This window comes from Ixodes scapularis, unplaced genomic scaffold, assembly GCF_016920785.2.
Source record: "Ixodes scapularis isolate PalLabHiFi unplaced genomic scaffold, ASM1692078v2 PGA_scaffold0__279_contigs__length_252992795, whole genome shotgun sequence".
NCBI lineage: Eukaryota > Metazoa > Arthropoda > Arachnida > Ixodida > Ixodidae > Ixodes > Ixodes scapularis.
Window position 1 is genome coordinate 120,102,920 of NW_024609835.1, and position 72,089 is coordinate 120,175,008.

At 48.8% G+C, this 72,089-nt stretch overlaps 1 protein-coding gene across 1 annotated transcript; it reads left to right on the forward strand.

The window, feature by feature from the left end:
* The first annotated feature begins 7,618 nt into the window (after window positions 1–7,618).
* LOC8033250 lies at window positions 7,619–27,316 on the forward strand. The gene is made up of 5 exons (XM_040217529.3): window positions 7,619–7,755; window positions 9,595–9,812; window positions 10,930–11,065; window positions 22,140–22,517; window positions 26,987–27,316. Exons 1-5 carry the CDS (start codon window positions 7,686–7,688, stop codon window positions 27,088–27,090), a joined length of 906 nt encoding a protein of 301 aa, XP_040073463.2. The 5' UTR covers window positions 7,619–7,685; the 3' UTR covers window positions 27,091–27,316.
* Window positions 27,317–72,089: the final 44,773 nt, after the last annotated feature.

Consider the following 72,089-nt stretch of genomic DNA (forward strand, 5'->3'; position numbering starts at 1 on the left):
CTTGTACACCACGGTCATGTCGAACTCCTGCAGTCGTAGGCTCCACCGAGCAAGGCGTCCGGAGGGGTCTTTCAGATTCGCCAGCCAGCAGAGGGAGTGGTGGTCTGTGACCACGCGAAAAGGACTTCCATACAAATATGGGCGAAACTTTGTTATTGCCCAGACGACAGCAAGGCACTCCTTTTCAGTCGTTGAATAGTTCGTCTCCGCGTTAGACAGCGTCCGACTTGCGTATGCGATAACTCGCTCTGCACCGTCCTGCACTTGGACTAGTACCGCACCCAGTCCGGTGTTACTGGCGTCGGTGTGGATCTCGGTTTCAGCAAACTGGTCGAAATGGCCAAGAATCGGGGGCGTCTGGAGTCTTCGTTTGAGCTCGTCGAATGACCTCTGGTGTTCTTCTGTCCACTCGAACTTTACGGCGTCCTTCGTGAGGTGTGTCAGCGGTGCGGATAGCTTGGCGAAGTCTCGAACAAAGCGCCTGTGGTAGGCACAGAGTCCGAGAAATCTTCTCACGGCCTTCTTGTCAGACGGCGGCGTAAATGCAGCTACGGCGCGGGTCTTCTCGGGGTCAGGTAGAACACCCTTGTTGTTCACGACGTGGCCAAGGAACTTTAGTTCCCCATAGGCGAACCGACACTTTGTTGGCTTGAGTGACAGGCCGGCGGTCTTGATGGCTTGAAGCACGGCTCGAAGTCGTCTGAGGTGTTCGTCGAAATCTCGTGAGAATACCACGACATCGTCCAGGTAGACGAGGCAGCTCTGCCATTTGAGACCTGCCAGCACGGTGTCCATGACGCGCTGGAAGGTGGCTGGTGCTGTACAAAGTCCGAACGGCATCACTTTGAATTCGTACAGTCCGTCGGGAGTGACGAAGGCAGTTTTCTCCCGGTCACGCTCGTCGACTTCAATCTGCCAGTAACCACTCTTCAGGTCCATCGACGAAAAATATCGGGAGTGGCGCAGTCGGTCTAACGTATCGTCGATGCGGGGAAGCGGATAGACATCCTTCTTCGTCACAGCGTTCAGTCGACGATAGTCCACGCAGAACCGCAGGGTCCCATCCTTCTTCTTTACAAGGACGACTGGGGACGCCCAAGGACTTCTTTAAGGTTTAATGATGTCGTCGTCGAGCATCTCCTGGACTTGATCTTGAATCACTTTCCTTTCCTTTAAGGAGACTCGATACGGCGACTGGTGGACAGGGAGTGCGTCGTCGTCAGTAATAATGCGATGTTTCGCTATTGGTGTTTGGCGAACTTTCGATGTCGTGGCAAAACAGTCACTGTATTCGGCGAGGAGGTTAACCAGTTGCCGGCGCTCCGGAGCTGGGAGCTCTGGGTCGATGTCGAGCGGCGGCGGCGTCGTGCTCTTCTGCTGTGGCGACGAGGTTTCCTCGGAGATTGCGGTGACCACGGCTGGCGCCTGAAGCTCCTCGATGTGGCCCACGGTGGTACCCTTCGTTAGGTGCTGCGGCTCCTCTCGAAAGTTCGTCACAAGAACAGTTGTACGTCTTTCTTGAAGATCCGTCACGCCTCTTGCGACACCAATTCCTTTTTCGAGGAGCAGTTGGACGCTGCCTTCCAGGAGAGCTTCACCGTGCACGGCTGCGTCGGTTATAACGGTGACGAAAACACTCGACCGCGGCGGTAGGTTCACATGGTCGGCGGTAACTCGGATCGCGGTTGACGTCGTGTTCATCTCCACCGGCGGCACGACGGGCTTTCGAAGAGTCAACTGGTTTGCAGCGAGGTCGATGACAGCGCCATACTCGCAGAGAAAGTCCATTCCGAGGATGACGTCCCTCGAACAGTCTTGCAGAACGACGAACTTCACAGGGCACGTCTCACCGTGGATCTCGACGCGAGCAGTGCACCTCCCGACTGGTGTGATGAGGTGCCCTCCGGCGGTTCGTATTTGAGGTCCATCCCACGGCGTCGTGACTTTTCGAAGGCGGCGGGAGAGCCTCCCACTCAAGACTGAGTAGTCTGCTCCGGTGTCCACGAGTGCCGATGCGTCGTGGCCGTCGATGATGACGTTTAGGTTGTTGGACACCGTTTCAGGAGCGTCGTTTCGGTCTCCGGTAGCGTTCGAGTGGGGGCCCTCCGACGTTCGTGGAGGATCTTGGCGTCGGTCGTCTTCGGCAACTCCACCTCCAGGGGTTGCCGCGCCTACTTTCCCCGGCGTGGAGCGAGGGGCGACAGGCTTTCACGTCGGGGTCGGTGCATCGGCGAAGCTGGACGTCGTGGTGAAGGCGATCGGAACTCTCGGCGGGATGCAGGCTCGGGGGACTGGGGTCGTCGTAAGTACTCGTCGATCTCCCGAGGGCGTTCACCATACCTGGGGCGCGGGTCGCTTGGGTGGAATCCGCCCAGCCCAAGTCGTCGGTATGGGCATCGGCGGTACACATGGTCAGCTTCCCCGCAGTGGTAACACAGCGGGCGTCGGTCGGCCGTCCTCCAGACGTCTGTCTTCCTCGGCGCAGGTCGGTCTGGGTGAACGTGCGCCTGATCTTCCTGTCGTCGGGGATACTGCGGCGTTGGGGCGTCTCTTCGGGGTGGCGCCGCGGCTTGGCGGGGAGCTTGCGGCGGTCGTCGGGCTATGACAGCGTAGCTCAACGTCGGTTCCTCCGGTGCCACCGTGGTGACGGGAACCTCTGGTTGGAGCGCCCGTTGTACTTCCTCGCGCACAGCCTCGGCAACGGAGAGTGTCGCTGGACGACTTGCGGCTGGCAGCAACTGGCGGAGTTCCTCCCGGACGACCTCCCGGATGATTTCGCGGATGTCCGTACCAGGAGCGTTCTCGCCGCCAAGCAGAGCGGTTGCAGCGACACATGGATGTCGCTGGTAGTGGTTATTTCTCCCTGTTTATTTCCTGTTTTCTTTTGGTCACCACCCGTGACTTTTTTTTTTTTTTTTCAGGAAGAAATAAACGTTTAATGTGGCGAACTTGTGCCGAAAAATAAAAGAGTACAAAAGATAATAATAGAGCGTCGCGGGCGTCGAATTTGGCGTGGCAGCAGAGTCGAACGCTGGGGCGAGACTGACTGCAGATCGCCACGCGGAGCCCCTTATGTACACGTGTGGGCTTCTGGAATAATCGGCGTGGAAGGTTCGGCGTGTAGAACATTCCGACCTTGAACAAGCAACACGGTTCTCGAATTTACCAGAACATTACTTTACAGAGTCAACAAAAAATGTGCCTCCGCGGCCAGGAATCGAACCCTGGCTTTCAGCGTGGAAAGCAAGCGCGATAACCGTTAGGCCACGCGCGCGCTGCCTACTTGGCCAGCTGCGCGCGCGGCAATATATATATAAGATACGCGCAGCATTTCATGGTGTTCTAAAGAAAGGCTCAATATTTCGACGCGTTTGAATGTTTCAGTGGCTTATTGGAGAGCTTCCTCGCGCCAGCAGTCGCGCTCCTCATGGGAAAAACCCGCGACGCCCGTGCGCCGCCACGCATCGGATCAAGTGTCTCTTCACACTGGTACCAACGCCGAAAAGGCAAACTTCGCGTGGCTGTCCGGAGGTTTTCTTGTCAAGCCTCTTCTACGCGCGATGCGTGCTGGTGCACGCCTGTTGTTGCACGTTTTGACCACGTTGAGCGGGATTGCTGACGCGGAGATAGATGAGCTCCCACAAGAAACTGAAGCCTAGAAACGCGTTCAAATCGATCATTTCTTTTAATTCGTAAATACGCTGCGCGTGGCATATATGGTTATAATGTGAATGGATTTTGTAGTTTCCGATGATGCCCAACATCCATCTGATTGAAAACATGCATTTAGGCTCAATAATTAAAGATGGTAATTACTCAAAAAGTACGAATGACTGAATCATTCTGAACTCTAATAATTTCCGTAAATAGGACCTCTCCGAAAAGACATCAAAATTTTTTGCTGCGATACTTATTTTGTGCAGAATCAAATTCGCCAAAGTTTGTAAAGCATCCTGCATATTTATCTGCGAATTTGAAAGTTTTCAGTTTCACATCATACACTCTGTACCTCAGACTCCCCAAAAAAAAAAAAAAAAGCACTTGCCGAGTTATTTGGCCTCTCAGGCTCGAGAAGAAGAACAAAAAAGTATCTTTAACGATATATTTGTGTATTCTATTCTCAGCTCGTTGACATAAGCCGCCTTTATTTCGGCGAAGGAAACTGCACTTACCCGAGTAAATAAGTCGATCGTCACTGGAATCCTAGAACGAGCGTGGGTGAACGGGGGTTCTAATTGAGATACTGCATTATAGATTGTTTGCAGGATGCCCCGCGCGATTTTTCCTCGGTCCATTATCGGTTCCAAAACGCGCTTACACAGGAAAAAAAAAAAATGAGAATGATCGCCCGTCATCCAAGAGGGAGCTTCGATACGGAAGTGCATGCGTAGTTCGGGTCGCTACTTTTTATTTTTAATTTTTATTTTTAGCGGCATACCGCCGTTGCGCACTGAAATAGAACGCTTTTGTGCGCCTACCCATTGATCTTGGCACAAGCAAACATCTACGACCCGCGGACTGACCAGCCGAGCGATATGTGAGGGGGGTGCTCGAGTCCTGCGTTGCGTGACCGAGGTTCTTCCGTGATCGGACGGCAAGAAACAAAAAACACAAAAACAACGCCGAAGGAGAAGACAAATAAAAAAAAAAAAAAGCGGGAGCAAGGGAAGGCGGGGAATGCGCCTCACGTTCGTTCGTCCGCCATCGATTCGTGCTTGTTGAAGGGGCCATTGAGATGAGCGATCTAGATAATGACGGCCAGTGTTCTTCGTATAACCTGAAGACGGACCTGCGGCACACGAGTCATTTCACCCAATCCAGTGCTGCGAAACTTGTCACGTGACTACGCGCCACGCACGTCGAAGATGCGCTCCCACCCGATGGTCACGTGCGCACTCACGCGGCACTGGACTGGTCTGGACGGCTCGTATGCGACGCCTGCGGTCCAGAGCACACGTTGAAACGGAGTATAGACGCTGACGCGAGCAGCGTGTTTTTGCAGAATTGCGATTTGCGGCATCTAAATAGCGCCGGTGGCGGTGCAGCGTTTCGGAAAATGACGTTGGTCAGCGGTCACTGCAGCTAGGGGAGACACTGAGACGGCGGCTGCGGAGCTGGGTTCAATTGCCGACACGGGTTGGTGTACCTGGGTCTTTGAGTCTTCGAGCACTGCGGTAATGCAAACATTCATTTTAAAATTGACATGTTTGTGAATTTTTCGTCTTCTGACGAAAACCAATAGTAGAATTTTTGATTAAAAAAAACTGGGTTTGCATTTTTTTTTGTATTGCGCAATAACTATATATAGTAACGATGTTAAGTTTAATCTTGCGATTCGCTTTTAAGAATTCAAGTGGCTTCGCATAGTTCTGTTCCTCCTGACATATTTCAGATTGCTTTTCTTTTCCGTATTTAAACGAACCCGCGAATTTATAACAAACTTATATACGGTGCTTTTTGTGGTACTGTTGTAAAACTGTCTGATCACTAAAATAGGCGACAGTACCTCGAACTATATGAATGCTCTGTTTTCCGCTCCAGAAAAAACCGAGGTAGTTTTTAATAACAGACACGAGTGCAATCGTGTGTTTTGCAAAGGATGTGTGCGGAAAAAGCCGTTAGCGAGACATGTAAACGAGAGCTCTCAGCTCAACCCATCTCGTCGCTTAAAGCACGTCCATGGTGCGCAAGATCGAGAAGCGAAAGTCCGAATACTTGGGCTCAATACCTACTTACGCCGGTCAGGACGGTTGTCGCACCGATCTGCCGTCGAGTAATCCATTTTGCTCGAGGCACGCTCAACATCGTAGGTTAGAGGAAATGCTGCAGTGGCTAAATTTATTCTCTTCGACGTAAAATTAAGATAGCCTTAACTAAAAATAAAACTGGACCCACCTATTGGAGCGTAAACATTCATGTATAATTTATAACGGGCCTCGCAGGCCGATTGAACGTTACTTTAAAAATGTATATATTTGTTTTTTCGGACACGCCTACTTTGATGATGTCTATAATTACAACGATTAATTTTCGTTATTTATGCGATGCCTGAAGTGACTGGCTAGCCCGCGTACGGCGGGGCAAACTAGATGCGCGGTTTTTGAGCGTTATTTGAGCCGATCAAGGTTCGGGTTAATACAGTTTTTTGTTTTATTGAATATTCTTTAATTCGTACAAAAACTAGTGCTTCAAATAGAAGAAATATTTAGACTACACGGTTGAGCTGGGTCGTTTATCACGCGTTTTTTAGTATTTCCTTGCGCAACATCTTAGCCGTGTCGCGATTGCAGAAACTTGTATTCAATTTCCCTGTATCGGATTCGCGGGTGTATGCATGGAGTCACTATATAGGTCCTTGAATATAGATATAACGATTTTTAATACTTTTCTCTTTTAAACCCGAACATCGCCTCACTAGTTCTGAAAAAAAGAAAAAAAAAAGCATTTTTGTTGAAATTTGAGATTGGGCGCTGGTCCTCACACGGTGCAAACCCGCATTCCCACTGCTCGTACATTGTGCAAAAAGACCCGGCGTTCGTTCCATACATAATAGAGAGTTTTAGGGATCCGGCTTTTGCACATCCGATACGGTACGATGGGCCCTCCGGTACGAACTGCGCATGCGCGAATCTTATGCGGTAGCACCTGCGCAGTTCGTTCCGTAGGGCCCATCGCACTGTATGGGATATGCGGAAATGGTTCCCTAAAACACATCTGATAACGAAATTACCAACCGGCACGCGCCGAGGCATGTTCCAAGTGCGTTTGCTTCATACGTATAGGTATGCTTCGAACATGTCTGCAGTCACTACTTGTATCACCAATTTGACAGAAGTGTTATACACTAAAAACATGCCTAAGGCAGTGTCTGCAGTTTATATTCGGTATGATATGTATGATCAGTGTGACCTCGGCCTAATACTTTTCTGAGTATGGAACGCCAGGAAACTATAGTCCTATATCAGACCTAAACGTTTAGGTCGGTTTCTTTGGTAGCAGTGCGCATAACTCCAGCGAGATTAATTTAGGATTAAATCAACTCTAGGTGAACCTGTTTTGCGTTATCGTGTTTTACGTGAAGTATAAGGTCGTGTGATTATACGAAGTATAAACCTCGGTAGTCAAGTGTACTGCTAGCAAAGGCGCGCTGGCTCAATAGACGTTTAACTAACACTTTTCTTTTTTTTCTATTCCCCTATACGTAACTATATCTGACGCTTCACTAAGACGCTTGTCAAAGGTTGGCGGCTTCGCCGATTTTCGCTTCATCACTTTGATTCTGAAATCATTTTGCTTGTGACTTCAACTTGAAAGAGTTCAGTGAATTGTGAACTACCCTATGAGGCCCGAAAATATATATAATTTCGGACTTTCGCCTAGTATCCTTCGCTATTTTTTTTTGTTGCTTATATTCACATTAAATAGACAAATAAATAGATAATCGTTGCATTACGCAATAACCGCAGTTTTCATTGTAATTAAAGTTTTAAAACTGTGCCAAAATACGTATATCCCTGTTTTATATGACCAAGAATATGATTAAAACGAACTGGTAGGGATGGTGATAGTAATTACACGCCGTTCCTAATTGCCGATTGGTTCCCCCCAGAGCGGCCTCGGAGGCACCGACTGAATGACTGGAGCTGGGCCGGAACCAGGGGACTGGCCGAGGCCAATCTGATGCCATGACAAGCCGAATCCGGAGGCTTAGAGCCGGCATCACCAGAGGAGGCTTTCTCGTCGCCTGGCTGCAAGGTGCTTCTCTCAACTATTCTTTCAACATGTTCTCTAAATGCGATTTTAGAACATCAAGTTGTGCAAGCCTTTTTTGTTTATTCGACGGTCCGAAGAAAAAAAACACCGTATTTGCTCGAGCGATAGCCGCGCTGTATATAAACAAGGCCCCCGTTTCTGCATTCCCGCGGAGCATGGGGATCACGAATCACCGCGATCGGCAGAGAACTGGCAGCCATTTACGGGACAGAGGTAACGTTTTCACTCGAAAATGTTATCTGCTCAGATCGGAGTTTTACTGAGAACTGTGTTCTCGACCTCGTTATTCGCGGTGTCTTTTAGAGCGCAGCTCTTAGGCGCCCGTTTCCGGCTTGAGCGGCGTCGGCGTCGCCGTTGCCGTCGGCGTAACCACGCGGTGCATTATGGGAAATGTCCCACAATGCAACGCGCGGGACTCGTGACGTCACGAGTGACCGCACGAGGGACAGGTGACCTCACGAGGTTCACGTGGTGTCACGAGGGTCACGTAACCTCAGGAGACTCACGTGACGTCACGAGAGTCACGTGACCTCACGAAGGTCACGTGACCTCACGTCACGCGTTGCATTATGAAAAAGTCCATCCATCCTCCTTCTCCTCCTCCCTCCTTCTCCTCGAGAGCTGCGCTCTAGTTTCGCATTACAGAGATTTGTAAACGTCTTTTATTTTTTTTTTTTATATTGTTTATGCAGAGTGCGATGACTGGCTCTATGTGTGTTCGGTAAGAAAGTAGACGCAAGGACCAATCTTCATAAGTCCGGCCATTACCCGACCAAACGCGGTATATATGTTCTTCCAAATACATAAATTAACATCATGCCACAAATAAGAAAAACTAGTACTATATATGTGTATATATGGAACAGGTACGGAGGGCTGGGGCTCTAATAAGAGACGGAAAAAGTGCGCGGGCGCCTTATCGCAACAGCTATTCTTCTACCTGCTCCACGAGTGGTGAATTTAGCACACTACTATGCTTCTCACGCGCTCAATTGGTCTTTCTGAAAACTAGTTTAATGGTTTTCGATGACGCTCAGCAACTTTGTAATTAGAACTATGTCTTTTTTCACTAATTAAAAAGGTCGTTAGTTCTTTTTTAATTAATCAGCGAAATAATTAGTAAGGATCGCGCATTTTCTGACGTCCACCACTACGAGTAATGAGGTCCCGAGAAACTTATTTTTTCTTCCAATACACTAATTTTAGTGATTTTTGCCACTCTAGGCTGCAACACCCAGTTTATATCTTTCACCGCTTTTTAGACACAAATCTTAGAAGCGTAAAAGAAAACACTCTGATGTGTGTATATATATATATATATATATATATTGTGATGTAACGATTTTTATATACGCGCCGTCCTGGGGCAAGAGGAGAAAGAAGGGCAGACTGAGCGAGCGGCAATATATACGGGACCAGTCATCTTGAATTCTATCTCCAATACCCGTGTAAATAATAAACTCCCATCACTGAACTCGACTTCTGCTACAAGATATATATATATATATATATATATATATATATATAAAAACGCAAAACACACAAATATGTATATGTATATATATATATATATATAACACAAAACACGTGTTCGTTATTTTTTAATTGTTCCCTTCGCAATGAAAACGTTAGAATCCCTACAATAGAAAAACGGTTCTACTTAACGGTGGATACAAGCCACAACACTATGTCACGACTGTCCCGTTACTTGTAACATTGTTAAGATATAAAAACTATTTATCCTGAAACTAAAGCATTGGTATTGTTTGTAACGTTGACCTCCGTGTAGTTATGCATACGATTCATGTCCGCCGTTCTCAGGCCTGGTGGCGGCCGTGTCGGCGGTCAAGCTGGTCAACGTGGACATCCCGTCGCCAACCACGCTGGGCGAGACCGTGGGGCTCAGCTGCATCTACGAGCTGAACGGCGACCGCCTCTACTCGGTCAAGTGGTACAAGAACGACATCGAGTTCTACCGCTTCGTGCCCAACGACTGGCCTCCGGGGCAGTTCCTGCCGCTGCCCGGAGTCGACGTCGATGTACGCTTATCCCGTTAAATCGGGGGGCCTCTGTTCATTTAACGGGATGCAATTTTGCTCGGATGTAAGAGAACCGTCTATGCCACAATTACACGGGCACAATTAACTGCAGTTACGCTTGACCGCGGTTACCACACGGTACTTTTCAATAACTGGGTGTGGCTATGCAGTCAAAGCTACGGACGCACGTGTGTTTGCGCATCTTAAGCGCACATCACAGCTGCGCACGCGCACTTGTTCTGAAATTGCTGTCCGAGCGTATAGTATGGTAACTGTGGTTAAGCGTCACTACAGTTAAGAACGACTTAATTCCGATTAAGGGTGTCCGTGTAGATAGGGTATTATTCAGTTCAGCTTTCTCCTTGACACGCAAGAACTGACGCCCACTGTTTTTAAAGCTTCAGCCTTACGTGGGAACCCTGCACGGACTTCGCTTGCTCGTGTTAGTGTCGGTCGCACCGTAGCAAAGCCAAGAGAGAGGCTTCTCAACAACGGAGCGCATCTGTAGTTTATGCACTCTAGAAAATTTCTGCGCGTCTACTTACCCGTAAAACACTCAAGGAGCCAATCTCTGCGATCTACGAACTCGGCTCAGCGAGTGATGATTCGGAACATTCGTTTAGACCTAAAAATGAAGTCTGCCTTATGGCATTGCGCAATGCAAAGCACCATGATTTCATTGAATAATGCCACAGCCCATAACTAATTTTGAGATCTATACAGATGTCCCGCCTCATCTTTTGCTGAGCTGATTTCGTAAATCGCAGAGATTGGCTCTTAAAGTGTTTTGCGGGTAACAAGACGCGCAGTCATTTTTTAGAGAGTACGGTCATCAACAACTTCAGACACGCATGGTGTGGCGAGCCTCAAACATCTCGTTATCGCTCTTCGGCCAATGAGACTGTGGCATTCCTCGATAAGATAGCCAAAGAACCAATCACGAAGCAAGAAGCGTGAAGATAATGATCTACGTCCTTCATTTCTCAAGCTGTCACTGACTGATATATAGTCAATTTTTTTTAAAGGCACAAAGAAGAGGCGTGTTAGTGCAACAAATAAAATGTTGATCTCTGTGCAATGACACCGCTTTCAGCTTGCCCCGTGCTTTTCTGCGCAGCTTGCACGGTCCGGCCGGACATCGGTGTACCTGCGCAACGTGAACCTGCACAGCGCCGGCACGTACCGCTGCGAGGTGTCGGCGGAAGCTCCGTCCTTCGATACAGTCGGCGGCCAGAAGGACATGACAGTTCTAGGTGAGCTCCACGCAGTGAAATTCTAGCCAGCCTATTGAAGAGAGGAATATTTATTTTATGACTCGTCCATTAAACATACTGTCACCGACTAAGGCGAAGAGGCGTTAAATATTGAACTGAAGATAAAAAAGTTTAATACGCAAACTTGCGCGAAAACAAAATTGAGAAAGTCTAGCGTCACACGCGTCGATGGCGGCCTGACAGCAAGATCGAGCTCTGGGGCGAGACTGACTCCGGCTCCCCACGCGGAGCACCTTATGTACCCGCGTGGGTTTCTGGAACACTCGGCGTAGAACGTTCGGCGCGTAGGACATTCGTAACTCGATCAGACGAGAAGGTTCTTGAACTTACGAGAACGTCAAGTAAAAAGAATAAATAAAAGAACATTCCGCTCCCTGGAATCGAACCTTGATTCTCCTCTCGTTTGCCGAGCCGGCTAGCCATTCGAACACGCACGCGCTCGCACACTGGCGCGTGTGGCATTACTCCCCCCTTTAAAAGGAGAATCGCCTTGATACAACTTGGTAGGAAATGAAGCAGCAAAAGAAACAAAAATATTGGCAAATTATGGAGGATGTAAAACACAGTTCTATCGAGCATATTACAAAAACACAGTTCACAGTACTATCGATCGTAGTACGGCTTGAGGCGCACGACGTGGACCACTTCCGGTCGTGGAGTGCGGCGTTATGAAGTTCGTGTTCCGTCGGGCATCACCTCGAAGTTCAAATCTCCGAGTCCACGAGGCACTTTGTAGGGTCCGGAGTAAGCTTCAGGAGTTTCACGCTTAGATCGCGACGTCGTATCGGGGTCCAGACCCTTCCACGGACTACGGGCTTCAAGCAAACGTCGATTCGACGAAGGTTGTATTGGGTGGCGTCGACACGCTGTTGAACTTGAATCCGGAGTCAGGCGAGCTGACGAACCTCTTCAGCTCGTTGAATCACCAAATGTTCGTCGTGGCTCCGAGCGTCAGCTGGTTCTTGGGGCAGCATCGCGTCAAGCATGGTCGTTACTTTTCGGCCATGCACCCGCTGAGTCGGTGTTACGCCTGAGGTCTCTTGCACCGCCGTATTGTAAGCAAACGTGCCGTAGGGTAACGCCTCGTCCCACGTCTTGTGCTTTGCATCGACATGCATGAAGATGAAGTCGGCGATAGTTTTGTTTAGTATTTCTGTCAGGCCACTCGTCTGCTGTTGGTACGCAGTGGTTCGACAGTGGCTGGTGCTACTGATACGAGGGACTCTTTACGTCAGCTGAGCCAAGAACGGTAACCCGCGGCCTGTAATGAGGACTTCGGTGGTGCCCTGCCGGAGGAAAATAGAGTCAATGAAAAACTTGGCGACTTCAACAGCCGTACGTTGTAGAAGGGCTTTGGCCTCACCGTACCATGTGAAATAATCGGTCGCGATGATTATCCATGTTTTCTTACGTCGATGATAGCAACGGTACAAATAAATTCATTCCGATTTGCTGGAATTGGCCAGATGGCGGCGCAAAGGGCTAAATAAGCTCTGCCGGTCTCGTCAGTGGTTTCTTTCGTCGTTGACACTCGTGGCAAGATCGGGTGTTGTGATGGACTACCTTCGCAAGCTTGGCCAGTAGTACTTTTTGCGGATCTTGGCAAGAGCCCTGCTATATGTAGCTAAGGTGTCCCGCCGCCGGGTCATTGGGGTAGGCTTAACATATTTCTTCTCGAAGACTGGAAGGGATCACCAACAGCCACGCCATGTTGTTGTCGCCGAAGTTCTCTTTGTAGAGCACACCTTGTTCGACGGAGAAGATTGGCAGTGTTCGTATGGAAACGCGGGAGACAGTGCTTCCTTGTTCCTCTAGTTGCTCGACGAGTGCTCGCAGTTCAGGGCCGTCTCGTTGGAGGGCTGCATGTCGCTGAGATCCTGAGCGCCAAGGAGACCTCCATCGTCGTCGTCTTCGGTTCAGGCAGGACCGGCCTCGGAGGGGGCCCTTGAGGGGCAGCTGGCGTCATTGTGTTTCCGGCCAGACTTGTACACCACAGTCATGTCGAACTCCTGCAGTCGAAGGCTACACCGGGCGATTCGTCCGGAGGGATCCTTCAGATTCGCCAGCCAGCAGAGCGAGTGATTGTCTGTGACAACGCGAAGAGGACGTCCATACAAACATAGACGGAACTTTTGTATTTCCCAGACGACAGCAAGGCCCTCCTTTTCAGTCGTTGAGTAGTTCTTCTCCGCCTTACACAGCGTGTGACTTGCGTATGCGATGACTCGCTCTGCGTCGTCTTGCCTTTGGACTAGTACCGCACCCAGGCCTGTGTTACTGGCGTCGGTAAGGATCTCTGTTTCAGCGAATTGGTCAAAATGGCCCAGAAACGGGGGCGTCTGGAGTCTTCGTTTGAGCTTGTTGAACGACCGCTGGTATTCTTCTGTCCACTCAATCTTTATGGCGTCCTTCGTGAGGTGTGTCAGCGGCGCGGACATCTTGGCGAAGTCACGAACAAATCGACTGTGGTAATCACAGAGTCCGAGAAATGTTCTCACGGCCTTCTTGTCAGACGGCGGCGTAAATGCAACTACGGCGAGGGGTTTTCTCGGGGTCAGGAAAAACACCTTTGTGGTTCACGGGGCGGCAAAGGAACTTTAGTTAACTATACGCGAACCGACACTTTGTGGGCTTGAGTGGCAGGCAGGTAGGTGGTCTTGACCGTTTGAAGCACGGTTCGAAGTCATCTCAGGTGTTCGTCGAAATCTCGTGAGAATACCACGACATCGTCCAGGTAGACGAGGCAGCTCTGGCATTTCAGACCTGCCAGCACAATGTCCGTTACACGCTGGAAGCTGGCTGGTGCTGTACAACGTCTGAATGGTATCACTTTGAACTCGTACAGACCGTCGGAAGTGACGAACGCAGTTTTCTCGTGGTTTCGTTTGTCGACTTCAACCTCCCAGTAGCCACTCTTCATGTCCATCGACGAAAAATATTGGGAGTGCCAGAGTCGGTCTAACGTATTGTCGGTGCGGGGAGCGGATAAACGTCCTTCTTAGGCACAGCGTTCAGTCGACGAGAGATAGTCTACGCAAAACCACAGGGTTCCGTCCTTCTTCTTTACAAGGACGACTGGGGATGCCCACGAACTTCTTGAGGGTTGAATGATGTCGTCAAGCATTTCCTTGACTTGACCTTGAATCACCTTCCTTTCCTTTAAGGAGACTTGGTACGGCGACTGGTGGATAGTGAGCGCGTTGTCGTCAGTAATGATGCGGTGCTTCGCTACCGTTGTCTGTCGCACCCTTGATGTTGTTGCAAAACACTCGCGAAATTCGCTCAGCAAGACAAGCAGCCTTCCTCGTTCAGTGTCTGGATGCTTCGGGTCGATGTCAAGTTCCGAGGACGGCGTTCTTTCGTGCTACGATGAAGTCAACTTTTCCGAATGTGCAGCGATTGCGGCTGAGTTCTCGAGCTCATCGATAAGGCCCACGGCGATACCTTTCGTAAGGTGCTGCGGCTCTTGCCGAGCATTTGTAACCAGGACCATGTAGCGCCCGTCTTAAAATTTTGTTACTCCTCTTGCGGCACCGAATCCTCTTTCCGGAAGCAAACTGGAGGCTTCCCTCGAGCAGCACTTCGCCGCAGGAAGTTTCATTGATCCCGACGGGTACAAAAACACTCGACCGCGGCGGTAAGTTTACGTGGTTTTCGAGGAGTCGGACCACGGATGTCGTCGCTTTGGGTTCCCCCGGTGGTGGAACAGGTTTTCGTAGCGTCAGCCGATTTGCTCCGAGGTCGATGACGGCGCCATATTCGCAGCGAAAGTCCATTCCGAAAATTACGTCCCTCACACAGTCGTGCAGAACGACGAACTTCACAGGGCACGTCTCACCGTGGATGTCGGCGCGAATAGTCGATCCACCGGCTGGTGTGGTGAGTTGCCCACCAGCGGTTCGGATTTGAGGGCCTTCCCACGGCATTGTCAATTTCCGAAAACGGCGTGAAAGCCTCCTATTCAAAACGGAGTAGTCTCCTCTGGTGTCCAGAAGTGCCGATGCGTCGCGGCCATCAATGGTCACGTTGAGGGTGTTGGGCACCATTACAGAAGCGTGACTCCAAGGCCCGTCGACGGTCGAGTGGGAGGCCTCCGACGTTCTTGAAGGCTCTTTACGTCGGTGATGTACAGCAACGTCGCATCCAAACACTGCTGGTGTTAGTTCTCCCGACGACGCATGGGAGACACGCTGTCTCGGCGGGGTCGTGGCGCTGAAAGCGCTGAACGTTTTGGCGATGGTGAGCGAAATTCACGGCGGAAAAGCGGTGTTGAGGATGTTGAACGTCGGAGGTACTCCTCAATGTCGTGAAGGCGTTCGCCACTCCTTGGGGGTGGGTCGTTCGGGTAGAATGGACGCGGTCTAATTCGTCGGTAAAGGCAGAGCCAGATATGTAGAGAGTTTGGCCATTCTTTGGGAAGTATAGGAGGCAAATCAGGAGGGTGCCATTGGCCGAAAGTAGGCTGGGCGTGTTCCAGAGGGGTCTTCAGCAAATGGAATGTGGCCAACCAGAAGCCGGAAATAATACCCTGGCGGTGGTCGAGAGAAGCAAACCTGGTTAGTGCACCGGAGTAACTCTTGGTGACTGAAAATATGGAACACGTGATTTCAATCACGCTCATCCAAAATGATGGTGGAAAAGTGCGAGAGCGGAACGATCGACATAATCCTTACGCCAAGCGCCGAGGGCCGGGAATCCGCCGTCCGAGCGGTCGCACTCTGTCCGAGCAAAACAGAGTTGAGCGGCGCATTCGTTTCTTACATCCTTCTGCATGATCATGATCGAAACATCACGTGTACCCTATTTTCATCCACAAAAAGTTACTAAACCTGACTCTTACGCTCTTAATGAAACCATATAAGAACATATACCTTTGATCAGAATTGTTTCTCACTACCACCGCTAGGGGATTCTTTTCGGCTTCTGGTTGGTCAAGAGAGCATGCCAAGCCCTCTTTCCGAGTCTGGTGCACGCCCTGGTTCTGCCCGCGCCTCCCATTGACCAAACTCTCTCTATACACGGCTCTGGCTAAGGGCATCCACGATACATGCGGTTGGCTCCTCCGCAATGGTAGCAGAGCGGACGTCGGTAGACTCTTCACCACAGGCCGGTGGACGTCGGTAGACTCTTCGCCACAGGCCGGTCTTTCTTGACGCAGCTTGTTCTTGGCGGACGTGCGCCCGATCTTTTTGGCGTCGGGGATACTGCGGCGCGGGAGGTTCACGTCGGGGGGTGCCGTGTACGGACGCGAGGCTGGTGGTGTTCGCCGTACCATTGCGGTGTAACTTAGCGCGGGCTCCTCCACTGCTGATACGGAGAAAGGAGCCTCAGGCTGGAAGGCTCGGTAAACCTCCTCTCGGTCGACTTCGTCGAGTGAAAACGAGGACGAACGATCAGTAGCGGGTAGCATCTTGCGAAGCTTTTCCCGGACAATGTCGCGGACGATTTACCGAAGGTCCTTGACTCCGGCGGTGTTCAGGTCCAGTCGGAAAGATGTGACGGTTGGAAGAGAAGGCAGGCCGGCGAATCGGTGGTAAAGTTTTCTTCGGGCCGACAGTGCGAGCTCGACGTTGGTGGCTTCAGTCACATAACCGTCGACGGTTGTTGGGGGACTGCGGAGGAGGCCTCCAATAATTTCACCCTTTACGCCACGCATGAAGACGCGAAGTTTCTTCTCCTCGGCAGCCTCCGGATCATCTCGGGCACTTATGCAAAGAACATCTTCAAGGAAGCAAGTCGCGCTTTCGTTGGGGCCCTGTACCCTTGTTCGGAGAAGGTACTCTGCTTGCTGCAGACGGTGGTAATTAATAAACGTCCACTTCAATTCGGCGGCGCAGGACTGTCATGTAGAGAAGGAGGCTTCGTGGTTTTCAAACCAGTGCCTCGCAGTGCCTTCAAGCGAGAAGTAGACGTCGTGGAGGCACTGCTCAGTCGTCCATCCGTTGTGGCGGGCTATATGTTCGTAGCGTTGCAGCCAATCCTCAATGTTCTCGTGGACCTCACCGTAGAAAGGTGTCGGAGTTCGGGTGCGACGGGCAGGAATACGACGGCGGCGGCGGCCGGGGTCTGCGACGACTGGTTGTCCATCGTCGGCCTCGTAGGCTGCTTCGTTTTGAGTGGAAAAAGTCCGAACTCCAGGTGTAGTCTTGGGTGCGGCGGCTTCCTCGGATCTCGGTAGTCTCTGCGCATGGTCCTCTTGAGGGGGTATTGAGCTTGCGCTGCGGGGTCTCGGAGGGGTACGCTTCGTGGGCTGCGTTTCCCGCACATCCACCACAAATGTCGCAGGGTAAGACGAAGAGGTGATAAATAATTAACTCAAAGGAAAGGTTTAATCGGCGAACTTGCGGCTAAACAAAATAGAGAAAGGTTAGCTTCGCAGGCGTTGATAGCGCGGCCTGATAGCGGGATCACGCGTCGGGGCGAGACTGACTCAGGCTCGCCACGGAGAGCACCTTATGTACCCGCGTAGGTTTCTGGAACATTCGGCGTAAAAAATTCGGCGCGTAGGATATTTGTAACTCAATCAGACGAGCAGGCTCTCGAACTTACGAGAATTCCAAGTGTAAAGAATGAATAAAAGAACATTCCGCTCCCTGGATCCTCCGAGCGACAGCCAAGCACGGGAATTATTCGGCCCCAGACGGGCTTGCTCACCGCCGCGTGTGGCAATATCGTAACAAGTATAAAAAGTAAAAAAAAAGAAACGTATATGGGCTCTTATAGGATCCAATACATTTTCTAATGTTTAGTGGACCCATTAACACAATTTTGTCTTTCACACTAGTCACAGAGCTTTAAGAAACGCAGGTTGTGGCTAACTCCGTGCCGCCTTCTGGCCTCTTGATTGGTCATTCGGCGTAATTATCGGCTAATGCAGCCTTCTCATTGGTATGGGAACGCTAATGAGATGCTCACGACTTGCCACGTCCTGCGATTCTTAAGCTCTGGATCGCTAAAGTAAAGTCAGAGTATTTTTATTCAGACAACATATGAAGTTATCTATTGGAGAAGTGGAGAAAGGGGGGAAGGGAGAAAGAGAGGTAGCGAGAATTGTCAAAGAAGACGCATGTATGCCTGACACAGCTGTCGCCGCCTCCTCAATATCACAACACGCAGCACGTGAAAAAAAAAAGTAAAACTAATTCACAGTTCATGGGGTTGATATAGCGCTAGCATCGAAGAGTACCTCAGTTTTTTTTAATTGTTTCTTTAGGAATGTCGAATGTTGTACTAAAACGCATATACTAAATTACGACAATAATATTCACACACTTTATCATAACATATATGCAGTGTACACTCAATTCAAAATATTTTAAAATTATTTTTTTTTGCCTAAAAAAACTTTTTTCACTTTTTCTTTGAAGATTTAGTGCAGTCCGCTCAGCTAATACCACCTAAATTTAAGTTTTTTTTTATGTTTTGAGATAAAATGAGATGGAAGCACACGCTAAAGTGCCAAATCGAAGAACGCGGCTTGCATTTGCTCCCGTCTATTCATTTAGTTAGATCAAAAGAGCTAGGCCTATCATTCGGAGCATCTGATTGGCAAGCTATGAAAGGATTTTTTTTATTCAACAATATCGACACGATGATGAAGAGCAAGCACTCTAAGATAAAGTTGTTTATATATTGCTGTATAAAGGGAGGAATAATTATGTAGCCTAAGAATTTTTTAGAAAGCAGGAACGTTCGTTCCTGAAAGCAGCGGAGCAAAATTTCTCCCTCTTTTGTATCGTAGTAAGAGGTCCCGAATCTAACGAATTCAGCTGAATAAGGTTTAACGAAGACTCTACGTCTAATGTCAGCCTCTGCACTGAACACTGCCGCGATTTAACCTAAAATATTTGGCATAGCTTTAGGACAGGCAAATAACTCAATCTACTGCCCCCCCCCCCCCCCCCCCCCACGTGCCTGCAAACAGCTATCGCAGGGGAAGCACTCACCTACTTTGAACCAATTTGTGCAAGCCCACTTATTTCGGGAGACAGGAACAGCAAATAAAAACATACGGCGTGCTTTTCACAAACTGTATTTATTGTCGAAGTCAGCTTCCCGCGCTGGTAAGGAACCTTGGGTTTTGAGCTCAGCTGCTCAGTTCTAACGCAATCAACATTGCGATGTTAAACGGATACAACAGAAACACGGCCACATCGCGCACCTCACGTCTTACCTTTGCTATTCCTCAACCCATATACCCCTTGTCAACACCGCACGTCACGAAAGAGTGGTAACCATTTTCGAAACCAAAAAGAGCTCTCAAAAGAGCTAATACAGAAAACCCTGCATGGTAACCAGAAAATATAGCGAAGCGGGAAAACAGGTTAGATAGTTCGCCACCAAATGGCAGGGTAAAGCAGAGTGGTTGCAAGTAGCTATGCTGGGTGGCGCTAAGTATAGCCCAAGTTATAGTTAAAAAAAAAACATTTTTCCTTGCTCGCGCGGTTATTGCGCTTCGAGCATCTTTATCGTAGACATGTCACACCTACCGTAGCACAACAAACGATATCATCGACAGAACATACCATCTAGAGCAATACCATACACAGGACATACAAACATCAACATGGACGCACAACTACCCCCCTCCCTAATCCTTCCTTGTACATCACGAGAAGAGGCCAAGCTACCCGGTTTGATTGCTACTATCATTGAGCCTAACCTGTTTCGAAATGCTATCACTAACCATTCTGGCAGTGATTCATGGCCTGCTTGACTGACGTGTTATATTATTAATATAGTTTATTAGTTAGAGTTTTACTATCCGTTTTACATCGAAGCTGTAAATGACTCACCAATCAGATTTCTGGAATATTTTCGCGTCATCGTCCTAATGGAAAAAAAAACCTTCAGCGATTGAAGCGAAAAGTGCATATCACGCCCACAACATACATCACAGTATTCGTTTCAATAAATAACAAGCACAAAACAAGCATTCGAAACAGTTAATTGATGATAAAGCGCTCCTGATAACAATGCGAAGCACGTAGCGCTCACAGCTAACGTTTCCCGATATAGATTACTGTTGCGCAAGCTGCCGTCGCCGTGGCAGGTAGCGACGTGGGGGTGACGTCACTAGCCTTTCATATATAAAAAGTTTTAGTACAGTGCATTTACTTTTCTTTCGTCAATTCTTTGGTGTAGGCCTTTTTGCTGCTTACAAATATGAACTGCCACTGGCGTTCCAAGCGACTTCCGGTGGCACCGTCTTCGCAGGCCTGTTGAGCTTGCTTATGTCTCCAGTGCTAGAAAGCATAAATGCTACACGGACAACAAAGTTGGAGATTTAACGAGGGCCTTCGGTTGTACAATATTACATCATGGCACCATGAAGGAAGCAAGTTAGTTTATAAGAATACTCGAAACATATTAACAGATCTCGCATTCTTTTGGCGTTCACCAGGAGAATTGGTGGTTAGACGTTTCGTCTAAATTTCAAGCAACGGCATTAAGGTGGCCTCTGTTCATTATTTTTATCAACCGGAATATCTCTAAAACGTCCAAAACCGGAGCGCCACCTGGTGGCGTTTGCCTTAAAAAGCGTCTATAATGCATTGGGAAATCGTTGCAGGGGATACCACAGCTTCGCTGTCCAACCTTCTCTCCAGCGTGGATTGGAGCCCCAAATTTTTTTATCTGCTCTCCCCTTCTACAATGATTTCGGGCCTGGGGGTAAATTATAATATAAATAACTAAGCAAATACTGGACCAAAGCCTGCGTTTTCAGAGCATGTACTCTCCATAAAATATTGGGTGTCTATATTCCCCCAAACCGTTTGATGAAAGCCCATCGCTGCAATCTGCAGAGGGAGTTCGACGATTCACGATGTTTCAATATGCATAAACCTAAAATTAAAAATAAAACAAAAAAGTGAAAGCCGTTTACAAATCCCTGTAACGCCGAATTGGAGCGCAGCTCTTGAGGAGGAGGAGTGAAGGGTACTGAGGGGAGGGTAGACCCCTCCCCCTTCTCCTCCTCCTCCCCTCATTCTTTAATATGCTCCGGGGGGGGGGGTGTCACGTGACTTCGGGGAGGGGGTCACGTGACCTCGGGGAGGCGTGACCTGGGGGTGACCTCAAGGCCACGTGACCCCAAAGGTGACCCCCACGTGACCTTGGGGTCACGTGACCTCGGGGGGTCACGTGACCTCAGAGGGGTCACGTGACCTCAGAGGGGTCACGTGACCTGGGGGTCACGTGGGGTCACGTGACCTTGAGATGACCTTGGAAGGGGTCACGTGACCTCGGGGGTCACGTGACCTTGGGGAGGCGACCACGTGACCTCGGGGGTCACGTGACCTCAGAGGGGTCACGTGACTTGGGGGTCACGTGACCTTCAAAGGGTCACGTGGGGTCATCTTGGGGTCACGTGACCTTGAGATGACCTTGGAAGGGGTCACGTGACCTCGAAGGGTCACGTGACCTTCAGGGGGTCACGTGGGGTCACGTGACCTTGAGATGACCTTGGGAGGGGTCACGTGACCTTGGGGGTCACGTGACCTTGGGATGACCTTGGTTACGCCGACGGCGACGGCGACGGCGACGGCGACGCCGACGCCGACGGCGACGCCGCTCAAGCCGGGACCGGGCCCCTAAGAGCTGCGCTCTAAAACAATCTGCGTTCCGCTACTGAGCACAATAAAACTTCATTCACGGTGACACAGCGCTTTGCGTCTTTCTAACTCTATACGAATTTTCAACCCTATCATTGGCCGAGCTCCCTCCGTTAATTCGAGTAATTGTCTTTATAAAGTGTTTTGAGAAAATTTACGGTCCATATAATATAGACCCGAAAAAGATTACGACGAAGCGACATGTTGTTCTGAATGCCTATTAAGACACACAGCAAAGCGCTGACTTTGCGCTGCATCGGCGCTGTATTAGCACCCCGCTGCTCGAGACCGTCTTTTTCTTTCTATTCACATTGCAGCGCTACATCAGCGTCGATTCTTTACTGAGGGTAGCGCCGATGCGGCGCCAACTTAGCGCTATCTCGGCGTTGGGACGCACGTGTGTCCCAGCTTTGACCGCGTGCTTCGCTTGGCCTGCGCAGTGCTTCCGACCGAGGGCCCCCGCATCACGGGGGGCCGGGCGCAGTACCGCATCGGCGACACCGTGAGCGTGAACTGCACCTCGGCCAAGTCCAAGCCCGCAGCGACGCTCCGCTGGTTCATCAACGACGCCCTGGTTACGGAGCCGAGCCACGAGAGCGAGTTCTCGACCACGCTGCACGGGGACGGTCTGGAGACGGCCTCTTTGGGCCTCCGCTTCGTGGTCACTGAGGACCACTTCCGCGACGGGAACATGAAGCTCAAGTGCACGGCCACCATCTCCAGGGTGTACACCATGAGCAACGAGGAACTCGTCTTCGGAGGCTCCGGGGGCCGCCACCAGAAGTCCGGACTCCACATCAGCGAAAACACCAGCCGAGGTATACCCCCCTGTACAAATAGAAAAACAGTGCATAAAAGGGCGAGGACGGATGAAAGACAGGACGAGCGTTGACTCTCAACTGAATACTCACTAAAACAAATACCTGACTCTTTCTCAAAGAATCAATTGAGAATGAGCTCTAGTCCTGTCTACTTTTTTCACCTGTCTTCTTTCCTGCGTGCGTTATTTACATATTTTATAGTCATAAACCAGCTCCTTTGCATACCTTAATTCAGTTGATACTCCATGTTAATAATCACCTCCTGAGCGCTGCCCTTGTTTACTGGGCGATGGCATGCGTTCTGATTAAGCGTTGCAGTGTCCGCCCGCGGAATGTAATACACGCGTCCGTCTACAGTTAAGTGAGTCGGCATTATTTGTGTGCTGTTCTGCGACTTCGATCGCTACCACAATCGATTCGCGCCAGCTAGGCCATTGCCCGACGTTGAGCGTCCCTCGACGCATTGACTGGGCACGCGAAGGCTCACGCAGCACTCGTGTCCAATCTCTGACTGTAGTCGATCACACTATGAGGACGTCAATATTCTGGTGCCCGGGTTTGATCATTCTTGATGATGTTGGGCTGCCAATGCTAGGTTCTTTGCTATTTTGCTAAAATAGCTTTAATTGTCGATGGTTCACAATCTTTCAGGATACGAGAGAAAGAGAAGGGAGTGGGAGAGGCTTGCTGGAGAGTTAAATGTTAAAAGCTAGAATATTGATACTTTGATTTCGAATTTTTGAGACCCACCCTCTTGACAGTCGTGAACTAATTACACGCTAAATAGTTTTGCACAGATAATAGTGTAAGTCAGCCTGTCCAAGGACTAACACCCCGAAGGTGTTCCAGCAAGATGCTTTGACATCTGGGGAACACCGTATTATAAAAGGCCGGCAATCTTACCAGCCCCCCAGTGTTTTTACGAGCAACAGGTTTGAAGCAACAATTGACAGATGCAGTTATCTCATCAACATAAATGGGCAATGTAGACGCAGTAAATCGAGCCGAGAAAAGTATCATTACCGTGATGATTGGTCTACCACTTTATATACTAGACATGTCAAAGACACTCGACTGCAGATGAAAGTGTCCATCATTACAAGGTGAAACAAGTAAAACGTATCGGCACAGAAAACATTATCTCATATAGGCGGTAAACGAACCTCCACTGAAGCTGTTCTTGAAATTCGAACGTCCTTCAAAAAGAATCCCTTTCGACTCACGTTATTTTAGCACACTTCTTCACACCCATTGCACACGCTCCTTAACATATGAAGAGTCATCCATGCAACAACACCCTATTTTACGATTATGATGAGTGCATTGCTTAAAATTAGGGTGTTGAAAAGGTGTTGCCCTGGGTGTAAGACCCTGGAATAGGCCTTTTACACCGTTAAAGTTGTAAAATGTATTTGTGACTACGGATTAACAGTGACGCAAACGTAGGAGTTGTCTTCCTTTCGTTACAAGCCGGGGAAAAGGCTATGGTAATTATCTATCTTGATCATAACATTAACCCCGAGACTGCAGGCACAAAAAACAACACAAACACTGAACGATCTCTTTGTATCAGTGTTCGTGTCGTTTCTTCAACTTACAGTCTCGGGGGTTTATGTAATGTTCAATTTGCACCAGCCTCATTTGTGCTGGTGCGAATTGAAGGAAATTATGAACATTCAGTTCATAATTTCCTTCCTACTTAGTCGCGAGAATAAATTGAATAGTTTGCTGCAAATGCCGGCCACTTATACGTAGGTAGATACAGTATATTTACTTTCTCAAGATATTCTCCCTAGAGTCGAATCCACTCCCGGCATTAGTGGGGCAGCTATTCATTCTTGGCGGAATCAGTTTTCTTTATGCGGCGCCCGAATTTGTCTGCTTCTTGATCAGGGGTCGCGATGACGTCAGAACGCCGAGCTCTTATTGGTTGATTAAAAAACAAAATAGTGGGTAGACCTCAATGCATCTAGCATTAAGGTATGCCCACTATCCTTTTAGTCAAAGTCAGGGTGAAAGATAGACAGGTGGGGAAACGGCCCATACAAGCCTACCGCAGCGCAGTGACCGGATTGTGTACTCGTCTGCTTGCGGGTATGCTCGATTTGCGACAGATGGCGCTGCGGCGAGAGGAAAAAAAATTGGAATCGCATTTGCATGGAACTTTATGGGAGAGTGCGCAAAATAAACCGAGAGCACGACCCGGAGTGAGAGTTCGCGGTGCTCCACATAGATGCCGCCACAGAAAACGAGAAAACCGAGGGGGACACAATCCGGTCGCTCATTTGGCTCTCGTTTCCCCACCTGTTTATCTTACACCCTGGTCAAAGCCAAGTAGAGCTCGACGTCGTTCTGACGTAACCGAAGTCCTGCGCAAGAAGCAGGCGTACTTGCTTTCCGCATAATCACCGACGGCTTAAGACACCCGTGGCGGGGAATAATGAAGCTCACGCTTCATTATTCGTTTGTTGGCAATTCTATCAGCTAAAGCTGCAGCCTCATTGGTTGCGAAAAGCTGATAAGATGCTTGAAACTCGCCACGCATTTCTTGAGTTGTCATCAATCATCACAAAATAACGTCTTCTCAGCTTTATTTTTTCCTTCTGTTTCCGTGGCCCCGAGCAGGTGATAAATATTGCGTGCCAGGTCGGGTCGTGCACATGAACGTCCAATCGTCCGGCGGCCAAATGTAACCAGGCCCCAGCTAATCACCGAGTCGCGCGAATTCCCGGTCGCCAGTGATTGGCTGGTGCCCGGTCACGTCTGCCCATCCTGCCGACGCGTCGTACGAGTTGTCTGCCGTTTGGTCATGCGTGTGTACGGCCCGAACTTGTCCCCAGTGAGTACCACTTGTTCGGGGCCATGAAAAAATTAAGGTATTTTGAGGTTTCCATTTTGCTGTCGTTGACAAGCTGGAGGCTGTTCTCCAGGTGTGGGTGTGATGCGGTACATTTACCGTATTTACTCGAGTCATAGCCGCACTGTTTATGAAAAAAACCTGAGGGTTCGCTTTCCCGCGGAGCACGCGAATCACCAACCACCGCAGTCGACAGCACGATTCGAGCAGTTTACAGGACGGAAATAACGTCTTCGAGCGAAGATACCATCTGTGAAGATTGAATTTAAATGGAGAATCGTGTGCTCGATCTAGTTATTTGCTATGTTATTTATGCTCGACGCGATGATTGAGTGTATATGTGTTTGGCGGGAAAGCAGACGCAAGGGCCTTGTTCATAAATAGTGCGGCTATGACTCGAGTAAATACGGTAGTACATTGTGTCACGCCGATGTCCGGAGCGCATTCAGCTCCAGGAGGAAGATGTCGAGAAGGTGGCTATACATACCGCCCTCCTAAGGGGTGTTCAGACGAAGGAGAAATCCCGGGGATTTCTCTCCGGCGCGCGCGCATCACGAGACGAAAACGCGGGGCTTTTGCACATCGCAAAGCCTGGCGTTTTCGTCGCAGGATGCGTGTGCCGTGGAGAAATCCCCGGTATTTCTCCCTCGTGTGCATAACCCTTTAGGGGCAGCTAGCCGCCAAATCGTAATAAACGTAAATCAATGTTCACGCAACTCGTACAATTATCGCGGTAACCTAGTAAAGAGTACCTCCAGTTTACCTTAACCGTTTCTCTATACTTCGATCGGCGCGCAAAAAGAGGGTAACCTGAGGGTATCGGAAGAGTCGATTAGCGTATAAACGAAGGAATACAAATACAATGAATGGTTTCAAAAATCTTGAGATGTTAAGGCGTGCGTTTATTTTTGGTTCTTTTCCCTAATTAGCCTGCTGCCATAATTCAGGTAGACGCCCAGTTCTGGATAAACGAAGGCTGCATGCGGCTGATTCATTAAGAAGAAATTTTTTTGTCCTGATTTTTTTTTCGATACAGCCTTTAGTAGTGCTTTCCTTATTTTCCAAAAGTCTAACTTTTATACCCCGGCGCATGTCACCATGAAACACGGGGTTTACTTGTAGTTAGTTGGAAGTCTGCATTAAAAATAAAAAAAAGTCCTGATTTTTATAGCCTCCTTTTTCCTTTTCTTTTTTGTAGGTAACAGTAAAAAAACTTTGACCCCATCCTACTCGATTTGCGTTTTATCGGGAAAAAAAGAAGACGTATCTACACGAATCAACTCCATGTACCGTTATAGTAGCCATGGATTCTGTCTTCTTTTTTCCTCCATTTTAGAGTTTTTATTTTTTTTTTTATTTTTTTTTTTTTTGTGTTTCTATGCTCACTGACAAAGTGAGAACGGTAGGTCGTCCCTTTCGAAAGCCCGACCTCGAGCTCGCGCCCGCGACCTTTCGCCGTGCCTTGGCTGCACGCGCACTCTCGAGGCTCGTGAGATGCCGAAGCATTATGGATTGTAGAATGCTCGCGCTGGAAGAGGGACAACTGACACTCTTCCTCGCCGTTCTTGTCCTATCAATGGTTATAACTGCCGTTGTCGCTTCGTTTCAGTTCGAGACACCTCGAGCACTCAGCTGTCGTCCTCCACCCTGATGGTCCTGCTCGTCGTCTCGGCGCTCCTATTTCCGGCGGTCACAGCACGGACACACTCGTGATACGTCGTGTCGAACCCTGGTCTCCGTTGGTGCCACCCCCTCACCGCGCACAGAACAACTAGAGAACTTCTGTACCGTGGGCAGAGATCCTGCCGAGCCGTGACCGACAGCGGCCGCTACCCGCCAGCTCCCCAGAGGAGGGCGGAAACGTCCGATGTCGTCCTTCTTTTCTCGGGGCCCTTGGTTTCTGTCTCTGCCTGCCCATAAAGCTGCAGCCGCACTCCTTATGCGTCGTACGGAAACCACGGTACTCACTGCAGACGTGACGACAGAACTGTCTGCGGACACGCCTCAAGCGAGTCCGAAGCACGTTTGCGTCGTACATATGTGCCGTGCAAGTTCGTGTGCTTCTTTTGCGAGGGTCGTGGTAGCCTCAGAACGCCAACCTCTGATTGGCTCTGATTGAGGGGTAGTGCGTAGACTTCAAAGCAAGCTGCTTTGAGGTTATACCCACTATTCTTTCAGTCATAGCCAATCACAGCTCGGCTTTCTGACGTCATCACGACCCCTGCAAAAGGAGCAGACGAACTTGTACTCCGCATATGTCTGTATCGAACATGTCTGAATACTGTTTTTCGTACACCCGTTGCGACGGCACTGCCGTACGAGGAAGAAACATGCATATGGAGACCGCCTTTCGTATGGTGTGTTAGTGGCGCGACCGCTGCTTTATTCTCTCGCACGTCGTTTCTCAGAACTCGCACACTCTTTGAGAAGACAATCTGTCGACCATCAACCACCAGGATGTCAGTGACGCGCTCTCCTACTTACCTATCCTCCTTTATCCAATCTCAAAATCTGCGACTGACGCATTAGCGATAACACACTTGAAATGTTCGAGGTGAGCGTCATTCGCGAAGAGCCTCCATATCCGAATGTCAATGAAGTGGTTCCGACTCCGCAAGCACGAACGGGGCCCGCAGACTCCGCGGTTGATACTACCTTCTGTCTAGTGGAGGACAGGGATTGAGCTTCTTTATCGCCCCTCGTGTTTTTTTTTTTTCCTTTATTGGTTTTCGTAGGACTATACACTTCAAAATACTTTCGAGCACTGCTAATTACTATACATATGTAAATAACGACACCGTACCTTATGGCTCACGGAGAAAACGGGCCGTGGCACGAAGAGAATATATTCTATTTGCTCTTGAAGAGGAGTGTTTGTGATGGAACGCGCGGAAAGAAACTATCGCCTAATAAACCTCGACGATGCTCGAGAAAATCGCGGTGTTGCTTCATGACTTTTTTTCTGAAGTTGTACACATGATTAAACTTGGTGGGCACTAAATCGTAACGAAGTTCAATTTTACATCATGCCCCGGAACTTGAAATTAAAATGGTCGTTATCTGTGCGTGTCTTAGTGGATGCAACAACAAAGATGTACTGTATAGCAGAGTTCTTCGGTTCGCATCCCACTTCTAAGGCAAGCGCGGAATTTTTTTTTTAATAGCGTAATGTTTTTTTCGTTTTGTTTTTTTCTCTCTCAGATACGTGTACAAAACAAAACGTGAAGGCGGCATAAACTCTCAGAAAGACCTCGAAAATAAACCCGCTTTGGGATATCCGCCGGGCAAACGAGTTCTCTCAAGATCTTGCTTCTTCGTGGAACTAGGTCCTAAAGGTCGGCTTGCACTTCGAGGCTTTTTTGGGGACGGGATCCAAACGTCGCGCCCCTTGTGGCTAAGTCGATAACAACGCCCGTGGGCGCAACAACATCGTGCATAATTTGTGCGTGCTTTCGAAGGAAAGCTGGGCTCACGTAGTCGAACGAGGCATAAGCGTTCAGCTGAGCCTCGAGTTCATTCGGCGAAGTACCAATTGAACGCGCGTGCCAGATGGACGTTGACAAAGTCCTCGTATCTACAGGGTGTCACAAAAGAAAATTTACACGGTCTTTTTTAGTGCAAAAATAAACTGGGCATCGCCGAACGCTCATTCTCCGCCCAAAGGTAGCGCTAGAGGTCACAACCAGATGCCAAAGTTTCAGCCTGATCCGATAACTTAATCAAAAGTTATGAGCAATTTTCTGAAAATTTCAATGGGAAAATGGCGGCCGACGGAGTTTTCAAACACATGGGGCTCTATGGCACCAGAAACCGAAAACAGGCAAAAATGGGCTCCATTTTCTCATTGAACTTTTCAGAAAATCACTTATAACTTTTGATTAAGTTATCGGATCGGGCTGAAACTTTGGCATCTGGTTGTGACCTCTAGCTCTACATTTGGGCGGAGAATGGGAGTTCGGCGATGCCTAGTTTATTTTTGCGGTCAAAAAGACCGTGTAAATTTTCTTTTGTGACACCCTGTACTTTGGGGCCCGCGTTTTATTTAGAACGATGACGTGAAGAATCTAGACCGCAGGCCTTGAGTGTGTGGAAAACAAGGGAAATGAAGCGTCCCCCATAGTTCGGTCCCCTCGCTAATAAGATGTGAATCTGCGAGTTGCGGTATCTGGAACGCGTATCTGACAAGCGTGTTTACCGTGTCAAAAAGGGAAAGAAAAATGATCCCTCGATTTCCGCTTGATGACGTCTTAGAAGTGTCATGTTGTCGCCGGTCGCGGTCCTGGTGGTGTCACAGCAGTGGTGGTGGATGTGGAAGACACCCGTACTGCTGCGGGTCGCTCTCCCCCTCGACAGTCCACGGAAGCGATCGGCAGTCAGTAATTGAGACGCTGAGACGACAGCACGATATTTTTAGCATTAACCGCCAGGATTGTAACATCCGACAGCTTAACACTCCGTCTTCTGCGACTAAATTTATTGCCACATCGGCAACACTTTTGACGTTTGGCTGGGATAGGACGCTAGACACGCAAGTCGCAGACGCGCTCCAGACGTCGCAGTTCGAAGTTCGAACACAGTACGAGATATACTGCACCGATGGGTTCTGAGTTGAGTCAACTAGACGTACGTGGACGTTGTCAAACAACGTTCTTTTCTTCCTAAACTCTCATTATTTTATGAAATGATTCCTCTCGTTGCCACCGTTTCCTAAACGGCAGCTTTGCATCCTTAGTGAGGTTAGGAGTTACAGAGAAAACTCGCCCAATAAGTAGACATGAACGACCGTGCAACTTATCCTTATCCGAAAAAAGCAGCAGGTCACATTTTCTACTGCAGTAAGTCAATATTTTACGGCTGTTTTCAAAAAGGATACTATATTCGGGGCCAACTTTTCTTGGCAATGCAGTCTAAGGTATGGACACCTGTGCCCCGTCCCATTTTGAGCGCTGATCAAAGCTATGCGCGCGCTCTCCTCATCTACTCGGAAAGGCCGAGAAAAATTTTCCCCAGTAGTGTTGCGAATTTACTCATTATCAACAAAACAAATATAATACGCCAGGTCGCTCGTTCACTGGGCTTTCCCTGAGATATTGAAGTCAACACTATGAGCGTAATAGCCTCGTCCCACTAGAGCGAAAAACACCGGTTTTTGTCCGACGACACCACAAAGTTCCGTGTCGCCGATGCTGTCCCACTGCAACGACCGACACCCGCAACAATCGCCGACAAGCGCCGACAAACGATCGACGACGGACGAGTTCTTGTCTGTCATTGGACTTGAAGTGCAGCAAGCAACCCCACTGAAAAACATCTCTCGGAGACAAACTTATCCTCCTCGCCCATTTATGCCTTCTGTTGCTTCCCTTCCCACCCTTCTACCCTTCTTCCCGGAACGAGAAGCCCTTGGCAGCCACTCCTCGTTCCCGGCCCCGCAGCTCCGGTCCCTCGATTGCACGTAGTGGTCACGGGCGCGGCTTGCTGGCTGGCGCCGGGCGGTCGTGTTGCGAAAGGGAATTTGCTGTGGCTGGTTTTGCTCGCGAAAACTTGGTGCGCGAGGTGGTGCTTCAAGACACCGAAGTCTACGCCCCTGCATCAGGATGAATACACCCATGTACGAGGACTGACCAAAGTAAGACCGCTCACCACAAAGTAGGACACGACGTTCCGCGGCAAGCCATTATGGCAGACGATTGTCATCACGTTCTGTGATAATCGGGATGCCGTATTGTCCACCAAAGAGCGCCTGCCCTCGATCATTCGAATATGAAGTTATAAACATCCTCAAAATGAGCGTGAAACTCCGTGGCTCTCACCTAGAATGCCTCGAACGGCCCAAAAAAAGAACGATTTGGGTATTTCTAGTTTAGAAAAAGTTTGGTGTCGACTGCCACGACTGTTTACGGAAAGTCGCCAACGGCAAATGAAGAGACGCGGAAGCTTTAGTCAAGAAATAAAGTAATCGTCTCCACTTTCACCGTGTTTGTCGGCGCGTTTTATGCCCAAAGAGCAAAACACTAAAACCGCGTCGCCAGGCTTGGTTTGTCTGTGTATTTTGAAGTGTTTTGTTGAGAACTCCAGTCCCACTAGGAAACAAATTTCCTTGCCTCCGTGTTCTGCGTCGTGTCCGCCAGGTGGGACGGCGGACTCCGACAAACAGGCTGTCTGTCGGTGTCGTCTGTCGCTCATTGTTGTGTGTCGCTGTAGTTTGTTGCTGCCTGTCGCTCTAGTGGGACGCGGCTATAACTGGACAGAAGCGCCGAAGTACAGGGACAAAGTGAAGGAAGCAACAACAACAGGGAGTGATTGTCGTTACCTCCTTCACTTTGCCCCTGTCTTTCGGCGCTTCTATTAAGTCATGATGGTTCATGACTAGCGAAACTGAAAATTTTGTTACTGTTAGCGTAGAAAATATCCGGTTTAAGAAAATTCTTGTAAGGTAATTCTTAACTTATCCTACACCTATTCGTTCTTTCGCTCTCACTTCTCACGAGCTACTCGTACACTTTGTCAGGAGCAGTACTAATAGCAGTAAGCACAGAGGGAGAAAGAAAACCTTTCGAGGAAGAGCACGGTACAAATTAAAATTAAAAAAAAAAAAAAAATTGAAGCCGTTTACAACTCCCTGCAACGCCGAATTAGAGCGCAGCTCTTGAGGAGGAGGAGGGAAGGGTACTGAGGGTCACGTGTTCTCGGGTTGAAGGGGTCACGTGACCCCCCCTCCCTGAAGTCACCGAAGGTACCCGAGGTCCTCCCGAGGTCCTCCCGAAGGAACCCGAGGTCCTCCCGAGGTCCTCCCGAAGGAACCCGAGGTTTTCCCGTGGTCCTTTTGAAGGAACCCAAGGCACACCCGAGGTCCTCCCGAAGGAACCCGAGGTCTTCCGGAAGGAACCCGAGGTTCTCTCGAGGTCCTCCCGAAGGACCTCGGGCTCCTTCGGGAAGACCTCGGGTTACTTCGGGAAAATTTACCCATATTGCACCGCGCAGTTACGCGGACGGCGACGGCGATGCCGACGCCGACGCCGCTCAACCCCGAAACGGGCGCCTAAGAGCTGCGCTCTAAAACATCTTATGCTTGTGCGCTTAACCGCGAGCTAACATGGTGGACCTGAATGCTGCTGTTGGATTCGGCACCGAGAATGCGTCACCGTTCGGCCTACGCTTGGGTAAAATTAACAAGTCGACAGCGATTCTCGTTTGCGTTCGGGTTAATTCACTATCAACCCAGGACCATGGTGGCGCTAAAAATTGGTATCACGAACTTGCTACGAAACACATGACAGGTTATTCTTGCCGGGAGTTGACGAGAATAACGTGCTTCAAAGTTCTTTAACGTTCGCTGTAAAAGAGAAAAAATAAAGATGCTTTTATTATTCTGATAATCCCGGAGAGCCCATAATGTGCCGTGCGTGTATTATGCGCGCATTCTGATTTGCTATGCTTGGTTACGGGGAGCTTTGGGTGGATTCGGATGAGCTGCACACGTGACATAATCTTGTGGTCTCCGAGTTCATCAGAATGGTCGAGGCAAGTTTAAATTTCTTCGTAAGTGGAATGGGTTACGATCATGTTTTCATAAGAAGTTTTCCATGAGATCTGCTTCTTTGGTTTGTGCGTGTAGGACCTCGTATTCCTAGTACTCTTTGATTTTCAGAAGTCCTGTGTGGAAACCGAAGTCCTTGCGAAGCGGGTAAGTTTATCGTGATCGTTACTCTACCAAAGTATTTTCGTCTGATGTTTTAACGTCAAACGCCCGATGAGCTAGCCCTTGGTAGGTTAAGATTCACACTGTGACGTCATGTTTAACGCAGTAAGACGAGATTCGTAGGGAACCAGCCCTGCGCCGACGGTCACTAGCGGACTAATATATATGGTGGACTATATATATGCTCCGTTTCCCATCAAGTCCGATTTCAGCCGAAGCCGCGATTCAATGCAGTCAATCAAACAGTGCCAGAAGTGCAGCGTTACGGCTCTGATCGTCTTTGTAGGTTTTCTACCTCCCAGTAAACCAATCACGCACAGCGAAGGTGCCGTGATCCTGTAGTTTTAAAGGCGTAAGCCTTATATGTCCCATTACGCGAAAAGGCGTCGGCGTTTTGCCCGAAAGATGGCCATAGAAATACGTCAGCAAGGACGCGCCGCTCAACGTCAAAGGAAACGTGACTCAGAAATAAAATACAAAAAAAAAAAAAGCAGAGCAACACCGATGCTTCGTCACGGAAGCCGCAAAGCTGGTGGCGGCGCCGCGCCTGCGCATTGGGGGAGCGTGATGTCAAAGCCGCAGCGCCGTGTGCGAAAGGTGCGCTTCGGACTTCAACTGTGCTCGTTGTGTACTTCGTGCGATGGACTGTGAGGCGACCGCGCGGGACTACAATGCCTTCGCATTCCTACACCTAAGCAGTCTTAAGTGTCCTCCTGTATTTTTTTTCTCACGTAACGGGTTTAGTAGGTGCTTGCAAATCCACAAAAAAAAAGAAAGAGATCGACGTCATGATGTACTTTTTGCACTGCTTAATTGACTCCGCCAGATCGTAACGTTGGTTACGAGAGGGTTTTAGTATAATTATGCTAGACTCAGTATGACTCGCCGCCGACGGGTAGTATGCAAGCAAAGTATGAAAGACTAAGCGTAACCCGCCACGGACGGTTGCGTGCTACTGTCTGCTGCCGGTCGGCGACGTGAGATCGTCGCAGGCAAGTTATACTTAGTCAAATTGCGTGGGTGAAACTTGTTCGTTCCCCGCTCGTGGTGCCGAGCAAAGATGTCGGGCTTGCGGATCGTGTGGTCCAGAGTTCGATCCCGCTGATATGTTTAGTAAAGCTCTCTGGTTTCAATAAGTAGTTTGCTTCTAGTTATGAGTACATTTAAATACTAGCACTAATGGTGCCTTCCATACTATTTGTATTTTTTCTTCATTACCTGCTATGGTCTATTTATCCTTTAGTTGCCTTGGCTTTCGTGTAACGCGTGTTATCACACTTGAGCGTTACACTTCTCTATAAAATCTAGCCCATAAACTCATTCCGTATTAAAAGTATAGTGTAGCATAAGTTCCAACGCCCGCTCTAAAAGTCGGCCAAAAAAATTGACTTCTCCACGTACAAAAGTTTTATCAGCGCTATACTTTGGTGGTGGATGCTAGCTGGTCAAATGTCAAAGCGTAACTCACACCTCATAAAAAAAAAGAAAGAACAAAAATGAAACGAATTTAATTGTTTTAGGGAACGGCGGTCCACATTGCAGAATGCCCGGAACGCGACGGCTGTGCTTGTGGCGCCATCTTCCGATAGGCGCGGCGAGCAGAAGTACAAGTTGCCTGCTTCCGACTGAATACACTCTCTTCTCGCTGCGCCTATCGAGAGATGGCGCCACAAATACAACCGTCGTGAACTCCATCGTTTGTCATCGACAGTGGCAAGCTTGGTCCATTCATTATTTACAGGAAGAGAGCTACGCCTTGAGATTTGACCATACCAAACCCACTACTAAAGTACAGAGTAGATGAAAAGTTGAAATCGTTGCGTGCTGGCGTCCATGTTTTATACCAATTTCAGAGCGATCGTGGGGACTTATGCCACTTTATTTTTGAATATGTAAGTGGGCAAGCCGTTCCATGGCGCTTTATCCCCACTTTCTACCGGGATGGAAAGCTAACTGTTTGGTGTTGCGCATCCTCTGTTTAATGTCGCGGGTGACGGAGCACATAGAGCGGCAGACCCCGAATCGCGGTAAAGATATACTGCTTATATTTAGCACTCGTGGTCAAACTAAACATCCTCGTGCCACCAGGAAACGCCACTGTTGTTTGATGAAACGCTGTAAAAATCACTCCACCTAGAGAAGCCGCATACAGGTTGCAGGGTTCGAGGAATGTCTATGCACTTGCAGCGGCTGCGACTATGGTGCCAGGAACGCGTTCTTGAACAGGCGCGTATACCGCGTCCTGAAATGTGGTTCCTCGATTTCCGTCTGATGAGGTCACATAAGCGTTATGTCACTGCGGTGTTAGAGCTGTGGTATGTGGATGTGGCAGGCGTCTGTTCTACTGCAGGCCGCTTTCTAGCTTGACAGTTCATAGTGGGTTCAACAACGATGAGTTGGAAATCCTCGCCGAAAGCGACACTCACGTTCGCTCGCACATGTTGCCTGGAGTTCTAACATCAACTGCCAAGATGGCGAAATGCTCCAGCATAACAGAATGGCTGCTGTGACGTAACTTGGAAGCATTTTTGGTATTTGGGCGGGTTGGGACCATGGGACTCAAGTCAAAGACGCGTTCCTGGAATCGTAGTTTTATACAAGGTTTCTAGAAGTATAAAAAAACCACCAAACTCTTTGAAATTAAACTTTTCAGAACGCTGTCTTTAAGTGGATCGTTTATGGTATTCAAACTTTTGGAGCATGCTTTTCGCGATGGACAAAAAAAAAAGTGTTATACTCTTATCCCTATGCACAGGGAGAAAACGTAACCATACCGTCTCCATACCGTCTGGTTGGCGTTCCTGCTCACAAATGAGGCAGCTTGAAAAATATTAAATGGTTGCTTCCGAGTGAGCATTTGCAAGGTCCAGCAACTACAAGCATGTAGGGTGCCATCTGTATGTATCACCTTCAACCAGGGAACCAGAGGTTTCATTAGCTTTTGTTCCCTGAGCATAGCAATAACCGGTATTATTATCTTACCATGTATTCCAGAGACATTCACGACATTTGAGTGCGTCCAATGCAGCACCTAAGGACACACTTGGCAAGTTTTTAGTGCACTTCGTTTATTGACTTATTTTCACGGTTTGTATCTTTGCCAAAAACCTCTCGCAGACGTCATGCAGAGAGACCAGAACGTCCCTATCATCCGCCATCTTAAAAAGCAGAAAATTCGATAAAAAACAGAAGCCTCAGCTGTTCTGTCCAACTAATTAGGATATATTTCTTGTCGCAGTTTAATGCGTGCCTCGGAATGTAATTTACCTAGGCCGATATCATTCGAATTGACTACCCGTGATCGCTCAACTAGTCAATGTAATGGGAGCTTCTAAGTTGCCACCTGAACACACCAAATGTTATGAATTTGGTGTTCTTCCATGAAAACGCTTGTGTACCGTCATGCCTCTAAAGGAACTACCGGAGGTCAAGTCAGTACACATTAGTAAACGAGAAGTCAAGCACGAATGTCTTTCAATTCAAAGTGGTTACGAACGTCATTGACTTGCTTATTTTGCTGAGCAGACCGCGAGAAACATGGCCAATCTAAAAAAAGTGCGGATCTCAAGAAAGAAAGAAGAAACCGCAGTTTCAAATATTTGGATTACTCCACGTTTCTGTAATGAATATATTAGAGAGTCTATAAAACCATAAAGCACACACCCAAACACAGAGCTAGAATCAAGGTTGCGTGTACTGAGATACAAATAAAACAAGACAAAAAAAAACATAACAGGGATTAAACGACACACTGACGGCCAGAATGAACTAACACCTCGTTTAAGATGGAAATTTTTCACCCACCCCACTGCCTTGTCTGCATTCAAGAGTTCATAGGTTTAGAATTTTACATTGTTTCAAACATTTCATACAAACGCACACTTTCTGGGGTGTAGCCCGCCTCTACAATTTCGCTTCTTTTATTACGGTGGAAGCCAAGCCAGATTTTACGCATCGCGTCTCGTAGTCTTACCCAGATTTTAAGACAGCTCTAGCTGAGACTGTGCTAAAAAGGGCTGCGTATTCTCACTGGACAAACAAGAGCTCTTTGAAATTATAATCTACAGCCTGTGCTCATGTGGCTCATATGAATGGATCGCATAAGTCAGTTTCTTAACCAAATTCGGCGACGTAAGTCATCAAAAATGAATAACTAAACAATCGATTTCTTAGCAAAAATGAGAAATAAGCTTTGTTGAGTGAAATTTACAAAAAAAAACTTACACAGGCTTGATAACGTTGACAAAGACCAGGGAGCACAGAATGAGTTGCGCGCCAACTGCCACCCCGCAGAAACCCCTTGAAGAGATTGACGTCATGAGAAATTACGTCATGCAATCTGACTACGTCATATGATGTGGCAACGGGACGTCATTTTCTCACTAAATTTAGTGGGGACATCGACGTCACGTGACCCGAGGTCACATGACCTGGTCACGTGACGTCACTGTCTTCGCTAAATATAGCAAGAAGGTGACGTCACGTGTACATCCCACGGATGCATATCCGCGTATAATCCGCGGATATCTGCAGTCAACTGGCGGATGCAAATTAAAATTAATCAGATCTGGCGGAGTGCGGATAGGGTGTGGATGCCAGCGGCGACGGATCCGGATCGGATGCGAGTATCCGCGAGTCTGGATCTACATTTTTAAGGAGACGGCCCATGAACGTGTGCAAGCGCAGAGTGTAGAGTGAGGAAGTGAGTAATACTATGAAGTGCATCATCGAACGTTTTCCGGGATCAAGCGGCTTCCTCAAACCAGAGGTGCCAATCGCGAAGAAAATTGTTCTTTACGCCACAAAAAAAAAATCTTACTTGCACCCAATATCGCTTTAGAGTGTTCTATCTCGCTCGAAATTCTGTCCCCCAAAAAAGCAAAAAAAAATGCAGGGGCATGAAACACCCCAAAATGCCGTGTTCTTGTTTGGCAGGGAAAGAGCGGGAAACGTTTTTTGGGGTAAGAAATCCCAAACGTACAAGCCTCAACAAAGTCGAAGAAGCCTCATTCCTTCTCCCCGTAGCGGAGCACGTGCGCTGCACTATACAGAACTCGACAAAAGTCAGTAAGAAGGCTGGCAAAAACAATATCTGCAGCACTCAGGGCGCAGCGGAGGTTTGACCTTCAAGACAATCCTGCACACCTTGCATTTGTTACGGACAGAGGCACAAATCTGTCCTCGGTACTGAGATCACTGGTGAATCTAAACTATATTGTGCACACTCGCAATGCTGGTTTTGAAATGGAAATGCGTGCTGACCAACGCGATGATACCATTTATCTTTCGGATCTTCTCCGAGCCTGCCGATCCTTCGTTACATTCTTTAAGCGATATGACTTTCAGTGTCGTTCGGAGTTTTCGCTCAAAGAAAACGTGGAGACTAGTGGCTCCAAAGTCGTCAACCACAAAGCTGGAGCCCAGAAAGTTCGCGGCGCACGCCGATTGGACGTCGGCAACAAAAACGCGAAGTAATTGTGGTGATTCTCCAATTGATGCGCCTTCTTTCTTCGCCCCCTGCCTTGTGCTTGACAAGTTTAGGGCCCTAGGTGGAACAGCAAGTTAGTCATGTTTTCATCTACTTTTCAGCACGGCGACCAAATTGTTACAGTTCCTACAAAAAGTCGACATGTCGTCGAAGCAGCCAGACAAGCTGCGTTGACGACATGGAGAGAACTAACTTGCAGTGCCTCGCTAACTTTCCCGGCTTTTTCAAGGCAGCATGTGATGCCCTGAAGTTGTCATGTCGTTCAACCTTCTATTTGATCATAGCGTGGAGAACACAGCTTCTGAAACACCTAGAGACAGGAAGTAACGACTCTGAGCTCCTGTCTCTATAGGCGCTCAAACATACATGCTCATGGCTCCTTTAAGAAAAACCGAAACTGCACAGCTCGCCCATGGGTTTTGTGTTTTTACACCTGAAACTAAATGCAATCGTCTGCTCCACAACGACTCAGAAAAGGATTCCGTACACACTGACGTCAATACGATCGCAGCAGGCAAAGAACGCCGAGTGAAGACGAAGGCCAAGTCGAAGATGTCGAGATTTTCTCCGCTTCAGATCCCCTTCAGAGAGAGGAAGACTTCCAAAGGATGAGGGCACTCTGTCTGATTTGGAGTGCACCGACGCCGAGGTAGCAGACTCAGCAAGTGATCAAGTCGACAAATACGTAATACGTTGCCTACAAGTGGATCTAGGAGTCTTGATTCGTTCTTCTGGAGCGGGTGGTGGAACCATTGATACATTACAGCGCCCAACCTTAAAGCATGCTTTCAACTGATTTGTGCGTTATTGAATGAATCTCAGTAACGTACTCACAGCAGGTAAATTATAAAAATTAAAGATGTTTACGATTCTTTGTAATGCCGAATTACAGCTCAGCTCTTGAGGAAGAGGAGGGGAGGGTACGAAGAGAAAGGTATGCCCCTCCTCTTCCCCTCCTTCTTCTTCTCCCCCTCCTGCTCCCCCTCCCCCTCCCTCCTCCTCCTCTCATTCTCCCCTCTCCCTCTCTTCCATCTCCCCTCCTCCTCCCTCGTGACGTCACTCGTGAAGGCCTCGTGAAGGTTGTAACCTTCGTCGTGACCTTCACGACTCACCGTCGTAACGTCACTCGTGATATCACTCCTGACCCTAGTGACCCCCGTGACGTCATTATCGGAACGTCGCATAATGCAACGCGCGGTTACGCCGACGGCGACAGCGACATCTCTCCAGCCGGAAACGGTGCCTAAAAGCTGCACTCTAAAAAAACTTGAAGACGGGTTACTGGCAGTGTTGTACACGTTCCTCAAAAAAAAGGAACAGAAGATCGTTCCTCCTGGCTTTTCTGACTTTTGGAACTCGTTCCCGTTACAGTTAAAAAAAAATTAACGTATCGTTACATTTACGTTACATTTGTAGTTTGCTGATTACAAAAATTAGTTAAATAAAAAAAAATTATCTATCCCATCGAATGGGGACATACGAATTTGAATGCTTGACGGAAAGGCACCAGGAGGAAGCAGGGTTTTATTTGTTGATATATTCACCCTTATAAATTTCATCTTTTAACTGTATTCACGTTTGTGGTGGGCGATTCAGACGAGCCAAATGTACTGTTACCCCACATTGCGCGAGAGTTTTACAGCAACCTCGCACGTTTCAATTCAACAAAGTCCCTTGTTCGAACTCAACAACAGTTGCTTCTCGACGTTGCTGTCCGCAAGACGAGCAACTGGAGAAGAGGGTAGGGTTTTTGGAAGGTCAGTCTTGAAAACTGAAAGTCCTTCGTGAAGGTTGAATTCGTTGCTCAGTTTGAAGGTGGGGGACATAAGGAGAAGGAATAAAGATTAATTTTTGTGTTTCTTTTAAGTGACCAACGTTTGGAATACAAAGGTGTGTTCCATGTCTGGTAACCTGTTCTTTTCGTGTAACTGTAGGTCTTTTTGTGGCAGTTCAGTGATGGCTGTAGTCGGCCTTGGATTTCAGGGTGTATGTGGATTCGTGGAAGCAAAGAAAATAGCTGAGTTTGAAACGTCCTTCTTTCTGTACCTTTTCCTTCAATTAAAAGGTTTTTTTTCTTTTTGTATCGGAGTCTCGGCCACTGAAAAAATGATCGATGTCCACTAGCTCTCCTGCACCCGACTGTTATCAAGCGTAGACCACACAAAATAAACCCTAAAATAAGTAACCAGAAAGTTCACAAGATCCTGCTCTTTGTTTTAATACTTTCAAAATTTCCGCCTTTAAAATAACATAAAAATTACCCCACTGGACAAAACAAAAGGAACGCCGTTCCTTTTTCTGTTCCCGTAAAAATGTAACGAGTTCCCGTTCCAGCTCCACCGATGCAAAACGGAACGGCGCCGTTCCTTCGTTTCCTTCTAAAAGGAACGTGTTCCACGAACGCCGTTCCGTACAACACTGGTTACTGGAAGCTTTAAGCACCGCTAAACGAGTCAGATACCTCTACTAAAAATACTAGTTTTGCAAAGAGTTTGGATCGTATCACTGAAGTATTGAAGTGCAGCTATGGCAGGTATAGCAACAAAACACACCTGGTACCTCCTGGTAACAGTAAAATCATCCAGTGGACAACATTTTGTGCATGAAAGTGTGCTGGGACAAACAGGAGAGCTCCATCTCAGAGGACTGTTTTTCAGCGGTAGCTGTTAGTGCTCCTTTCCGGCAAAACATGCTCATGTACGAACGCAAAACCCCACTCTACAGCAGAGGCACTGCTCTCCATCTTCCCGGCGTTCCTCACGCACGATACTGTCTCTCGCTCCCCCCTCCCTTCGCCCTCTGTAGGCCGCCTCTGTTTTCACCGGCGACGCTCCCCCCCCCCCCCCCGCCTCCCCCCCCAAGCCCTCCAGCTTCCGGCGTTGAGAAATAACCACGTGGTCGCACTGAGTAGACACGCTCCCGCGGTTCCCCACTGCCATCACCCAGTTTCCGTTCTCGTGTACTTTCTGCGCCTCTATAGAAGGGATCACGCACGTACCCTCCCACCGCAGGCGTGGTTACGGGCCCACCCGTTCTAGGAAAAGGTTTAAAAAAAAACATGTTTCTATGTGTGTGTCTCTTTTTACACGTGCAACATCTTGCATAATCGTTCGGCCAAATCATTTCCTCGCACACGTACCCTACATCAATTCCACGGAAAGCAAAGAACCCATTGGATACATTGTACATCACACTAAATGAATGCATTGTTGCCTTAACTCTGATGAGTGGGGTCTCCTACAATACGAGCTAGTTCTTCTCGAAAAGAACATACATGCGCCACTGTCAAAGTCACTTTCTCGCTTTTCTTGAGCTAGCTTGATTTATTTGGAGGTCAACTTCTGAGCTGCGTACCGCTGTTGAATGTGACACCAGCGTTGGTGCTGATGGTTGACAACTTTCCAAGGTTCCGAGCCAGAAGTCCCCTGGCAAAAGAAGGCTTGATCAACGCAAAATGGGCTCAGTGTCCGCATTGCTAAGCTCAATTGTCTTGATGCCCACTGCAGCACCAGAGGTGATGTGACAAACTACTGATGACACCTTCCAGGCATTAGGGGCATCAGGTTTTCACTTTCCTTCGTCAACAATGCAACAGACTCAAAGTGCCGTTGCCATTCCAGAAATTCTGGGGTCAGCTCTTGCCGGCATCGCGTGACCCCCCCCCCCTCAAAGTGGCCGTTCCTCTTACAAATGAGACAGAGCGGACGAACTTCAGGGTATTGAGACGAAGAACACCGAAAGTCCCGCGATGTTTTTGACGCATGCTGAAGCGACACATGCTGCTTCTTTTGCTTCTCTGTTGCAGAAGGGTGCTGGTGACGATTGCTGTCGTCAGCGTTCCGATGAGGCGGTGACCGGCCCTGCTTCGAGAGCAGGAAGGAGCGCACTTTCTTTGTGTCTGCGCAGCTTGCACTGGCTCTGCAGCGAGTGCCAAAACCGGCGTCTTTGGTTGGCTGAAGATCGACAACCTGGTCAAAGCAAAGGAAAGAGTCCAGCAGCTCATTCAACGAAGCGAAGCGCCTGTCGAAGCATGCTTTCGTGCTTTGTGGAAGAGTGTGGCCAGGATAACCTTGCATTTCTCCGCCTTCGTCTCTGGGTAGCTGCGTTGGTGGATGAGCTCCAGTTTACAAAAGGCGAAGTCGGTGCAGGACTCTCCCGAGCGCTGACTTGTGCTGAACATCTTTTCTTTCGCCCCAGCTTCGTTGTCCAGCGACGTCGGAAAGCTTTCTTCATTTGCTCCTTGTAATAGGAGGTTTATATCCGTCTTCTGTCGTCTCGTGACGTGATGTCTCTCGTTGTCTTCGGGTCTGTGCTGACGTCGTTGTCGCCGATTGCCAGTCAAGGGTCTCTTCTCTTGGGTTTTAGTGATGTCAGGATCGTAGACAATTTTAGGGTTGGATAACTTGGTTTAATATGCAGGTATTATACACAAAAATTACAACATAGGTAAAGTTCGCTAGTTCTCAAAACTCGATGGCCTCTGCCGTTTAACTCTCTAAGTGACACCTCTGCACTTTATCTACTCGATTTTCCGCATCGCTCTCGATGGGACTTTTATCTCCGCTCCTCCTGCATCGCTCTCGATGCGTCTCCTTTGAAATCTCTTAGTTGACTCCCCGCATCAACTCTCCTGCTCCCAACATAGCTACCCTCGTCTCTCTCTCTCTCTTTCACTCTCTCCCTCTGACACACACTCTCGTCTTCGTGGTATGGCTACACAAATCCGGACAAGCAAAATAATAAATGAGTTCAGTTGGCGCTATCCAAAACAAAACGGCCCTCCGCCGCCGACTCTGTAAACATTAAAATCATCGACCCTTACAAAAGCACATTAGCCGATTCCCGGTACAACTCCGAAAGGTCGGCAACACGAAAGGGACGTGTCATCAGCGGCATAAATCGCGTACACAAATCAGTACACATTCCGAACGAAGCTGTCAAGAGCAGCTAAAATAATAAAAAACACCTCCGCACACGGAGAAGACGCGGCACCCGCACACGGGTGTAAGGTTACAACGTTCACGTTCGCGCCTCCACTTGGGGCCCATTGACCCCGGGAGGGGACACGCGCCGTGCCGTAAAGATGCTGGCACCCCCGAAGGAAGCAAAAACATAGAAAATAACACGACACGCCCCCTCTAACCGAAATGAAAACATATAAAAACAAGATTTTCGAGCCTCTGCTCGCGAAACGCCCATTGTTTTCATTACATATGGTGCAACTTCATCCTGTAATACAGATTTATAAAACTAACCATATAAAACAGATACGCATAAGTGAAATACTACGAATACAATAAACACTTTTTTTTTCACATCCTCAACGCTCAGGTTTATAAAAAATTAACCAAAAAAAAATACTCTGCGACTACATGTTCAGTGAGGAAGCAGATAGCAAGCCTTGGCGGGTCACGACATTCTGATCCTAGTGCCCTTAAATACGCGACAAGGCGTCCGCATTCGAATGCAAGCGACCCTGTTTGTAGTCTATCTTAATCTGGTAGGCCTGCAGCAACAGGCTCCACCTTTGCAGACGGTCATTGTTCTGCCTGCTGTTGTTTAGCCATCGGAGCGCGTTGTGGTCCGACTGGACTGTGACATTTTGCCCATAAACATACACATGGAAATGTTTCATGGCCCACACAATTGCCAGGCACTCCTTCTCAATTGTTGCGTACTTCGTCTCACGAAGTAGCTTACGGCTGGCGTACGCAACGGGGTGCTCGACGCCCTCGCTAGTTTGAGCTAGGATGGCCCCGATCGCCCTGTTGCTAGCGTCCACTTGGAGTATATAGGGTCGACTCGGGTCGGGGCTCCGCAGCACTGGACTGCTGCATATTCTCTGCTTCAGTGCGCGGAATGCGCTCTCGCATGACGGCGTCCACACTACATGCTTAGGTTCCGCCTTGCGTGTGAGGTCTGTAAGCGGCGCTGCCAGCTCCGCGAAGTTTTCAATGAAATTCCGGTAGAAGTTAACTAGACCCAAGAAGGTACGGACCTCTGTCTTCGTGTAGGGCCTCTCGATCGCCTGGATGGTCTCGATCTTTTCAGGATCAGGTTTTGCTTGCCCGTTCCCAATCACGTGCCCCAGGTAGCGCACTTCACGCTTCCCAAACTGGCACTTGTTTATTTTTAGAGTTAGGTCTTCCTGACGCAACTTCTCCAGGATGGTGCGCAAATGAAGCAGGTGCTCTTCCCACGTGTTGCTGAACACCGCTATATTATCTAAGTAGGACCGAGCGAAGTCGCGGTGCTCTCTCAGGAGGTCATCCACCAGCCTTTGGAATGTCGCCGGTGCTCCCTTCAGTCCGAACGGCATGACCGTAAATTCGTACAAGCCGGTGTCCGTTCGGAATGCTATCTTGGGAATTGCCTCCTCTGATAGACCGATTTGCCAGTAACCCTGGGACATGTCCAGGGTGCTGATTACCCTGGCTCTCCCCACAGTCTCAATCATCTCAGGGAGTGAAGGCATGGGGTAGGCATCATCCCGGGTTGTCGCGTTCAGCTTCCTGAAGTCGACACAGATCCTCATGCTGTTGTCTTTCTTCTTTACGCACACCATGGGGGATGCCCAAGGACTTGTCGATGTCCGTATAATGCCCATTTCCAGCATTTCCTTCAGTTGTTCCTGTACGCCCGCCTTGATACTGTCCGGAACTCTGTACGCCTTCGACGCAATCGGGTCGGCGCTCGTTGGGATCTCGTGCAGTATTCTCGTGGTTCTACCAGGCCTATCGTCGAAGACATCACCGTAAGAGCGGATCAACTCGTCCAGTTCTTGAACCTCCTGAGCCTGAACTTCCGCGTCCACGTTCAGCCCTCCGCTTGACCCGCTCTCTCGGGTCCCTACATCGAAACACGCCATTTCGTCACCGATTTCGTCGGGTGCTTCCAGTACAAAGGACATCTCTCGGGTAACGTTTTCAGTACGTTCAACATACTTCTTTAGCACATTCACGTGGTACCTGTCCCCCTTCTTGCGCTTGCCTCCGACATCGATTAAATAATCCACAGGGGACAGCTTCGCGAGTACTACAAACGGCCCCCTCCATTCCGCGTAGAGCTTCTTCTCTGACGAGGGAAGTAGGACCAGTACCTTGTCCCCGCGTTGAAACTCACGGTTTCTTGACTTCTCATCATACCACTTCTTCTACTTCTGCTGCACCTTTGATGAGGTTGGTTTCACCACCGCGAAAGCGTCGTCCATTCTTTGACGGAACTTCGTCAGGTACTCTACGATCGATGTCGACTGCGCCCCCGTCACTTCTGCTCCCTCCCAGCTTTCTCTCAGTACGTCTAGTGGTCCCCTTACATGCCGTCCGTACAATAACTCAAATGGACTGAAGCCAGTGGTCTCGTTGGGTGTCTGCCGGTACGCAAATAGCAAAAACGGGAGAAGATCATCCCAGTCAGTGGGTTGCTTCTGGATGTACTTCGCCAGCATGCCCTTTAGGGTCCCGTTAAATCTTTCCACTTGTCCATTTCCTTGCGGGTGGTAGACGCTTGTAAACTGAGTTTTTACTCCCAACCTTTCCCACAACTCACGGAGCAACGCTGACGTGAAGTTGGTGCCTTGGTCACTCCGTACGATTTTCGGGATACCCACCCGAGCGAAGAACTCGAAAAGCGCTCGTGCAACGGTGGCCGCATCTGCGTTTTTCAAAGGGATAGCCTCTGGGAATCTTGTCGCATTGTCCATTAAAACGAGGACAACCTTATTGTCCTTGTTCGTTCTTGGTTCGATGGGGCCTATAAGGTCCATCAAAATCTCTTCGAAAGGTACGCCCAGAACGGGCACGGGGTGAAGCTCGGCTCGATCAGATGTCAGAACCCTCGCGTGGCGCTGACAAACATTTCATGACCGCACGTATTCACGCACGTCACGCGCCAAATTTGGCCACGTGAAACGCTCCTCCAGCCTCGCCATCGTTTTCTTCACTCCAAGGTGTCCCGCTGTCGTCGCATCATGGGCAAACTTCAAGGCAATTGGCCGGAAGGCTACCGGAAGTGCCAGCACCTCAACCTCTCGTTCAACATTGGTGTCTTGGTTTTTCATAAACCGCTTGTAGAGCAGCCCCTGCGATACAAAGAATCCGCCACTCGCCTTCTTTGCTCGCTCCCACCACTCTCGCAGTTCAGCGTCATTGACTTGCTCTGTCCGAAACGATTCGCTCAACTCCAGACCAGCGATCAGGTCGTTCTGACCGCTGTCCCGAAACCGACCATCCCCGTTTCCTTCAATCACGTCGTCGCTGTCGCTGACGCTGTCTTCCAGCGCCGTAAGCCTTCCTTCTGCCTCTCGTTCTTCGTTCTCGACACGCGCTGCTTGTTCTCCCTTTCTTTACTGCTCGCGGGTTGTCACCAGTGTTGTCTCCGGTTTTCCGGTTTCAATACATTTAACGACTGAGTGCTCTGACGTCGAGGTACCATGGTCGTTAGCCACCGCTTGATCGTGATCTGATGTGCTCTTCTGGTTCGATCCGCCAGCAGTCATGATCGGGTCGGTAAAACCCCTTCCCTTTGTGAACAGGTCGTTTCCCAGCAGAACGCCTGCTCTGTTGGGCAATCCACCCTTGCACAGTGCTACTACGCACTCTTCAGGCGCCTCGTCGGGTCCCCTTCCCAAGGCTTGGCCTGACATATTCACCTTTGCAAGTGGACACTCCGCTGTACCCTCGAGCATGTGGATACTCGTTCGCGACTCCAGTCTCTGCCCGGCGCCTACGAGGCGCTCATCAACAAGCGTAATCGTGCTCCCCGTGTCGCGAAAGCCCATCACTATCGTTCCGTTCACCACAACTGGTTAACAAAACTGCGTGAACTCATCTGTTCCGACGGTGTCATGGCCGGCCTGATCCATTTGCATCGTCCGAGACGGCAGGTTTGCCTTGTTTGGGTGATTCCCTCCCGACGGTCGTGCGTTGCCCGTCGCATCTCTAGGCAATGGAGCAGCCTTGCAGTCTTTCTTTTCGTGTCCCTGTCGTCCACAGTTGAAACAGGTCGGCGCGGATCTACAATCCGTCTTCAAGTGGCCGACTCTGCCACAATTGAAACAGCTGACAGCTGACGACCACGAGGTAGTCTCGGCCCTCTTGTCCGGGGAGGTGCGACTCGATCTAGGCAAAACATTCGGATTGCCCCCCGACTTCCGGTTCTCCTCGTAGCGGTCGACGAGCTTCGCAAACTCTTCGTGAGTTTCTGGTAGCCGGTCTCGGACCCAGGTCACCACCTCCCGCGGCAGAGCTCGCTCCATTTGCTCCATGACGAGCAAGCTCTTCATTCACGTCATGTTATCAACGTGTTCCGCCTTCATCCAACGATCGAAGAATCGAGAGATCTTCGCCGTCCACTCCGTGCACAGGTCTGTGCCTGTTCGCTTGGTGTTTCGGAACTTGTCTCGGTAAGCGTCGGCGTTTAGGTGGTAGCGGGAGAAAAGCGCGGTTTTCACGGACGTGGAGTTTTCCGCCTCTACCACGGACAACTCGGAGTATGCCTCGAGAGCGATCCCCGTCAAAACAGACGCCAAGAGGCTAGCTTGCAGCTCGGTGGGCACCTTGTGGACATGGCAGAGTTTCTCGAAGGCTGTGAGGTACGTCTCTATGTCGGCGTCGTCTCGGAACGGAGGTAGTAGTTTGAAATAGTGACGCACATCACCGCGCCCGCTTTGTCTTCCACCAAGCCCCAGGTGCCCCTCGGGTCCGCTCTCTTAATGTCTCTGGTCCGCCTTCATCTTAAGGATCTCCAGCTCTAGTTCATGGTATCGGATCCTTAGCTGGAGATCACTATCGTTGGAGCGCCCCTCACTACTGTCAACTCCCCCATGCACGTAAATAGCCTCCCGCGACACATCTCGCACTTCATCTGTCGCGACATTTGCATCTCGACTCATCTGACTCTCCAAAATGCGCTGAATAAGTTCATCTTTTCGAAGCGATGCTACATGTACAATATTGAGCTCGGCACACTTTTCTCTCAGCTGCGCTTTGCTGAGAGCGGACAACGCGGCATGCGAAATTTCGTCCATGGTTGTCGCTCACCCAAAATGCCTTGCGTTGATGAGGTCCACCGGTGTAGTTCGTTCACACTTTTCGGGCTTTTGTTTGTTCACAAAGGTTCGCACTCGTCTGGCCGGACTTCGATGCTCAGGTCCCGCGTTGTCGGTTGGCTACGGCGCACTGTCCCGAAGACGCTCTCCTCGTGCAGGGACTTCACGTATCCCACCGCTGCCACCATGTAATAGGTGGTTTATATCCGTCTTGTGTCGTCTCGTGACGTGATGTCTCTCGTTGTCTTCGGGTCTGTGCTGACGCCGTTGTCGCCGATTGCCAGTCAAGGGCCTCTTCCCTTGGGTTTTAGTGATGTCAGGATCGTAGACAATTTTAGGGTTGGATAACTTGGTTTAATATGCAGGTATTATACACAAAAATTACAACATAGGTAAAGTTCGCTAGTTCTCAAAACTCGATGGCCTCTGCCGTTTAACTCTCTAAGTGATACCTCTGCACTTTATCTACTCGATTTTCCGCATCGCTCTCGATGGGACTTTTATCTCCACTCCTCCTGCACCGCTCTCGATGCATCTCCTTTGAAATCTCTTAGTTTACTCCCCGCATCAACTCTCCTGCTCCCAACATAGCTACCCTCGTCTTTCTCTCTCTCTTTCACTCTCTCCCTCTGACACATACTCTCGTCTTCGTGGTACGGCTACACAAATCCCGACAAGCAAAATAATAAATGAGTTCAGTTGGCACTATCCAAAACGAAACGGCCCTCCGCCGCCGACTCTGTAAACATTAAAATCATCGACCCTTACAAAAGCACATTAGCCGATTCCCGGTACAACCCCGAAAGGTCGGCAACACGAAAGGGACGTGTCATCAACGGCATAAATCGCGTACACAAATCATTACACATTCTGAACGAAGCTGTCAAGAGCAGCTAAAATAATAAAAAACACCTCCGTACACGGAGAAGACGCGGCACCCGCACACGGGTGTAAGGTTGCAACGTTCACGTTCGCGCCTCCACTTGGGGCCCATTGACCCCGCACACGGGTGTAAGGTTGCAACGTTCACGTTCGCGCCGTGCCGTAAAGATTCTGGCACCCCCGAAGGAAGCAAAAACATAGAAAATAACACGACACTCCTACATTGTTAGCTTAGCTGTCTTGAGGTGGTACCTAATCCACATGGAGTACTTAGATGGTGGCTTGGATACAATCAATGGGATGGCCTCACCTGGTGCGACTTTAAACCTCTGGAACCAGAAATCCATCCGGTAAAACCAGGCGATGATGTCCGTGCCCAACTGAGAAACTGAGCTGACAGTCACGTTGGTCAGTGACTGCAGTGTCTGCGGCTGACTCAGCTTGAGCAGGAACCTTCTTCCTAGGTGCCTTGGATTTTTTTTTTCTTTGCGGACTCTTAGAGCAGTGTACGTCGGAGTCCACGCTGCACGGAAACTTCGAGGACAAGGTTTTCGGCATCCTTGCCTCGAGCTGATCAAGACAATCCATGATGATGACAGGTGCCAGCAGGTTACTGATCAAGTTCAGTGTTGCCTGTAGCTGTGTGTTTAAGAATCTGAACGGAGACATTTTGAGCAGACTGCCTTTCCTGCGGGCAAAGATGAGCCCAACCCTCCCACAGTTCTGCTGATGTTGCAAGCGTTGACAAGGGCGCTATAGTCTGTTGCAGGTCAAGAATAGCATGAGAGTGAAGAAGAGGAAACCATCTCTACTTGTCATGACAGGTGGTTTGCTCCTCTCCAGTGTTCGCTCCGCCAATGTCGAGAGAGAGGGACAGAGACTTCTGCTATTCTTGACCTGCAGCAGACTCTAATTATGTTCCATGAGCTAGCAGAAAAGACCACATAAAATTTCACTCTTTCGCACGTGTCCGACGCAGTTCGGAGTAGAAATGTTGGAGGCCCCAGAGAGGATATCTTTGACCTATTCAAGAGTTTTGTTACGCTGCTGCTGCCGCTATTCATTCTGGGAACTGCAGTCCCCTGCACGCGCGATAACCCCGCTGTGGGCCTGTGCGGGCAGCATACGAAACGACACCACCTGTCTTGTGCACGGCCGTCTGTCCCCTGTGAGCAATTATGGCGTCACCAAGCATGTGCAATATACACCAACTCAACTCTCCTACGTCACGCCGCGGTGGTGGCGCGCCGGACGCACTTCCGGTCTGTGGCGGTGGGCAGAAGTCGCCGTGCCAGACATGCATTCCTGCGTTCCCTTGGAAGAAACGAGACAAGAAACCTGCTTTCTCGTCAAAATGCTGCGACGGGGGTTGTACCAAGAGAGTCTGGAAAGGTTTGAAGATCAGTTTTCATGTGTTTTTGCCCCCTCCGTTCGTCCGAGAACGTGGATAGTAGCCGTGAAAAGAACAAACCAGACGCTGTCGAACTACGATTGCGTGCGCGGGCAACACTTTGTGGTCGCCAGATGTGTTTGCTTTGTTCCAACATAAACGAGAAAAAACCGCCAAGTTGTCCGAACCACCCACGGGTTCAGTGCGTCTTCAAATTCACACGGCCGCCTGATCGTTCAAACTTTCGTCTGCTTTTTGTCGTCTGCTCGTTCAAACACAAGCGGCCCGTAGACCAAACTTTCACCCGGTGATTGCAATAAGAAGTAATTGCAGACCTCAAAAGACTGAAGTAGGCTCGGTGTAAAAAGAAGATACAAGATGTTGATCATTGGTACCGGTGGTCATCACCGACTTGTTACGCTTGGTCTGTTCCCGCTTCCGATTTTCAGTATCGACGTCGATCATCGCCGCTACCTTCTACACTTTTGCAACACGAGCGACGTCGCTACCGAAAATAGCTGGAAGAATCTCATCATGGTTTTGGCGTCCATTCTGCGGCGTTCATGCGAATGAATCGCCGCACGTCAAATTATTTACGGAAAGTTTAGCGGCGTAACGAGCCTTGATAATTTCGCTTAAGCGATTAAAGTGGTAAGACATTGCGATGAGGACGTAGAATCGACAATTCCAACGCGAAAAAGAGTAGGCATACTCACACAGACGCCGACAACGTGACATTCGAGTGGTTTGTTGACGCGGGACGCGGTGCTTCTTGCCCGTACCCCATTACGCATGCGTTCGAACTGTCGTCTGCTCTTTCAAACTTGGCTGCTTTTTGTCGTCAGCTCGTCCAAACGACAGCGGCCCGGAAACCAAACGTTGACCCGGTAATTGCTATAAGAACTAAGTGCAGGCCTCAAAACACTTTTGAACGTTCGTTGGGGTAAGTAGGCTAAGTGTAAACAGATACAAGAAGATGTTTATCATTATTGTTACCAGTGGCCATCACCGACTTGTAATGCCCGATTTTACTTGCGGTTTTCAGTATCGACGTCCACCATCTCAGCTACGGTCCGCGCTTTGGCAGTCCGAGCAACGTCGCATCTGAAAACAGCGAGCAGAATCTCATCGTGGGAGTCAGGCTTTAGCGCCCATTCTGCGGCGTCCACGTGAAATGAATAGGCGCACGTCACATTATTCACGCAAAGTTTTGCCTCGTTAGTTTTGCTGAAGCCGCTCAAATAGTCAGACATTGTTAGGAGCCCTATTGAAAATTCCATCAAGGTACGTAATTTGGGACACTGACTGCCAGTCAGCAGCCCTGGTGGAACGTGCCCTGATGGTCCATCAGATGACGTCTGACTGCCACTGATGGAATGTCCCAAATTACGTATGTGGTGGTCTTTGATGGAACGTACTGTGGTGGTCTTTGATGGAACGTATTGTGGTGGTCTTTGATGGAACGTATTGCGGTGGTCTCTGATGGAACATATTTGATGGAAGGTGTGATTGTGATCACTGCTGAGCTGATAGGATAGCCTAACCAAATTGCAGCGTTGCCAGAGAAACTATTACATACTTTCGACTGCCATAGGATCACTGCAAGTTAACTTCAAGGAGAACAGCCAATAAAATGACAAGTAAAATGCAAAATCAAACCTGTTGTATCTTTATTAGGTCACAGAAAACGCCTGCCTTGAGCGATGCTCAATCTGAAAAGGTAAAACAAACAGCAAAGTTAGAATAAATTAAGTTAAAGCAAGTGGTAACTGCAATGGTGGAACTGACAAATGGTGATTTGGAGCTCTTGTAGCAGGCAAAAACTGGTTTTGGGGCAGACATTCTCACTTTTGGAGCAAACATTTTACCAATGTTATTGCGTCATTTCCAATGCAGAAGTTCAAAAATGCTATAACAACTTGGAACCTAATGCCGGAGCTGAGGGTTTCTCAGCAATGGTGACAGCTGCTCATATTGAATTCGAACAAGGGAATAAGTGTGTACCCGTCCTTATTTCTTGTTTTTTTCTTTCACTTTTGAAATTTGATTTTTTAGGCAACAGGGACATTCCTTCACAAACGGGCCCACGTGCACCCAAAGCATGTTTCAGAGAGACACCCTCGATGTCTGAACCTTTCAGGACGACCGTATACTTTAATTCACAAAACGTATGCGACTCAGCTGAAGCTAGAGAGCAAGCATGCATGCTACAACAGGCAGCCCCTTGCTTCCACGGATGAACACGAGCAGCAGACATATTTGAACTATGCTCACGGATGCTTTTTGTCTGCGCTCTTCATGAAACAATAATAATGAGCTGCGACATAGCGGTAATGCCAATAGCCCATCTGTAAAAAAATTTGCCTCTTTTACGGAGAAATTCTCTGGCACCTATGCTGCCGGAAAGGTCATCCGTAATTCTAATAACGGAAAAATCCTTTTAAACATATACACAATCCGTAAATAAAAGGACATTCCGCAAAACAGATTACGGAAAGTGCTCTACTATCCTTAACGCTATTCAAGAGCTGTCCATAAAACAACGGACTGGAATATGCATTCCGTAAAACCTATTACGGAAATCGCTCTAGTATCCGTAAAAGTGCTTAAACGTTGTCGGTAAAAGGGCAAACAGAGTAGGCTTTCTGTAACTTATATTACGGAAAGCACTCTTGAGTATCCGTAATCCTATGCGGAGCACAAGTTTGTCTGCTTCTTGCACAGGGGTTGCGGTAATGTCAGAAGGCCGAGCTCTTATTGGCTGATTGAACAAAAAAAATAGTGCGTAGACCTCATGGTGTCTAGCATTGTGGTCTACCCACTATATCCTTCCAATCAAAGCCAATGAGAGATCGTCACCCTTCTGACATCACCGTAATGTCTGTGCAAGAAGCAGACGATGTCGTAGCATCGTCTGCTTCTTGCACAAGAAGCAGGCGGTGTCAAGAAGCAGGCGGTGTCAATAGAAAGGCAGGCTGTAAAATGAGCGAGAAGAATCAATGCCTTCATCTAGCAAGCTGAACTTATCAAAGGTTTTCTTTTTGAGACACAGATTCCCATGAAAACTTTTAAGGTGCAACTCCAGTCTGTGAAAAATAGAACTACATTATTTAAATTTGACAATGGGCACCAATGTATACAATCGCGAGCTGCCACAACCTGTTGTGGAAAGCAGGCAACACAGCTGAGCAATGCATCTGCAGCAAGTTTTCTCAATGTCAGTTGTTTTTTCTTCTGTTAGTTCTGGCATTCAGATCAATGTGCAGAATTATAGAAAGTAGTGGGATTACAAAACATTATCTGTAGTCTGACTGACCACCGCAGTCATTGCATTTTTAACAGCGATATAAAGCACCTTCTCGGCAACACCAAACGTCACTCTCACTCATCTGCGTCGGCACTCATGCTTGAAAATAAAGAGAATGCTATTTTCACATTCTACAGAGACGGAGCTGTGCCTTTACATGTCACAATGGTGTTCACTGTTAAAATAGACCTTTGGTAAGAAAATGAGCTCAATGCTTGTAGGTACAGATTTCTCCAGTTCATTTAACAGCCAGTCCCTTAGTGATGCTGCCCTATACATAAAGTAATGTTCATTATGACGCTGATAGAACCAGGTTTTCTATAAAAAAAAAGTTACAGAATTTTGAATTGGAAAAGGATCTCTTTAAACGAATACTGAGTACTCTTTCCTATGCTGCTTGCAGCAATCATGCAATGTCACCTGAATAATTAATGAGAAAATAAGAAAAGTACCTTCGAACACTTTATGTGGGTCCTTGAAGAGCCAAAGTAGAGCCCCCCGTGGTGTTTGGCCTTTGTTTTCACATGCTGCATGTAGCATGATGTGCTAAAGAGAAAACAGAGAAAAAATAATTAAATATCTATATCAGATGCAAACTGAGCTTGTGCATAAAACACTGCCCCCTCAGTCCATTTAATTATTAGCCATGAATCTTATACAAAAGTCAAATGGACATTGCCTCTAATTGTTCATCCTGTGATCCGATATCTAAAACCAATGTTTGACTTGAGGGTCTTGTTCTCCTGTTCCTTAGTCAAAACCGATACACTTCAAGCCTAAATTCGTTCGAAACTTAGAAAAAAATGCAAGGCCGGAATTGCAATAGTGATTTGGTTTATAATGTGAAGCATTTCTTGAGAACTGATGAACCAACCGGAAAACTCGATTCAGTTTGAGTAATGCCTTATTTCTAAGGTTCGTGAGATGTTGCAGAAGAGTCTATGTAAAACTGGCTAAGCTCATATCCCAGACTTTCATAAGTTTGGGCAGCCACTCAAAATCTCCCATTAGAACGAAGGGCTAGTTGCACTCTTTCTCGTTGTCGAATCAGGTGGTCAGCCTCGAGTGCTTAGAGTGTGTGAACATAGACACTTGATTTTCTCTTTAGATATCCCTGAAGGTTTTCACAGAACTGAGCGGGTGAAAGAGTGCATGTGTACTAAAACTGCTATCAAAAACTGGGGACTAAGCAGTAGCTTAGTCTATAGTCCCCAATCTTACAATTTGGGAGCTCCATCCTACCCACGTTTGAGCACACCTGTGCACACGCTTTTGAGTTGAGCGAGTGGTAAAAATTTAGAGTATTTATATATGGCATGCAAGTCTGTTTGCAAGCTCCACACTTAGTGCACCTGATTACCCCCAAAATGTGATCTAGCCATTCCCTTCACCCCAAGTGCCTACCACTCAAGGAGCTTGCTTGGCCACCTCGTCAGCGCATTCTGGCTGCGCATTTCTTTTGTTGCCCGTTGAAAGGCGGACCCTTCTTCATAATTTTCTTTGAGAGACTGTTCCGATGTGTGCGAACGATGCATTTTGGTGTACCTGCATGCCATATACTCCAATTTACAAGTTGGATTTGGAGCTGACAAAAGCATAGGGTCAGATGCACGATTTTAAAAAGCTTTCTCTCTGCGTGAGCGCTCATACAAACCAAGCTGTCATCATGTGCCTCTGCCGTTGCCTGTGCTAGAGTCAAATCGGTCACACAAACCATAAAACAGACCAACCGACTGGTGAAAAGTGACAAAAATGTTCGCCCACAAATGCTGTCGAATTTAAAGTGAAAATAGGTCAAGCCGAGACGAGCAACCCATTAAAAAAAAGGTACCATGAAACTTTCATTACACCAGTTATTTTATATCTACAAGAAATAAATATGTGAAGCCAACCGCATAAAATTAATTTAGAGACCATATCGGATCAGCAGAGATGAGGAAAAAGCCAATCTTGTGGAAGGCCTTCTTAATAACTGTGGCCTTTGATCTAGCGAAGCTGTACAAGTTCGGATAGAATAAATGTTAGACACAGATTTTTCTCCATACATTGTGGACAAATAGGCATCCGACTATGAGTGTGGAGGGGAGGGGGACACAGGCAGCAGCTGCATGTTTCTTCTGCGTGCACCTTGACCAAGTCGTATTAATTTGGGTTGTGGGGGCCTGTACCTGCATGTCTTGGCACAGAAGTCCGCCGAGCACAGCGATTTCTGTGCCAAGACATGAAGGCCACAAGACATTTTTCAAAGAATTCGGCAGCTAGCAGGACTAGTGGGCAGCGAAACCACTGCCGCCCACTGTGAGAAAAACCCTGGTTAGATGTGATCAATATTGTTTAAACAGTTTTCAGAAGGGTGCTGTGAGTCACATCAAGTTTGCTTTTCTCTCAGACCAGGCTAGATTTTAAAAACTGAACTATTTACTTGCCAGCAAAAAACATGTGCAGCCAACTCCACAAAATGACTTTTTCAAAGTGACCAATCGTCAAAAACTGCTCCACGTTGTACAATTCCAAATGTAGTTCCTGAAAAAAAAAAAAGACAAACACGAATGACAATCTATACAAATGAGAGTTGCGTAAATCGTAGCTGGCTATAACCATCCAAGATAATCCTGCAGTACAATGGCCACAGGAGACTGCCAGAAATCAGCTGACTTGTGCTCCAAGAAATTCCTACAAACAAGACTTAAGAACCATGCAGTTCCCTTTCCTTAAAGGTTACCTTATAATGTGTTAGAATATACAAGAAAACAGATTTCAAATCTTAGAGCAAGACCTTGTAGGCATCGACATAAACTAAGAGAAAAAATTATGCGATTAGAGGACCCTTACAATATTTGTCGCCTTGGGCAAGATACTTTATATAAAAAGACTACCTAATTAAGCTAGTTAAGAAAAAGGTAGCCTATATTGGTTACTCCTAAGAGGTAATTCCATTATCTTACTTTACTTCTTTTATTAAACAAATAAACAAGGAAAACTAGGAACCGGCTATGCTCAGGTTTTTTGCACAAAGTGCCTGTATCAGTGTTATTACATCTTATACTGAAGCAGCAGTTGCTTTTCTAAATTTTCATCCAAACGTTTTACATTACTGAAGGCAAGCACATCCATTTCCATCGCTGAACAAGCTTTCAACTGGCACACTTGGTGGAATGGCTTGCATGCACAAGGATTTGTTCCTGGTTAAAACCTCAACAATATACAAAGCCATTGCCACTGAGGTTACCTTTCTCCACCACTGCTCCTCACTGTAAGCACAACTTTTGGAGGGAGTTGAGAAAAAATATTCTCCTTATTTATCTGTTGTCAGTGTTTTCTCTGCATTGCCAGCTGCGCTTTGTCATTGGCAGTTGTCATCCATAATCCGAAGTGCATAATCTTTATGGTCATTGTCTATCCATGACAATCTAGATATAAGGTATGCATCACATCATGCTCCTCAATGTAACTGTAATTAGAAAATTAACTCCAAAAGAACATTGCTACTTTTTTATTCAGTAAAAATAACGTGATACAGAACTTACTTCCCACAAACTTAGCGTGTGACAGTTAGTGTTGCCAAGAAAACAATTGTTACATCAATATGTTGCTTGCAACGTGTCACTACTTAATACTACCTGCGATTCAAACGTGGCAAGTTCATCGGCTACAAAAAGCCAGCAGCAGGTTACCTAGTATGTTTGAATTTAGCTATAGTAACTAGATTCAAATGAATTTAGCATATTGAATTGAATCTAGCTATAGTGAATAGTAACACCAGTTGGGGTCAAAACAATGTTACATGCGACGGACACTACTACAAAACTTGTCGGAAGTGACACCAGCTGGATCAGCGTTGTCTCCCTCTCAGAGTCGTGCTCACTCTGTAATAACTCACTTTTTACTTACCATGAAAATACACCAGCGAAGTTGACTCCGTAACTTGACTTGTTCAAATAGTTAAATCATAAAACGTTGCTCGACATTTCGTATCTTCTGAAAAACAAGACATACACAAGACTGTCAGAATGCCAGTTAAAGCAAGTGAGAGTAGCTTAAACCGCAGTTGGCACTGGACATGCAAAGTAACCCTGCAGTCCAAGCATGGCTGCAGGAGGCTGCAAGAGATCAGCCAACTTGTGCCCTGAAAAACCTCTACAAAACAAAAATAAACCATGCAGTTCCATTTTGATGTTAACTCATAATCTGCTAAAATATGCATTAGAAAAAGGCTTGATACATGTTCAAACTGGGGCTTTAGGGGCAACATGTTAGATGTGGCTGATATTGCTACAACAGTTGTCGAAAAAGTGACATCAGCTACATCAGCGTTGCCTCCCCCTCAGGGACATGCTCATTCTGTAAGAACTCAGACTGGAGACTTACCATAAAAAAAATACAAAAGCGAAGTTGACTATGTAATTCAACTGGTTCAAATGGTTAAATCGTCAAACATAGCTCGACGTCTTGAGGTGCACACTGTATTTTCTGAAAAACAAGACACAAGATTGTCAGACTGTCAATTTAATCAGGTTAGAGCAGCTTAAATATCAGTTGGCACTGGACATGCTAAGTAATCATGCAGGGCAAGCATGGCTGCAGGTGGCTGGCAGACCGGCCGACATGTGCTTTGAAAAACCTCTACAAAACAAAAAGAAAGAACCATGAGGCTTCACTTAGTTCAAAGCTTAAAAGTTACTATTTAAAGGGGGGTGCAACGATTTCCGGACTTCGGTCAAAAATTTGTGGAGGTTGCTCTCTGACACTTCTGAAGTAAAGAACAGGAAATTGATTTCGCCTGCGCGTCCTAGTTGTTGCGTAAAAAAAAAGACAGCTATTGGCATTTCGGGCACCCCTCAACTCACTCCCAGTCTTCAGGGTCACACCTAGTCGCACTCCTAGTGACGTCATTCGGAGTGCCGTGTAGGTTCCCGTGTGCTATCTCGGAGGACGCTTCCTCTCCCTCTCTCTGCTGACATTAGCGGGCGTTATGCTGCAGCTTGGAGCCGAGCGAGGGCACGTAATCTTCTAGCCGTAGTTCCTTCGGCTGCCACTTGCAGCTGCAAGTGGGGGAAAAAGCTTGGCTTTTGTTTTGCGATTATGCAGCGGAATCGCAACATTCTTAATGAAGGAGATGTTTTCTGTATCCTCCGGGATGTGATAAACAACATAAAAATGACGAGATGCAAATTCTCTTAATCATAAAATCGTTGCACCCCCCTCTCATAATAATACATTTAAATATCAAACGAATAATTATTTTGTGCGAGAGCAAGGGGCAAAAAAGTTGCAAGGAGATAATTTGTAAAGTGGCAGGATGCCGGCTGCTGTAATTAAACAGACGCAGACTCCTAATAACACGGGATATAAATACCATATCATGTCGCCCACATCTGCCTTGACACTGTAGCACTCGCACTGCATGCATGCATCACCGGTTCACAGCAGCATACCGCAGCAAATCATGTATTGGCTCTGGGGGCTCAAACATTTTACAGATCAACCATCTGTGGTTACAATTACAGGATGCCTTCCCGTTTTAAATAAACGAGTTGAAATAAGTTTTATTTGCATACAGTTCCCAGACTTCTGTGTGGGCTTTTGTGAGTCGTTTCAGTTGCTTTTTTACGATGGTGTGTCCTGGAGCATTCTCAGATTGAAAATTCGTACAACTGCCGAACCGTCCTATCCGATGAAAGTATAAATAAAATATGACATCATTCGCTTCGATATTTGAAAGTTCTGAATACTCACAAAGCCCTTTGTTACGCTTCTCAAAAGATTGGCATCAGTCACATTAGAGTTGTCTTCCTCTTAGGTACATGCTAGATGTGTAGGAATTCAAATTTGCACTTACCATAAAAAAACATACAGGTTCAAGGGATTTCTGTGGAGACTTCATTTGAAGCCCTTCAGCATCGCTAAAATCTTGAGCTGGGCCGTCGTTCGCTTCACTGCTCCCATTCTCTTCAAGCCCTTCCCCAGGTTGATTTGGAAGATTGGTCTAGGAGGATATATTGCATCATCTAACATTAATGCCATGCCTGCCTCAAGCATACTCAGCCTGGTGAAGGTGAAGCCATTTATTTTTTACTATCAAGTCAGACTATGGTAGTGTTCGAACATGTTAAACCTGAATGACTGCTGAACAAGCACACATTCTATAGACCGACACCCTGTTTATAAGCAAGTCCGCGTTTGCCCACACAGGTGTGAGCACTGTGCGTGAGCAAAAACCAAATTCGCGTAAAGTGAAGCATCTGCGCTGTGCCGCCGACAGCGCCACCACAGCTGCGTGACGTCAGTGCCGCGTGCTGGTCTATACAAGATAACCATGCTTCCCTGCCTTGAAAGTTACAGCCTAATGACAACCAGTGTTCCCACGTTATCAATTCATTATAAATATGCAGCAGCGTATTCTTTGTAAAATTAGTACAGCTCAATTGTTTGTGCGAGTTGTGAAAAAGGGCGCTAAGGCACGATAAATGATAGGGTAATCTAGATTATGTCATTCTATGACACATCCTGTGGACTTGACGCATTTCAAGATTTTCTCACACTTGCATAAACTCGAGAGTGGCCAAGGCTTCCGTTGAATAGGTAAATTCAACACGTAAAAAGCTCCAAACAAGATGCATACCGCCTTCAAGAATGGCATAGGCTCTTTAAACATTGGCCGATGCTCAGTGACAAGGAAGCAATTGTCGTTGAAGACGCCTCCTGAAAAAAATATGAGCTTGCATCTCAGACAATTTGAAACTGCAGGAACGGTGGCTATGTTCCTTACAAACAGTCTGACTGAGGAGCCAAGATTAATGCACACAATTTTGCAGTCCGTGGAACAGTGGTATTACGTGCCCTCCTGAGTGGCGCCGTGCAAGTATTGAGCGGAGGTATATTGCTTTAATATACACATAGAATATTATGAGCATAAAAATGAATATCAATACGATGATCTTAGACCATCTGGTTGGGAGGAATCAGCGTACAGTGACACAAGTGCATTCTGTGAAATGAGAAATTCATCGGCTGCATTATGACTGCTAACCAACCAGTGAACGTGAAGTACGCAGTGGTGATACACCAATGGGGAATCAGTTCATCGAACGACGTTTCCTCGACAGATCGTTTCATCGACAGCTCGAATTAACCTTCTTTTTTTTTTTTTCTTTTTTTCGGGGGGGGGGGGGGGGGGGTAAGCTGCATGAGACTGTCGCCGCGAAGCGACCTGTACGGGTCGGTTAGGTGGGTTAACATTTTTGTAACGAGCAGCCGCAGACTGTCGCCGCGAAGTGGTGTGAACGCAGGCGGGGGTGTGGGTTTACGCGCACTTCAGTGATACACGAGTGGCGAAACGTCACTGCAGCATGAAATTCGCGTAACGAGTGTCGATGAAACGTTCGTGTCGATGAAACGTGTCCATAAAAAGTTGTCCACGAAACGTACTGCCGCGAAACGAATTTCGACGAAACGATATGGACCCCTCGGCGAAAAGGCTACAGGAAGCGCGAACAACGATGCGAAACTCGTAAAGCGCACTCACGCACTCAGACGATGGGTTGTCACGTGCTTTAAGGCCCGTTCACACTCTTGCGACTGCTTGCGACCTCTTAAACCTGGGTTCCTTAAAACTTCTTAAACCAGAGAACACACTGGCGCCATCTATTGGGAAGCAGTGTAAACTCGGCGGTCCGGCATATTTTTGTTTATTTCTCGCGCAATATCCTTTCTTTTTTGGCTCGAAAAACTTTTGTCAATGTTATAAACGAGCCTTTCTATGGGTATTACGCACATTTGACCTCGGAAATCCCGCAAAACCTTCGCTTTTGTGAAATGCAGTTCTAGGGTCACCGCATAGATGGCGCCACAATGTCAGTGTGTTCCCTCATTCTAGAAACATTTAAGAAGTTGTAAAGGCTCCTTCACACTCTTGCAACCGAGTACGACTGAGAGAGACCAGACCGGTTTTTAAGCCTCTTGCGATCTCTTAGGACCAGCTCCGCAGCAGCGCGGCCGGTCCTAAGAAGTCATAAGAGGATTAAAAACCGGTCGTACTCGGTTGCAAGAGTGTGAACGAGCCTTAAGAGATCTCGTCTCTCTCAGTCGTACTCGGTCGCAAGAGTGTGAACGGGCCTTTACTGCAACTCTTGCGAGCCAGCACGCGCGAATAGAATCCCAATCGCTACAAACGACGAACCGTGCGTCCCATTGGTCCCAGCGAGCTCACGACATGACACAAGGTTCAAACGAGCACCCGACTTGAGCTTTCAACTCTGAGAAGAACGTCAAACACGAACTGAGATAGCAGCGACAGTCATTGAACCCGAAAGTTTCAAGCGACGCAAATCCGTGGTTTCGTTTCTTTCGAGGAAAGAAGTGTCGAAAATACGAACGTATATATGACAGTCCCCAATCAATGTTAATAAAAAGAGCAGAACAAACTCACCGTTTTGATAACAACAAGGAAAGCTCGCACAAAAACCACCAAGCACCTCTACCCCTCGACAAAACAAGCGCGGCAGTAACGGCCGTAGCCGTAACTAGGGGTGTCGCGAACCGGCCGCGGTTCGAGTTCGACCAGGTTCGACTTTTTCGAACTTTTAGTGGAAAGTTCGTCGAACCTTGTATTGAGGTTCGACTCGTGTGCGCATGCGCGACAGGCTGACCAGTTGGCTTCGGATTGGATGGTAATGGCTAAGAGATGAATTAAGTGCAGCGCTGATCGGCTATTTCAGTCAATACAGTACTAAAAATCAAGTTATTAACTTCTTCAGTGAATAGAATTCGTTTCTTTTAATTGGAGCTGTTCACACAATAAAATAACCCTTTGCATAAAAAAAAGAAATTCTCCAAACCTAGACATGCTTGTATCAAGGTCTGGCCACACTGTCCACAAAGTCGAACCGGTCGAATCTGGTGAAAAGTTCGAAGGTTCGTCGAACCGGTTCGACCCAGTCGAACCCCGAAAGTTCGACCAAAAAATCTGGTTCGACAAAAGTTCGCGACACCCCTAGCCGTAACGGCAGCAAAACGACCGAGCGGAGATGGGTAGATGAAGAGATAGCGGCAGTGTGATTATACTAGACAAAAATTTTACCTCGTACTTTTCAATTGAGCGGTAACTAGCGCCACCTCGTTTCGGAACGTTTATCATTAGTTGATTGACAGTGCAATAAATGATTCTTTAAAATGTGAGAACCGTTGTCTATTAGTCTAAACCAAATAAAACAACTTTCAGCTTGTCGCAAACAATTTTAGTTGTTTAAAGAATAGTAACTTTAGATTTACGGACAAGTCAATCGTATTTCAGATTACGGATGCTTCTCCGTAGCTTTTAATGAGAAGCTCTACGTTTTTTTACGGAACGTTTTTACCGTGCACACCTGATAGAAAGATATAAACTTTCTTGCCTAAACCTCTCGGACCGAGTCAAGAGCATTTCAGTATTGCAGCGAGAGGTTCCGACAATGAGTGCATCGCTCTAAAAAGTGCTTCGGCTGCATATGCAGTTAAACCAAGCAATCGTACATCAATCGCCGTACTTCAGTTCTACTCACCTGCCAAGCACAGGAGTTTCGCGTCGTAGAATCCTCCTTTCGTTGGAGCGTCTCCGGCCCAGTAGTACACCTTGTTGACCTTGTCGTCTTCAACTACACCGCTAAAGTGCCTTACATTGTCGGAACTCACAACAGGCTGGGTCTTGTCGAGTAGAAATTCTACTAAAACGTAAGACATTGTAGAGCCCGGGCAGGATCGACAGGTTGGAGCAAGCGGGCAAACAAAACGAGTCGAGAGCGATCGTTCATGGAAGCTCGGCGAAGCCCCCATGGGCGAAGCGAAGTGCGAAGTGTCGTGTTCGACGCTTCGGCGGCTTCGGCGGGCTTCTGATCAAGGTTGTCGGTCGGTTGCGTGTCACATCTCTAACGTCAGCGGTTTTATGGGCTCACGTCCCGATATCGTTTTCTCGTGCATAGATTACTTTTCGTATTCATAGATTTGACGAAATAGTGGTATCCGAACGAACTTTACGTCCTTTGACCGTACTTCTGCCTGCACGTCAAAGCTTTCTGACGTACAGTCAGAGACAATCGATGTACAGTCAGAATCACCACCAGGACATCCTGATGGCATTTCGCGGCGGCCGACTGCCGCCAGGAAACCATCAGAAAGCCGACAAGCGGGGTCTGACTGGAGTTTGACTGTCGGTCAGAGTAACTTGTTGTCCAATCAGACATGCTTGACGTACAGTCAGGCACAGTCAGCGGTCCACTAGAAAACATTGACTGCCAAACAGCGTTACATTGATGGATTTTTCCTTCGGGAGGACGTAGCATCAACAATTCCAACGCGAAAAAGGGCACGGGGACTCCCACCGACGCCGACAACAACGCAATTCAATGGTTTGTTTATGGGCGACGGCGGGCTTCTTGCCCACCATACACCGCGCATGCGCGGTGCCGGTGGCGTCCGCTAGGGGCGCTCCGGTTTGTTTGTAAACATGAGTTGGTGTATAGCTGGTGAGATCAGTGTGTTGGTGACATGATGTTCAATGCAGGGATAATGTGTTGCGATACCAATGGATCCACGGTCTGGGTCGCTGACTCTGGTGCACTCCGTATACCGCAGAATCATCGCCCTGAAAGCCTGTGCCAGAAGCTATATATGTGATGTTGTCACGAATTAAGGCTACGAGACGGCGAACAGTGAACTGAAAAGAAAGGTTTAATGGGCGAACTTGTGCCAACCAAAAATAAGTAACGAAAGAGCGTCGAAGCGGTAGAAAAGCAGGCGGCGATACGGCGGCGAATCAGAGAGCGCGTAGCGAGACTGAGACTGACTCGACAAGGTCGCGGGCAGCTTGCTTATCTACCGCGCGTCACTATCTCGGAAGTTCGGCAAAAAAGGTTCGAGCGTCGCGCGCTCGGGGCGAGGATGAACTGGCACTTTCGATAATAACGAGACAGAGGGAAAGTTAAGTCTGCTGCGAGAATGACCAGAAATCTTCTAGAAGACCGTGACCAAGCGTTGCCTTCTCGGCTCTGCGGGCGGCATTATCCCCCTTTTAGAAGTGGATCGCCCCGATGCAAAACGAAAGGAAAACGGAAATGGCTAACACAATTAAGGCGAAACAAAACAAACATGCAGTGTCACAATCCTAACGCGCGTAGAACGGCTTGAGTCGAACTACGTGGACGACTTCGGGTCGAGGCTGGCGGCGTCCTCATGGGCGAGTTCCGTCGGGGAGCACCTCGTAGTTCAAGTCCTCAAGGCGGCGGATGACCTTGTAGGGTCCGAAGTAGCGTTTTAACAGTTTCTCGCTGAGGCCGCGGCGGCGAATGGGCGTCCACACCCATACCCTGTCTCCGGGCTGGAACTCCACGTCGCGGCGGCGAAGATTGTACCGGCCAGCGTCCACACGTTGCGGGTCCTTTATTCGAAGACGGGCTAGCTGGCGTGCTTCTTCTGCTCGTTGGGTGACCAGCTGGGCGTCGTCAGTGCCGTCGTCCGTCGGGTCGTGGGGCAGCATGGCGTCGAGCATCGTCGTCACCTTTCTTCCGTGCACCAGCTGAAAGGGTGTAATGCCGGTAGTTTCTTAAATCGCCGTGTTGTACGCAAACGTGACGTAGGGCAACAATTCATCCCACGTCTTGTGTTCCACGTCCACGTACATCGAAATCATGTGATGGTCTTGTTGAGTCGCTCCGTCAGCCCGTTGGTCTGCGGGTGGTATGCCGTGGTCCGGCGGTGGTCGGTGTGACTCAGGCGGGTATCTCTTGTGTCAGTTGCGGCATGAACGAGGATCCTCGGTCCGTAATCAGGACTTGGGGAGCGCCGTGTCGGAGGACGACAGACTCCACGAAGAACTTGGCTACTTCCACGGCGGTCCCCGACGGGAATGCTTTTGTCTCGGCGTACCTGGTGCGATAATCAGTTGCCACGATTATCCACCGGTTTCCCTGCGTCGACGGTGGGAAAGGTTCGAGAAGATCCATTCCAACTTGCTGGAATGGTGCAGTCGGGGGCGCGATCGGTTGCAGGAGACCTGCCGGCTTCGTCGGTGTTTTCTTGCGTCGTTGGCATTCGTGGCACGAACGGACGTAGAGGTGGACAGTCTTCGGGAGCTTGGGCCAGCAGTATTTTTCTCGGATCCGTGCAAGAGTCCTACTGTAGCCAAGGTGACCAGATGTTGGGTCGTCGTGGCAGGCTTGGAAGATCTCTTCTCGAAGACTAGCAGGAATGACCAGGAGCCACGGCGAGTTGTTGTCCCCGAAGTTCTCTTTATAGAGGAGACCTCTCCGGACGGCGAATCTTGGCAGGTCACGCGAAAAGGCTCGGGGAATCGTACCCCCTCGTCCCTCCAAGTGGTCGATCAGTGTACGCAACTCACGATCGTCTCGCTGAAGTGCTGCCATACCGTGAATGCTCACCGCGTCAAGAAAGTGGTCTTCGTCGTCGCCGTCGTCTTTGGCACATCCGGTAGCTGACTCGACAGGGGCTCTGGACAGGCAGTCGGCGTCGCTGTGTTTTTGGCCTGACTTGTAGACCACGGTCACGTCGTACTCTTGCAGTCGTAGGCTCCACCGAGCAAGGCGTCCCGATGGGTCCTTCAGGCTCGCTAACCAGCACAGCGCGTGGTGGTCGGTAACCACCCGAAAGGGACTCCCGTACAAGTACGGGCGGAATTTCGTGATGGCCCAGACGACGGCCAGACATTCCTTCTCGGTTGTCGAGTAATTGCGTTCCGCGTTGGACAGCGTCCGACTAGAGTATGCGATCACGCGCTCCGCACCGTCTTGTTGTTGGACCAGTACCGCTCCGAGTCCCGTATTACTGGCGTCCGTGTGGACCTCCGTTTCGGCTGATTGGTCGAAGTGGCCGAGAATCGGTGGTGACTGAGCCGTCGCTTTAGTTCGTCGAATGCCTGTTGTTGTTCTCCACCCCATTGGAAGTTCACGGTGTCTTTCGTAAGGCGCGTTAGCGGCGCAGAAAGCTTGGCGAAATCCTGAACGAATCGTCGGTAGTATGCGCAAATTCCAAGGAATCTTCGGACGGCCTTTTTGTCGGTGGGCGGTGGAAAGGCCGCTACAGCGCGAGTTTTCTTAGGTTCAGGACTTACACCTTCGTTGCTCACAACGTGGCCCAGGGACTTCAATTCGCCGTAGGCAAACCGGCACTTCGTCGGCTTGAGGGTGAGTCCTGCGGTCTTGATTGTCTCAAAAACGGCACGAAGGCGTCGCAAATGCTCGTCGAAGTTGGCCGAGAATACCACGACGTCGTCGAGATAAACGAGACAGCTCTGCCACTTGAGGCCTGCCAGGACGGTGTTCATGACACGTTGGAACGTTGTCGGCGCCGTGCACAGTCCGAAGGGCATCCCCTTGAACTCAAACAGTCCGTCGGGCGTGACGAAGGCAGTCTTTTCTCGGTCCCGTTCGTCGACTTCGATCTGCCAGTAGCCACTCTTAAGGTCCATCGACGAAAAGTATCGGGAGTGGCGCAACCGGTCTAGCGTGTCGTCGATGCGGGGGAGCGGATACACGTCTTTCTTGGTGACCGCGTTGAGCCGCCGGTAGTCAACGCAGGATCGAAGCGTTCCGTCTTTCTTCTTTACAAGCACGACTGGAGAGGCCCACGGGCTGCTCGAAGGCTGAATGATGTCGTCGTTGAGCATCTCCTGTACTTGTTCATGAATGGCCTCTCTTTCCTTTGGGGAGACCCGGTACGGCGCCCGATGCACAGGGAGCGCGTCCTCGTTGGTAATGATGCGGTGTTTAGCAACTGTTGTCTGGCGCACCCTCCACGTCGTCGCAAAGCAGTCGCCGAACTCGGCGAGGAGGTCTCCGAGCTTTCGTCGTTCCGTGGCGCTGGGCTTGGGGTTAACATCGAGCTGTGGCGGCGGTGTACTGTACGGCTGACATGGCGAGGGCTTGTCGGAGATCACGGCGATTTCGGCGTCGGTCCGGAGTTCCTCGACGCGTCCTACAGTGGCACCTTTCGTGAGGTGCTGCGCCTCCGGTCGAAAGTTTGTCACGAGAACCACAGAACGTCCATCCTGCAGCTCCGCTACGCCCCTTGCGACGCCTCTTCCTCTTCCGAGAAGCAGTTAAACGTTGCCTTCCAGAAGGACTTTCCCGCTGGCAACTGCATCGGTCACGACGGGCACAAGAACACTCGACCGTGGCGGCAGGTTCACGTGGTCCGCACTGACTCGGACGGCGGCTGGCGACGTTTTGGATCCTTCCGGAGGTAGCACGGGCTTTCGCAGCGTCAACCTGTTTGCTCCAAGGTCGATGACCGCACCGTACTCACAGAGGAAGTCCATGCCAAGGATCACGTCTCTCGAACAGTCCTTGAGGACGACGAATTTCACGGGGCAGGTCTCTCCGTGGATGTCCACGCGCGCGGTACACCTTCCCACTGGTGTGATGAGATGTCCGCCGGCGGTTTGTATTTTCGGGCCATCCCACGGCATCATCACCTTCCGAAGGCGGCGAGAGAGCTTCCCACTTAAAACCAAATAGTCTGCTCCGGTGTCGATGAGCGCCTTCGTGTCGTGGCCATCTATGGTAACGTCGAGATTATTTGGCACCGTCGAAGAACCGTCGTTCCTATCCGTCTCGTCGCTAGTGTGGAAGCCCTCCGACGTTTGTGGAGGATATTGGCGTCGTTCGTCCTCGGCAATACCACCTCCCGGTATTCCCGCACTTAAATTTCCCGGCGAGGCAGGGGGGACAGGCTTTCTCGGCGGGACCTACGCTGAGGTGATGCAGGGCGTTGCGGTGACGGCGATCGAAAACCGCGGCGGGGAGGCGGTCCTGGTGATGGCGAACGGCGGAGGTATTCGTCGATGTCCCTAGGTCGCTCTCCGTAGCGTGGTCGCGGGTCGTCGGGGTGGAAACCTCGTAACCCCAGCTGCCGGTACGGGGAACGGCGGTAGACATGATCGGCTTCCCCGCAATGGTAACAAAGTGGGCGTCGGTCGGCCGTTCGCCACACGTCGGTCTTCCTGGGCGCCCGTTGTTCTCGCCTGACGTACTGAGGTCGATCGTCGAGACGTCGGGGGTATGGTGGTTCTGGTGCGTTTTGTCGTTGCGGCGCCGAAGGTTGTCGGGCAGCAGGTGGCGGTCGTCGGGCCATGGCGGCGTAGCTCACCGTCGGTTGTTCCGGTGGTGGCAGGTCGACGGGAGCCTCCTGCTGGAAGGCTCGCTGCACCTCCTCTCGGACTACTTCCGCCATAGAAAGCGAGGCAGGGCGATCGGCAGTGGACAGAACCTTCCTGATTTCTTCCCGAACGACGTCGCGGATTATCTGGCGAATGTTGTCGACACCAAGGCTGCCTAGGTCAAGTGGCGACGATGCAATCGCCGAAGCAGCATGGGAGCCGGCGAGTCGATTCTAGTGGCTTGATCGTGCTTGCAAGGCCCGCTCCATGTTTGTGGCTTCAGCGACGAATTCAGCTACTGTCGTCGGGGGATGACAAACAAGGCCGCCGAAGACTTCGCTCTTCACGCCCCTCATCAGGACGCGCAGTTTCTTTTCCTCGCTGGCCATAGGTCGGCGCGGGCACTGAGGCGTAGCACGTCCTCAACAAAGCTGGTGGCGCTTTCGTTGTGGCCTTGGGTCCTTGTGTGCAGAAGGTCCTCAGCCCGCTGTCGTCGATGCTGGCTTACGAATATTCGCTTAACTTCAGCAATGCAGGTGTCCCACGTTGTAAGGGAAGCCTCGTGGTTCTCGAACCAATGCCTCGCAGTACCCTCCAGCGAAAAGTAGAGGTTCTGGAGGCACTGCTCCGCAGTCCATCCGTTGTGGCGCGCCACACGCTCGTAGTTCTTGATCCAGTCTTCAACATCCTCGTGGATCTCGCCGTAAAAGGGAGTCGGCGTACGAGGAGCGGCGGTCAGGTAGACGACGGCAGGAGCGGCGGGGTTCGGCGACTGGTTGACCATCGTCGTCTTTGCTTGCCTTGTCCTCGCCGGGAGTGGTCGGAATTCAGGAGCTTGCCCTTGAAGACAGCGGCTGGCACGATGCTCCGAGTCTCCAACGGAAGGTTGTCGGGAAGTGGGACTTGCTGATCGAGTGCTTGTAGGGGTACGCCGCAGAGGTTTCTTACCCCGCACCTCCACCAGAAATGTCACGAATTAAGGCGACGAGACGGCGAACAGTGAACTGAAAAGAAAGGTTTAATGGGCGAACTTGTGCCAACCAAAAATAAGTAACGAAAGAGCGTCGAAGCAGCAGAAAAGCAGGCGGCGATTCGGCGGCGAATCAGAGAGCGCGATCGAGACTGAGACTGACTCGACAAGGTCGCGGGCAGCTGCTTATCTACCGTGCGTCACTATCTTGAAAGTTCGGCAAAGAAGGTTCGAGCGTCGCGCGCTCGGGGCGAGGATGAACTGGCACTTTCGAGAATAACGAAGCAGAGGGAAAGTTAAGTCTGCTGCGAGTATGACCGGGAATCTTCTAGAAGACCGTGACCAAGCGTTGCCTTCTCGGCTCTGCGGGCGGCAAAATGGCCAGGAATTGGTGAAAATAGCATGTATGGCCGAGTGTACTCTATGGGTGTAGGACAATATGGTCCAAGACAAAATGGTCCCGGGCAAAATGGTCCCGGACAATATGATCCCGGACAATATGATCCCGAACAATATGGTTCCGAGCGCAAACCTGGACAAAATCGTCCCAAGTAAAATTTCCGACACTTTGAACGCACTGTCTAAAATGTCGCTGATATCTGCAGCGATTACTTTTAAGGTGAGTGATAGCTATGAAAAACGGTCCATTCGTGACATGTCGATTCGTCCTAGGGGGAATAAAGGCAATTTATCGTGCAGATACCGCATGTTTCGATGCAATGTTAGAAAATAAGGATGGTAAATAATAAACATGCTTTTGAACAGATGACACATTTTATTACGTTCCCACAAAAAGTCTACCCTTCTTTGATGCTGTTTGGCCTCAGCGGCCCTTACGCCATAAAAAACCCAATCCAATCCATAAGGTCTACGATCTTGAAACGGCCCTTGGCCCACACCCTTCAGAGGGTCATTCGTGATACGGCTCCCTTGTACGTACTGTGTGCAGATTATTTAAAGTTGCTGTTGCATTTCTCGGTAGACTGGTTGAAACTCAAGTTGAACACACGAAAAGTAGAACAAAGGGCGAAAATTATGCGTGAAAAATATAAACTCTAGATTGACGAACGGCTCTCAATATAAGTATTTTGCGAATCACATTTAATAATATAAACCTGTGAAGACCAAGCAATAAAAAAAGTAACTTCAAAATGACCAACGGCTCATGTCACAAATGTTTAGCAAAAATAAATACATGCAATCTACAAACCTGTGAAAAGCATGAAAAAAAAAAAAGAAAAATGCCGCGAAAACGACATGGGACCATTTTGTCGGGCCTAGCACTCGGGACCATTTCGTCCGGGACCATATTGTCCGGGCTCATTTTGTCCGGGGCCATATGAACTGGGACCTTAATGTCCGGGACCATTATGTCTGGATCCCTTACTCAATGCCAAACAACCAGAAAACCAAGCTAAAAGCACTGACACATTGAGAATGGCCAATAGCGTGGAATGAAATTCAAATAGGATTTGCTGGTTCAGCGGAGGGAAAAGCATTTCAGGTTGTTACACACCAAGTGGCTGGAGGTGTGAGTGGTTAGCAGCATGTCGTCGAGCGTAGTAATCAAGGATCTATGGTCTTTGTTAGACACAATTGAAGTGTTAATAAAGGTTTGTATGGGCAACGAAGCTGCTTTAAGTTACCATGATTTATTGCATGAATATCATCTGAGTCACCAGCGCACCTCATCACCAGTAACTCACAGGCAGACTGAGCAGATGCTACAGGAGCACAAGCAATTGCAAGGGTAACTACAGTAGATTAAAACAATTTCAGG

Coding starts and splice junctions, on each gene's coding strand:
- LOC8033250 (XM_040217529.3), top strand. CDS start 7,686: ATGACAAGCCGAATCCGGAGGCTTAGAGCCGGCATCACCAGAGGAGGC. Junction 7,756..9,594: donor TCTCGTCGCCTGGCTGCAAG/GTGCTTCTCTCA, acceptor CGCCGTTCTCAG/GCCTGGTGGCGGCCGTGTCG. Junction 11,066..22,139: donor GAAGGACATGACAGTTCTAG/GTGAGCTCCACG, acceptor TGGCCTGCGCAG/TGCTTCCGACCGAGGGCCCC.